Source organism: Lycorma delicatula, chromosome 4, assembly GCF_047948215.1.
Source record: "Lycorma delicatula isolate Av1 chromosome 4, ASM4794821v1, whole genome shotgun sequence".
Classification (NCBI taxonomy): domain Eukaryota; kingdom Metazoa; phylum Arthropoda; class Insecta; order Hemiptera; family Fulgoridae; genus Lycorma; species Lycorma delicatula.
This window is the reverse complement of record NC_134458.1, coordinates 217,021,752-217,093,206: the sequence shown is the minus strand read 5'-3', so window position 1 is coordinate 217,093,206 and position 71,455 is coordinate 217,021,752. Positions and strand designations below refer to the sequence as shown.

Here is a 71,455-nt window from a genome sequence, read left to right as displayed (position 1 = left end):
ATGAAAAATATCAGAATACTATAAAATTTGTGATTTTTAGCTCGTTTCAGCATCTTAAGTTTTCTCGCACTCCTCTGTCATTTTGGTTGATATTATTCTGTTTCCCAACTAAACAAATTATTATTTTTTTTAGCCATATGTTGTTTATAATTCATTTTTAATCTGTAATTTTTGAATTTAAGTTATATGGATTTAATTCTTAGATTTCAAATTCTATCCCCATCTCTAAACAACAAAATACACGATTCGCTACCATAATTTAAGTAATACGATAATGGTTTTGTAAATAATTCATTAACTCATCGCAAAAGAAAAATCTTTTCTTTGAAGAGTTTAAAAATTCAATTTTCAGTCCCTGTAAAAAAGGATTTTGCGTGGGTTTGTTTGTTGTATATGCTTACATTTTTATTTTAGCTTCTATTTGTGCAGAGTGGACCGATGGTAGTGCACCAGGTGGCTCGAACGATTCATTCATTCAAACGATTTATCTAAAATTATATTTGTGTTTTGGGGATAAAAAACAAAAACACTTGTGTTAGAGCTGTGTTAAAAAATCACAAGTCAAGAAACGGCTAAAAATGTTCAGGATTTTAAAGCTTTTTGTTACAAAAGTTTTTGTTGTTAGTACGCTAAATTAATGAACGTTATTTAGTTGCAATTGGAAAAAATATTTAACAAAATCAATTGTAATAAATCATTTCCATGGCAGGTCTTAGGCCCACCTTTTTCCTCATATATTATATTAAACTTTGTCTTTTATGTATTAACCTTGAGAGTTGAAATTTATTTAAAGAAATAATTTAGGAATTACAACAAATAACACTAGTTTGTATAATAGGAATTTGCGCAAATAACTACTGATGTATTAAAAAAAAAATATTTTTTTTGCAACAATGAAGTTGTAATTGATTTTACAGCTGAAAATTAAAAAAAATAATTGTAAAAAACTGTGTAGATCGTTTTCATTTTTAACAATATTATATGTCATGAAGAATGAATAAAACCAATAAATGAACTTTGGTGTTATTAAGAATTTTTTTTTCATGAAATCATTTTAAACAACAACGTAAGCCTGTATTGGGCTTTATAAAAAGAAAATAACAGTTTTAAACAAGCATAATTAAATGTGTTAACATTTTCTTATGTTTTCCTTTAATGTGGAATCAAATCTTTGTTTTACAAACCAGCAGTAGTCAGCTATAATACTGAATCCCTTCTGCCCAGTATTTAGTCCATAATGTTCTTATGAAATGTCTCTCCATGTTCACTGCTAACTGTACCAAAATTTCTTGAAAAGAAATTGTATACAAATGTAGAAAATGCATTTTTTAGTAAAACTGATATCCTGTAACTTATTAAACATAACAATTGTTTCTGTGTTTTTTTTTCTTTTTTATTACCTAAAAATTCTTTTACCATTTTCACAAACAATTTCCATGTTGTTAACTCCTTGTAGTTTAGTGTTCCTTCAAAAGCTAGGTCTTGAATCGGTGATTTATGTCAGATCCAGTAAATACACCCTCTTTAAGTTTGGCTTTACTTAATTGTGAAAAAGGTCTTTTAAATGTTTGAAGCGTTTATCCCCTCTTAGCTTTTATTTATTTTGTTTTTTATTTAAACAGAATGCTGTGTGTTGCTCTGCTGTACCATAAACATAAAAAGAACAGCAATATCTGTTTACCCAACTTTAAGGCCCACTAATATAGTCTTCGAATCCCAATAACCCTGCCAATTAAACTGTTTGTATGAGGTCTGTTCAGAGAATAATTGAACTTTTTTTACCCTTTATTAATTTTACAGATTATTGGTCCCCCTTCAAAGTATTCCCCTCCCCTATTCACACATTTTTCCCAGCAGTATTTCCATTTTGTGAAGCAGTCCAGGATAGTTTCATTTGAAATGGCCTTTAAGGTCTGTGACGAATTTGCATTAGTGTCATCAATAGTCTCAAATCAGCTTTAATCACTGATTTTAATTTTGGAAATAAGAAAAAAATCACAAGGATCTAGGTCTGGTGAGTAGAGCGACTGAGGGAGAACAGTTATCTGATTTTTGGCACAAAACTGATGAATTGGCAAAGCTGAATGTGCGGGTGCATTGTCGTGGTGAAAGAACCATGGTTGTCTCACCACAACTCTAGTATCTTTTTGCAGATTTTTTCATGTAACCATTATAAAACACTTTGATAGTTCAATTACCATTAAAATTACAACGGATTATATTAAATTTATATTTAATTTTTTAATTATCTTAAATTAAAGAAAAATAAAATAAAACATTGCTTTCTTATATTATAAATGTGCTTATAAAAATAAGAATAACAATACTGTTATAGTGAAGCAGTTATAAGTTATTTTTATTGAGAGAGAGAAAACATTTTAAAAGTTCATTGAAAATTTTAACAAAATTATTAATTTTTAATGACAAAATTAATGTGAAAATAAAAAAAAATAGTTAATTAAATTTAATTTGGTTTGATTTTAAATATAAAGTTTTATATCGATCGTACTAGAAAAAAATATATTGAATGTTTTATGGCAAAATTTCATTTGATATGTATTTTCACATTTTGTATCTAATTACTCATGAAAAAATTAAAAAAGTAATAACAATAAAGTATAATTTATCTTTACTTTTATTTTGTGTTTAGTTACAATAATTTGAAAAAAAGAGTTTTTAGGTTTTGGAAAAGTGACAACTTAATTATGTAGTTTAAAACCTGAATAAATTCAGATTTATGTATTGTGTGATGCATGCAATAAATGTATATTGTTTTAGTCAACTTTTGTATTTATAAAAATAAGGCTAATTTTTTTTTTCTTATTTATTTGTTTATTTGTATGTACATAATATACAAGTGTTAGATGTATATATTATATATATTTTTTCTGTAATTAAAAAAAGTATTTATTTTCATATACAGTAAAACCCCTTACTATATAAGTTTTTTACAACCAAGTATGTTTAATACTTCTGTATGACTTCACTCATATGGCGGTAACAAATAAAGCACCTAAGGTATAGAGTTGCTTTTTCTAACAATAATGTTGTTTTATTATATAACCAGATACATTTGACTTAGTAAAGAAGATAATATGATATCTCTTAATCCCTCATTTTCCTCGTGAACCTGGCATGATATGCTTGTTGTTTTATGAGAATAGTTATGCTTTTGGTTGTGACTCATTTCAGATTGCATACAATCGTTATGGTTAAGTATAGAACTTTTAACATTACGAGGTCTTCCAGGAGGGGTGGGCCGCTTAGGTGTCCTGCTGCCGGTGATTGGGTAGGAACTTCCTTAGTTCCGATGGAAATTTGATGAGGGGTCAAATTAAGATTGTTATCCCGGTGAGGGATCCCTTTGGGTTTTCTCATTTTAGGTGTGGTGTCAAGACCGGATTCCCGGTGGGGGGATCTCTATGAGGTTCCCTCATTAGAGGCATAGCGATTAATTAAAGACAGAGTCCCGGCTGCCTGGGGGGAACGTCTGTTCTCAGCTAGGGAGTTTGAAGCGATGGCACCCCTGGAGCTGTGTTCATGCTTGGTTTTGGGTCTGGCTTCAGGGTCTGTTCAGAAAATAACCGAACACTAATTTTTTAATATTTTTTACTAATTTTACAAATTACTGGTCCGTGTTTTCTTTACTTAGTAAGAATTTAAACATTACTATCTCATAGAAGTAACAAATAAAGTCGAATAAATATAAAAATTTTCCATAATCGTGCATAGAAAATTATACAAATTTTTTATTGGCATTAAAATAATTACTGTAAAATCCATTTTATATGAATCGATCGCATTATTTTAAATAAATTCATTATTTATTTTTTTTATGAAACTTCCGAATCTCTTCTTTTTTTTATTTTGGTCTGTCTTATTTCAAGTATCAGATTGAATTTACTGTATTAATTTTAGAGGGAAAAAACAAGTTTAAATTTTAACATAAGTTATAAATTATTAATACGTATATTAAAAAACATTTCAAATATTCTGTTTTACTTGTAATCATTACACGTTAAGTTATATTTCAGAAATATCCAGAATTACTTTCATCCAGACCGTGTCTCGTTCCATTTAGTCTGGATGTACAGGGTTTTACTATATTTATATAAATAAAAGATACTTTATTAATATACATTTTTTTTCTATAAATTGGTTTTTTATTTTTTTTTATTAAAATATGAAACATACCTATGCTAAGCAAATCGTAATATTCTGGGAAATGTGTGCCAATAGGTGTAGTCAAATTTATTTTCCCAATGCTTAGTGTAGGATGAAATATGTGAAAATTATCGAACAAATAAAAAGTTTTTGGCTGTAAATTTTGTCTTATAGTAGCGGAATAGACTAAATTTAAATTAATTTAAGACATTATCAAAGATAGTTTTATTTTACAGTTTAAAAAAATAAGTCAAAGATAATTTTTCGACTTCGATTTTGATTTAATCATAAAATAAAGATAATGTTTTTATCTAAATTGGTCAGAGAATATAGTAATTTCAGACTAATTTAGACAAAATTTTATAACTTTATTAAAAACGGTTTTACTACAGGTACGTAGATGTACATGAGTTAATCGATTCCTGAAAATAGAATATACAAACCAATTTGGGCTTCCTGATTACACTCTTCCTTTTTATTTTGTATTTTTATTGATTTTTAGGTTATATTATCCAGTTATAATGATTTATAAACAAACTTTGAGCCACATCCTACAGTATTATGCAATGGACAATGATAATCATTGACTGTTGTTCAGGTTTTAATAACGGTTCACCTGAGTAATTTTTGAACTATTGAAAAATTATATAAAAGTATATTTCTAAATTTTTTACCGGTAGGTTTAAATTTTATCCCAAAATTGAAATTTGATAATTAAAAATGTTTATATTATAGGTAATATTTTATACATTATATGTACGAGACATATTTTTATGTATTTCAAATAAATTTGTAAGAAATATTTCTGTGATGGTTGTTGAAAAAAATAAATACAATGTCACTCTTCCAAAACTATTTTTCTTAATGAATATAATGATTAATATTTTTATATAACTCGTTTAACTATGATTAAAAATATACATAATGAAATCTATTTTATATACTAATAAATAGTAGAATTGTAGAAATAGTTGGTGAATAAAAACAAAAGGTAATTTTATGTGTTGAAATTTTTTTTTTTTTTAATACAGGACACCTATTTGTTTAGATTATTATTATTGTTATATTTAAGAATGTTGATATAACAGATTTATGAAATCAGTTGGCATTATATTTAATGTGTTTGTTGTGATATGTATGTTGTTGTCAAATAAAAAAGAAATTACATTTTTTCTGTTTTTTACAATTTATCATTTATATTGAGTGTTTACACTTGTTTTATATTTATTTAAAATTACCTGTGATCGTAATTGCATGTATGTGTTCTTTCAAAGAGAAATCTTATTACAAGATTGTGAAAAGATAAATTTTGACAGTAATATGATTAAGTTTGTGTGTAATTTTAAATTATTACCAGTTAATTGATATGCATTTAAAACTATCAAATCAAAATTTCAAGTCATTTACATTTCAAGATCTCTAGGCCACCATTTTGGGTTTTTCTTGTACAATAAGTTGTAACTAACTGATATTTTTTTTCATCGATAAACAAACCAGACTATTTAGAAGTTATACTTTATTTTATAAAGTATCTAGTTAAAAATGACAGGTACATCAGGGAAAGTCATGTAATACTTTACCAGCTTTTATGATATTCTGTCAAGTCTTCAGAAATCATTGTTGAATTTGAACTGGTCAGCGGTTTTTATCATCCTTGGTTCATGAAGTAAATACACATATAGCTTTTTTCATTTTTGGATCACCATACCATAATTTTTTATAAATTAAAATCCACCAGATTTGTAGCTGAGAGGCACTCTAGGATGAGTCACAAGAATCTGACAATTTTTAAACCAAAATAAGTTGGCAACCCTGATGTGTTGACAGGAGTCAAAATGACTATGACCTTACATTGCAAATGCCATTTCAGTTACAATGTAGTAGTAAAGTGTTGTACATTGTACATTAATGATTAATAGTGGAGACATATTTAAAAATAGTTATTTGGTTGTGAATACACAGCCATTATTGCATCAGCATTTCAATTTTACATACAAATCATGTTGTTGATTATACTTACTCTATGGTAAAGTGAATCCTGTGAGAACTTATAACTTTTTAATGTTTGTCAACCAAAAGAGGTAAAAAAATTTGGTACTTAGGTATTAACGCCACCGCAGCTACAGCTGCTGTTTAGGTTATATTGACTTCGTGTACTGACAAATCGTATATCAAAATAACCCAAATAAATATAACCTACGCTCGCTAACCTCTTATAATTAACATTAAATATGCATAATATATACAACCTATTAATAGTATAACCTTAACGTTATAGCACCAAAATCCGATTGACTACTTTGTTTTTAAATAAAGCTGTAGCTGCGGTGGTGTTAATACGTACGTACCAAAAATTCTTTCTTGCTGTTGACTGGTGTAAAACATGCTGTTTTACAATTGGTCAAATATATTCATAATAGTAACTGGTGTGAAGATGTGGTATTTTGACTTTTTGAGAACCGTATAATCTCATTTTACTGGACAAATCAGAATTGCACTATCTGAAAGAGTTGTATGTCTGAGAGGGGTAGTTGTCTAACTTCAGTGATATGCTAGGAAAGAATGTGTGAATTGACATTAGTTAATGTCTATATGTTTCTTTTTATGACGATTAGAAACAATTATCATGGCCAAATCATATTTTATGTAATTTATGCTTTTTATTTTGTTGTTACAAATGAAAATAAATTCTGTACATTTTCATTCAATTTATATAATTTGGAGTATAGGTAATCATAAATATTTTTTATTCATACATATATATTATGCACAACTGATATAAATTTCAAAATTCAAAAATTAGTACAATTACATCTAAGTAAAATATAATTTATGTTTCTGATTTAAATATATCTGTTTCTGAAAAACAAGTTGTGCGTAAAAAAATTCATTCTTTTTAAGATTTAAGAAAGAATTAAGCTTGGCAATAATATTTCACATAATCTTAATGAAGATAAATAAGCGTCTGCCCAAGATACTGAAAATTAGTTGTCACATTTTTCAATTTGTGCTATTAGTGGTGATTGTTTTTTTTTCCGCAACAAAAATGAAGTATTGTTGATGTAATTTATTCTTTCCTACATTCAGGAATTTCTGAATGATTATTCCCTACATTCCCAATGATTACCTTGGCTTGACTAAGGAAACAAGTATTTTTTTTAATATAGTAATTTTTGATATATTGAATCTCAGTGATTTTCCAACTTTGTAATATCTTCTGTTTAATGCAATTTGTCCAGCTCTGCAAAATTAGCTTTAAACTCATTTGAAATGAGTATTCGTCCTGGGAGCTATTTTTTCAGGTTTTGGAAAAGGCAGTAATCGTTGGGAGTCAAGTCAAAGGAATGCATTACATATGCAAGCACTTCAAAATGTAGGTCATAGACTTTTGCAGAAACAACATGTGTGCAAATGCATTATCATGGTGAAAGAGAATTTTATTTTTGCCCAGATCTGGATGTTGAGTCTTGAGTCTTGAGGTTAATAAATATAATGTCCTGAGTTAGCATAGGTGTAAAAGGTTGTCAAGAATATTTTGCTTATATGAACAACATGCAGCTGCCTAATTAAGAAAGTTTTACTGGCTATCCATAAGTTTACATGGATATAAAGGGCAGTAGGAAAATTTCGCAAGACTAGTTTATTATTATAATTTTTCATAATTTTCACCACACATGGGTTTCTCCATACTTTAAAACCAGTCCTCAAAAAAACTCTGTCATGTTTTGTGATAGATCTGGGCACATTAATCGTCACAAGCCTGTCAGAGATCATAATCACTTGTAAATGCCTCCCTTTCAATCTGTTCTCCACAGGGGGAACAGCGTGAAGGCACATAGAACAAGGTCAGGACTGTAGGGTGGGTGCTTTAAAACAGTTTTTTTTTTGCAGTGATGGCCAAATTCTTGGAGCAAACTGGACTGGTGTGCTGGGAGGTTATCATGGTGAAGAAACCATACGCTCATTCTTGATTTGGGCACAGCTTCTTGGAGAGATTTGATAACATTACAAAGGCATTCCTCAGTAAACCACTTCCTTGAAACTGTCTTTTGAGTTTCCAACACAGCTCAGTCTAAAATTCTCTTTCCTTTAATTATGGTTTTCATTCTCTTCTTCACCGGTTTGAATTTTCGAACAGCCATGAGGGTCTTCTCATTTTCAAACATCCATACTTTGTTCTGAGCCTTGGTTGGAACATTATAATAGTACAACTAAGTTTTGTCACTAGAATACTGTTCACATAGAGTTCAGTTCAGTTCCCATTTTCAGCATTTCATGGCACTATGAAAAATAATGTGCCATCTAATGGTTAGTGTTTTGCATCACCCAAAAAGTACAAAACTTTCAATCTTGAATGTGATCTTGCAAAATAGTATGAACTGCTGATGCATTAATGCCCAAGGACCTCTATTTGGTGGTAGGTCACACATCTGTTTATTTTAAACAATTTTCATTCTACAGCAATGTTTTCTATTAGTCACAAATCAAGATGGTCAACCTGACTTAGAGTGCATCCTCACGGGCAATATTTCTTCTTTCAAAGTTGCGATACTATCTAAATATTGTTATACAAGAAGGACAATCCTCTTCAAGCACTCAAGACATTTCCTCTAAACACTGATCAACAATTAAACCACATGCAAAATTGCCCGGTATTCAGTTTTTGATCATGATAATATCACTACTTCATTTAATTAACACAGCTAAAAAGCAAATGGTACTGAGACAATGACTAGGGCAGTTATAGTATAGGTTAGGACTTCTCTTAACAAGTGCTTACTTGTAGCCTGTGATTATCCTTTCTGTCATTTCAAAATTCCTAGTGCCCCTTGTATACTATTACTATCCATAAGTGTACATATTTGTTTTTTTCTCTAGAGTATGACGATTTCTTTACGTATTTTAAATTAGGTACATTCCTGATCAGATCATGTGTTATGCCACATAGATCAGGTGATTTTTATTTCTCTTTGGTGGATCGCACAGACGACTACAACTGGCAGATATTGTTTTTGATTAGAACACTGGGGATCAGGTATGCAATAGGGTTTTTTATTTATTATTATAGTAGGCAGTTAGAAAAGTTGTGTTGAACATCATCATATAATGTCCAGTTTTTATATAGTTTTTGATGTCTGTATTTTTTTCCTTCCGAACTGATATAGGTTCAGAAAGGATGTCACAGAACTGATAATAGGAAGAAGAGATAACTAATTAGAAAAAGGTCTGAATGATAGGAAAGTACAGTCTTCCCAACAAAACCCATCAGGTTGGTCTATTGGTTAACGCGTCTTCCCAAATCAGCTGATTTGGGAAGTCAAGAGTTACAGCGTTCAAGTCCTAGTAAAGCCAGTTATTTTTACATGGATTTGAATACTAGATCGTGGATACCGGTGTTCTTTGGTGGTTGGGTTTCAATTAACCACACATCTCAGGAATGGTCAAACTGAGAATGTACAAGACTACACTTCATTTACACACTCATATATATCATCCTCATTCATCCTCTGAAGAATTATCTAAACGGTAGTTACCGGAGGCTAAACAGGAAAAAAGAGAGAGAGAGGGAGTCTTCCCAACAAGTTAGTTTATTATTTTCTCTGGTTACCAAATTTGATAATTATTCTAATTTTCCATTTTAATAGTAATGTATTACATTTTAAAATTTATGAAAAATCTCCATCATCTGCTTCATATTGTTTATGAAACATGATCCTCATTTTGTAAATGAATTAAAAGTAATTCTTTTAATTTTGCTATTCATTTAAACAAATTTTTCAGAATTATAGATTATCTCAAGAATTACTTACTATCACTTTAAAAACCAGTTATAAAATACTTTTTTGGCACATAATTGAAAATATATGAATCAGACTCTAAGAAAGTACACAATTTGGTAATTTTACAGAAAATGTATCTACATGATCTGGTTTTACAGTTGAATCTCGATAATGTGAACCTTAATAACTCAAAATCCTTTGTAAATGAATTTTTTTTCATTTCCCTTGAGAAAACTTGCTCGAAAAGAAACTATGGTTAATTCAAAAAAAATTATTGTGGGAAATTGTAAATTATTGTTGAAATTAAGTTGAAGTTTTCTATTGATTACTTCTGTAATTTGAAAAAAAGATGTCTAAATTGAAACCTTTCACAGCGTTATCTTTATTATTGGAACATTACCTCTACATCTAAAAATTCTTGCCATGAAGCCTGGCTGACTTGAATCTATATTCTGATAAACAAGCATATTGTAACTTGATTTCTGTTGACAACTGTCAAAGTAGTAAGTTCTCACTTGTGCTTGATCATTATCCTAATGTTTGGCTTGTTACCTTTATTTATAACAGTTGTGGTGTAGTGTGCATGTAGTATACAACTTTTTGAAATTAAGTACATTACAAAAGCCTACAAATCATTCATTTCATCCACTGAAGCAATACCTAATGGTAGTCCCAGAGGGTAAAAAAAAAAAAAAACGTAGTGAATGCAGTGGAATGGTAATAAAGAAAATTGTTGCTGAGTTTAATATTGGATCTAACACTTGTCTACATTTTAATTTACCTAAACATACTTTTAGATATATTAATTTTCACAAGTAATATTTGTTAAGTACTTAGTTTTTTATAATCATTTAATTACAATACAGTACTTGGAGATTTGTTGTTGCTATAAGAAAATACAGTACAGCACAAAAGTTTTACCTCTGTCTCTCAGGTTGGTTATTTAAATCTCTGAATCTTGAAATAATGTATAACTTCTTTTGTAACTAAAAAAATTAACCTCTGTAACTAAGTAATTTCTTGTTCCCTTGAGATTTGAATTATCAAGAGTCAACTATATTATAAACAATTTGTTTTTTGGATTTGTGAAAAATAAACAAGACTCGTATATACTTTCAGAAAATCAGTGGTTAATTTTTAGAGATTACAAGTTTATAAAGCTTTCCTTTAGACTTTGTCTACAAAAAACCAAAAAAGCAAGGTACTGTTCTAGAAATTTTAATTATCACTCATAGGATTAAATAACATAATTTGTAAATGGAACTTCTCAATAATGGTTTATAAAATTTTAATGAATTAATGTCTATGGAGATATTTTTTATTCGTTGTTTGCACCTGTAAGAAATTTTCAGAAAATTAATGAAAAATAATATATTTAAAGCTTTAGATATTTACTTGCCATGAACTATTATTGGTAATACAATTTTTGGTTAAAAAAAATCGGTTAATCTAAATAAATATGCCTTTGACTGATGCATATACTGATACAGATGAATATTTAGTAACTAAAACCATCCTTTTTTTAAATTCGCACATTAAAAAATGTTTTGTTTGGTTGTTACAGTATCATGTGTTCTTATGTATTATATTTGGATATATAGGACCTTTCTTTTCTGTTTAGCTTCTGGAACCACCGTAAGGTATTACTTCAGAGGATGAATGAGGATGATATATATGAATGTAAATGAAATGTAGTCTTGTACGGTCTCAGTTCGACCATTCCTGAGATGCGTGGTTAATTGAAATCCAACCACTAAGGAACACCAGTATCCACCATCTACCATCTAGTATTTAAATCCTTATAAAAGTAAACTGCCTTTACTAAGATTTGAACTGTAGAACTCGACTTCGAAATCAGTTGATTTGGGATGATGAGTTCACCATTAGACTAACCTGGTGGATTTAAAGGAGATTTTTTTTTCCTGGTTTTAGGAACCAGGATTAGAACCTGGGACCTCTGGATGAAAGGTCGAGACGTCTACCATGGAGGCTGGATTTAAATGTTTTTTTACTTTTTTCACTAGGTCCCTCTGGTTCAGTCCGACTTGCAGGTATAACTTAAACTTATTATTTATTTTTTTGATGAGCCTCTCCATTTGCCAGCTGTACATCTGGCATGGCATGTCAGCTTATCGATCAGATCCGTTATCATTTTGCCAATTTGATGCCATACCCAGACACAATTGCGCCAGACACGGCATCAGGTTTTTTCAATATTCATTTAAACCCTAACTGCTACCTTGGAGTCCCCAGCTGATCATCAAAACTGACACACTGGAGCATGCCAGCCCTCCCAGTATTTCAATATGTTCACTTTTTGAACCCTTTGTCCATCCACAGTCAAGTTTATGGGGCATATGTCTCTCCATTCTGTAATTCCTATATATTTTCACTTTTGTTGTGCAAGACAACGACCATGTCCTCTCATCCTCTAACTAACTAACTCTACTAACCTCTAATCACTAACCATCATTAAGGATTGGCTTCCTCTTTGTTCCACCTCTTCTTCATCACGACCTCACCATGATGCCATGATCATCAGCGTAAGCTGTTAACTCAACTTCTTCAGGTTGTTGTAGCCTCAGAACCCTGTTGTAATCTATCAGCCGCAACAATTGCCCCAAAACTGAACCCTGCAGAACACTCCCAAAGACATAAAATCTCACCTTCTCCTCCTGCGAGTCGGACACGCACAACCTCTAATTAAGGTACTCATTTATCTGTAATTAGGTACCTGCTCATGCCCCTCTCTCTCTCTCTCATCGCAATTATGATAACGCTCCATGGGAGCCTCCCAAATGCGTTCTTGACATCCAGAGAAATCACGAGCTGAATTCCTTTCGTCCTCCATGTATCTTCCTTCACTTCTTCCGTCCAATTTTTTACCCTCATTACTGCTTGTACAACAGATCTCCCCTTCCAGAAGCCAAATTGACTGTGGCTATTGCCAGCGACGTTGCTTTACTCCTCAATAATACATGCAGCTAAGATCTTCCCAACAAGTTTCCCCATGTTATTTATAAGGCTTAATAGTCGGTACTCAATATTTCCTCTTGGGTTGTAAGCTTTGGTAGGAATACCACCCTGGCCTCCTCCCAGCACCCTGTTCCTCTTCGTGATAAGGAAAGAGAATCATTGCTTATTTCTGTACTTGCTCTTTTGATAGAACAGGCAAACCAAATCTTTTCCAAATCTTTTTTTAATTATTTTATAAGCCTTACCCCATGGGTCATTGTTTAAAATTTCAGATAGAAGCTTCAAATATTCTTTTTGGACTTAATAATTTCATTGTTCAACATTCTCCTCCTGTGCATGTAATTATCAACTGCTTCCATATATGCTTCTCCTTCTACTCTTCATTATGTATTATAAAATATATTTTAGAACTATGATACTTTAGTAGAAAAATTAGAATTTAGAGCTGCTTAGAAAAAGAGGTAGGATTATTTTAATTAATGAGTTTTTTACCCAATCCTAAGAGGAGAATAATTCTTATCATATCGGGCACATAATTCCAACCAATCGTATTCTTTGTTTTTACCCAATCATAATGTGAGAGTAATTCTTATCATTATCACCACAAAATTCTACCCAATCGTATACTTTGTTTTTAACCAATCATAAGGTGAGAATAATTCATACCATATCGGGCACAAAATTCCAACCAATCGTATTCTTTGTTTTTACCCCATGATGAATTTGATTGAATTCACCCCATTGATGAATTTATAGTTCAGCCTGGCCTCCAATAAATATGTAAAAATAATGGTTGTGCCTAATACAAATTTTGAAATTAAAACATGTGGTTTGTTCATTTACTAACAAGTGACACTTGTTGTTTTTAGATTTAAATCTAAAAACAGTTATATAAAATTTACATAATATTTTTGTTATGGAAATAATATAAGTGAAACCTGGCTGTACTATAAATTCATCATTCATCTATATTGTTTTTTTAAATATCCACTCAAACATAATTGATCTATTCATCTTATCAGAAATCTTATAAAAGTTGGTGGTACACTTATTTATTATAATATTAAAAAAAAATTACTCCTATGGTTTTATTGTAATAGAATTTTATATTGATAGCCATTGTATACTAGATGTTATTCGCACATCTTTAGTTCATTCAAAATAATGTAAGTGTAAAATAAATTTTATAAGTATGATACTTTAGTGGAAAAATTAGAATTTAGAGCTGCTTAGAAAAAGAGATAGGATTATTTTTATTGGTTTATGAAACACCTATAGTTGTACTGTTATAGAATTATAGTTGTATAATATTTAATTCTGCTGTGTTTATGTACATATACTATAATATGAATTTTAAATAAATTTTGTTTTTAATAATCATTTCTTATTAGTTATACTCCTAATAACCTTTCTCCTCAGAATACTGAATATTGTTTCAATTAAGCACTACTTCATACTTCTTAACTAAAATATTATGTGCATGTAAGTATAAAAACTTTTCATCATCCGTTTGGACCGGTGAAGGTAAAACAGCCACAAATGTTTGCCTAAGCCATGTTGTAGCAAAAAATACGAGAAAAATCATTTTTGTATTAAAAAGATTTGATGAAAATGCAGGAGAACACTACTATACACAGAGTCAAATACAACACACAGTATAGACAAGTGAAGCTAAGTAACTGCACTTATCTGTAAAGTATCTGCACTTGCAGATAATACCAGTGCTGTTGTTTAATTCCTCAATAATATGTGCTGCTAAGATCTTCTCAACTAGTCTTCCCATGTTATTTATAAGGCGTAATGGCTGGTACTCAATACTTTCCTGTTGGATTGTTACCTTAGTGTAGGAATACCAGTCAGGCCTCCTTGCGGCACCTTGGTCATTCCCTGCTCTCTATACCGTAGCTGGCCACTTTGACCATCTCCCAAGGTTCTTTGTTCAACAGTCCCTTTAAAATTCTAAAATCCCCAAAAATACCCCTCCCCCAAAAAAATTTTCGCTACGTGATATCCTTCCGTTTGTAAACGTTTCACGCTTTTTCTGATCAATCCAACACCTGACCCGAAATACCCTATCCAAAATAAAAAGTGAAACGCCTAGAAACGGAAAGATTTGGCCTGGTGAAGATTTTTTTGGGGGGGGAGTAATTTTTGAGGTTTTTTGGTATCAGGGTTAGGAGATAGCAGAGGTCCGGATCGGTGGAGTTCCGGGGTGGTTTTGGTCTGGGACGAACAGGAAGTCAGAAAAATTAGAAAAAGTGAACCCCCTTACAATTGTCCCTATGAGGACTTACGCCCACTCTCCGCATGACCCTTTAGTTCGTGTATCCTGCATCATGACTTCAGTGGCTTGGAATTCAAATTCCGCCCACGAGCCTCCGTCGACCAGCAGGAGATCACTGTCAGCCAGGTTGTTGTGTTCTATTTTAAGGTGTCCAATGTGAGGGCAGGTAGTTTACTGACTTCTCTTTGTGTAAGGTAAATGAATTTGTAGATGTTCAACGTTGTTGCATATACCGCCAGATTGGACACACAGCTGAACTGTGTTCAACTTGTGTGCACAACTTGTACAGTTTAATAATATCTCATGATTAAAAGAACCATTCATTTTATAAAAATATATATCAGAATTTCAATACTTTACCTTTAATTAAACTTCATTTTCGCTATTTTACGATCAGTGAAATATAGTATTCACTTTTTTGGCAGAATATCTTTAAATCTATACAAAAAAGGATACTAATTTATCCTTTCAACGGGTACATAGATTATGACAGCTGCAATCTAAATCTTATCAAGTACTGTGTAATAACACAAAAAGTATATATTTTATATGTTTTTACTTATATTTTATATTTATGTTTTATTTTTATGTTTTTATTATATTTTATATGTATTTATTTTATAGTTTTTACACAACAAATAAGCACGATGAAAAAAATTGTTATATTAATTGTACAGAAGTCGAATGGAAAGGAAACAGTTGTGTATCAAAGTAATGGGGGTAAAAAGAAGAGGTTTTTATTTGTTATAATATTTCATGGATGAGGTGTATAATGTGAATTTAAGGATAAAATTAAAGAGCAAAAAGGACAGTTTTAGTTGGGGTGCTTGACCACAGATTTATTCCCTACCTTTCCGCTTGAGAGTGCCATTAGCAAAGATGTGACTCCTTAATAGAAAGCCTTCTGTGTTTAGGAGTTTAACTAAATTTGAATCAGTAGTTACAGTCAATGTGTGTTACTAAGTTTAATGGAGATCCTACACAATTACATTTGTCGATGGCATAACCAGTTTGAAATGATTGGTAGTTTGTATGGGATGATGGAAGGTGTCTAAAGAAAATTTTGAATGTCAGGGAGTCTTTCCTGACTAGTCCTAAAACTTCTTTAGGAAAATCGGCCGTGAACTTGTAATGATGGTGATGACAGTGTGAAATGTTTATTGAAATGCTTACATATACACGTGATTCAGGAGGATAGGGCAAAATTTTGACAACTCATTCTAGAGGCTAAAAATAAGAAAAAAGTTCATATAAACATAGATCCGGAAACGCTTTGTTAGCGAGTTATACAGAGTGAAAGATTTCGCCTGAGTTTCAGTTCCTCCGGCTAAATTAAGGCTTTCTGAAATTCTGGAAAGGTTAATTAAGGGGCAAATTCAATTGTTTCTTATGGTTTTTGAGCTGGGAAATCGAAAAAATATGTCCCAGAACTGTATCTCTCTTAGTTTCTAAGATATCCCATGTAAAACGCCAAAAATAGGATCAAAAACACATTTTTTTACGTTTGACGTACAATAATGTTGTTAAATTGGCAATAAATCATACATTTTTTAAACATAAATTGTAGAGAATTTAATGAGTTGTCAAAGTATTGCCCTATCCTCCTGAATCACCGTGTATGTCCATACCAATTATAGTTGCTTTGAAGCCTGCTGACTACACTTTCACAATCGAAATGTTGTAGCATACATCTTTCTTGATCATAATGTGTTGTTTACTGATAAGTCAACATTTTATCTTAGTGAAAAAATTAACACGTTTAATATCTGTATCTAGGGCTCAGAAAATCCCAATAAACACTTAAAATTAGAAAAGGATTTCCCAAAATTAAAGTTTCTGTACAATATTCCAACAACATGTTTACAGGCTGTACTTTTTTGTTTAAGCAAGCGCAAAAGGAATTGTTTATAAGGATTTGATACATCATACATGGCTCTTTCCTCAATGGCAAGATGGATCAGAGAATTTTATTTTCGAATAAAATAGTGCATCGGCATAACTCTGTTTAGGATTGATTGAATGACTTTTCCCTAAATATTGGATTGGTCGACATGAAACCAACAATAGAGCTTGTTTGCCCTGTTAAGATTATCATTCAATACAAACCAATGTAATTTTTTCTTTGAGGTTTTATAACCCAGTTCTTGTGTCTGTGCCTCTGCTACCTACTACCAAATTTAAGGCATGACAGCTGTCACTTATGAAAGTTGTTAAGCTGCCAGGATATGGTGACCATCTTTCTTCCTTTTTCCTTGTTTATCCTCCGGGAATTACTGTTCAGGTATTACTTTAGAGGATGAATGAGTATGATATGCGCGAGTGTAAATAAAGTTTAGTCTTTTACAGTCTCAGGTCGACCATTCCTGAGATGTGTAGTTAATTGAATCCCAACCACCATAGGACACTGGTATCCACGATCTAGTATTCAACTCCGTATAAAAGTAACTGCCTTTATTAGGACTTGAACGCTGGAACTCTTGACTTCCAGATCAGCTGATTTGCGAAGACACATTCAACAGTAGACCAACCCGGTGGGTTGATGGAGTGTACCTGTTGCATGTAAACGTTAACCCTCCCTCAACCTAGTAACAAATATCTTGTTGCAGATATATCACAACAGCATACCGCTGAACCCCCTCCACAAATAAGTTCCTTAGGGGTAATTTGATATTACCAGTTGATGGTATGTGATGAGATCTGATACCCTTTCGCTAAGAATTCTAAAAGTTCTTTCAGAGCGCTCTGGTATCAACTGTTTTAGAGATATTTGTGATTTTATCTGAAAATTTGAATCTGATTCTAAAGTACTAAATTTGTTTCATTGTGTATGTTCTGCATACACAGTGTATTTTGGAGTATATATTTTTTTTATTACGTATTTAATAAGATGCAACGTATTTTGGGATTAATAACGTATTTCGGAATAATTTTTACGAGTCGCTATTGCAGACAAAATAATTAATTACATTTGTTTGTAACAGTTAACCTTCAACAAACTATTACGTTCACCATTTAAATAATGAAAATCAGATGATTTCTGGCGGAGATATTATAAGAGCACCCAGAAGCAAGCCCCCTAAGGTCATCTCGAGTCTCCCCTAAGGTCTGGCTAGTGTGCATGTGCTAATTTTAGTAATATTTAAACACGTACATTAAATTTACAAGATCTGTAAATAAAGTAGGGAGACTGGTTCAGAAAAACTCCATTTACAATCCAATTATACATGGACATTATCGCCATTGAAATAGTTTCCTTGGGAAGCCACGTAACGCTTCAAACGGTTTTCCCACTCTTCACAGCAGTGCTGGAACTCAAAAACCGAAATATCCTTCAGATGGTCAGTTACAATTTTTTAAAAATGTTTTTTACTGTTCAAAAATGGTGTCCTTTGAGATGTTCAAGTAACTACAGGAATGTTTTTCTTTCCAAAAACTTATTGAGTGTAGTATGACAAGGTGCATTGTCATGATGCAGCATCCAGTTTATCTTTGATGGCTGGTCTCATCCGGGCAACTCTTTTCCGCAGTCTTTCAAAAATTTCTCGGTAAACATATTGATTTACAGTTTGTCCTGTACGCAAAAACTCCTTATGGACAACGCCATTACTATCGAAGAAAAAATTAGCAGTTTTGATTTGGTAATTTTTGATTTTTTGGGACGTGGTGAGTTTGAAGTGTGCCACTCGTTGCCCTGGCGTTTTGTTTCTGGGTCGTATTCAAATATCCAAGATTCATCACAGTAATAAAATTTTTTAGAAAATCAGGATAAGTTTCAATTAGCCCTAGAAGATCGCAACACATTACCACCCTTTAGTGTTACCACTTCAGCTGCCAAAAAAAAAAAAAAACTAGATTCATTACTTTATTTACAGACCTCGTATATACTTATTTAGTTGTTATTAATATTTTTTTATAGTTTCTTTAAAATTTTTTGAATTTATAAAATGACAGTTTTTCTTTTTTTATATTTAACTCATGTTTTAGGTGAATCTCTCTTCAGTCTTTGTAAGCTCTCTACAGTTATATTAAATAATGTTAAGACTTACCTTTACGTTATTAAGATGAGGAAAGGTGATGCTGCTTTATCAGAAAACGACAACTCGTGTGACTTCCAAACAAGTGCTGTATATGGAATAATTCGCTCAGTTGCTGAACTTTCATCGTAAATACAATAATATGGTAAATCAGTATTTACATCCAGCGATGTAATTTTTCCCTTTTTATGATATTATCCAACAAGAGATTACCTGGGCTGGTGAAGATAGATTGATCTAGCCTCTTATGCACGCTTACTACATCGGTCTAACCTCGCATGGGGTTCACATATTTTTCCCCATACCTGGTGACATCGATGACCTTGAAATTGTCCCAACTCTGGCATAATTACATTACTTCAGACCTTCAGTGATGACTGTGCCTTAAATAAGGGAAACTGGGGTACAAGTTGATCCGGTTCCTTACTGGTGATGGGTGTTTTAAGGTTGACAGTCACCCTCTGTAGAAATGTGATTATTTCAGGGAAGAGAATATCACAGAACACACAGTGTTTATGTGCGATCAGTTTCTGCAACTAGAGGCAGAATTCGCCTCTAGTTGCGAATCACCCCTCCTGGGTGATTACCCAGGAGGAATAAGTCCCTTTGAGTCCCCAAGATCGAGGTTAAAGGACCCCGATGAGTTCGAGGTGTGGATGGGGACAAGACATATAGGGTGCTGTGATAATACTGTAAGATAGGCTCGGCTTCCTGTGTTGTACAGGAGGGGTTTTAATGGATAGGCATGCAAGGATTCCACAGTACCATAGGGATCGAAAGTTTTCCCTCCATTGAAAAAAAGTTCATGGTAATTACTGCTGGTAGATAGCACACATAAAAGTCCCAACTACAATGTTAGAAGCTTGTGATCTAAAACCATACTATTATGCCACAGGATAGTCGCAACACTTTTATTATTTTAATCAAAAGGTTGTGTGCTGAAATGTTAATTTTCACATATTGACAAAAGTAATGTATTATGAAAAAAGGTATTGAAAATAAACAACACAAAATTCATTATTTGACAAATTTGTTTTTCATATCAAGTGACAAATAGAATAATTAATATTAAATAAAAAAAACAAACAAAATTGCAAATTAATTAGTTACAAAAATAAATATATATATATGCATGAAAAAAATACAAAAAAAAAATATTCTGATAAATTTTTTAGTTCATTAAAATTAATTATATACAGAAAAAACTGTACTATACATATCTAAAAAAAATAATCAATTTTTAAAAAATAAATATATATTAAATTATTTCATCTGAAATAACAATAATATAATAATTATAATATATTAATTACATAACAGTAACAAATTAACAATATATAATTATAATGTTATGGGATAACATAAAACTCACCATTATATCTGACAATCTATATTTTTACAGGAAATTTCACTCAATCAGTTCAGTTAAACTTTAATGTAATTACATATAAAATGAATTTGAAGGTGTCAAAAAACCATTTTTTAAAGATTAAATAGGTAGTGTCACAGCCTTTCTACTACTGTCATACTTGCCAGAGGGGGTGTTAGCAACAACCCTTGATTTTCATATCTCTTTTAATTATCAAAAAAAACCATTAAATTTAAGTGAACTTGCTAAATCTTCATGTATGTGTGTGTGTGTGTGTGTGTGTGTGTGTGAAATACACACACACACACATGTATAAATTGAATTTTATGTATTTTGAAACAAAATAATTGAGAAGGCTTAGGGGTAGCAGATGAAGCAAACCCTATATTACTTTTTCTACTGACATTTATATTTTATATAACATGTAACCATATTAACAACAGGAACTGAACAATTAAATCAGCATTTAAATACAAAAATTATTAGTTTCTTACTCAGAATATTTTTTTTTTAATAAAAAATAAATGTATGTTTTGTTTGCACAGCAAATCACACATATATAATATATGGGTATATGTATAATTTTTTTTATTTTATGGAATAGGAATTCACTTTTTTCTCTTATCTACTTTTTGGTTGATGAAATTAAACAGAAATTTACAAAGATATAGATGGAATAAAAAATGGAATTTTGTGGCATATGAAAAATGCCATACCTGATTAGGATTCAAACCCAGGACCTCTGGATGAAATGCTGAGATGCTACCATTCTACCACAGAGATCTTATGATAGTATATTTAAAGTATTGATATAATAATACACATTACTCCTTGATTTAAAAATTCTTCTTTTGAACCGATTTTCTCCTCTTGTCATTTTCCCCTTTTTAACGATCGTGATATTTTCCTTGCTAAACAGATATTTTAAACTGCTGATTAACTTTATGTATAGGATAAGTAGTAATAAATAGGAAAGGTACTTAACGAGATAATGACACAGCATATAAAATCTGCCCATAAAATTTATTTTCATATCCTCAAGCTGTATGACTTCAGACTGATGTTATAAAACATCTTATGGCTTTTGTTAGATTAGATAATTGTAATTAAGTTTTAATAATTAGTAAAAAATTATAATCAGTAGATTTTTCTGAACTAAGGAGACAAAAGAGTCTAAATTTAAGTCATAAAACCTAAATAATTAGAAATATTTACAAAATATCTTTGTGAATCTGTTAACATGCATTTATTTCTCTACTGAATTTTGCCTGTTTATTTTATTTATTAATTTTTTTTTTTTTTGTAATTTACTTATATATTAATTCACTGAACTATAGGCGTAGGCCCAATTATCAACTTTTTTATAGTAAGCTGTAATTTTTTTGATTTATTAAAAAAAAAGTCAAGCTTGACCAGGATTAGAACCCAGAATCTTCCATATACAAAGTATAGTAACTACCCTTATATAATTCGGCAGAGTAATGTTAATATTTGGTGAATTTCACTGTTTATTTTTTTTTCATATTATGAAAAACAATAAATTTATAAATTTAATTTCTAGACTGAACTGAATAGAGTAAAACATTTTTATATTAATAAATACTATACAATATTAAAAAAATTAGTATTAATAAATAATAATAAATTCAAAATATTTATGAATTTGCGATTTGAATTTTTTTTCAGTTTTATTATTTTATTTAATTAAATTATTCTTATTTTTTATAACTATTTACAATTTTTTTTTTCATTTTAGAATATTTGTATTTAAAAAGGAAAATATATTTATAATATAAATATTCACTAATACTTAAACGTTAGAACCCTGTTAATTCAGACTTCTTAGAACTGGGATTAAGAATATTTTTTTTTAAACTGCTTAATCTAATATTGAAATATTAATCCAGATTTGTTTGGATCATATACAATTCATTTAATTATTTTAATACTATTCTATATTAACATTTCTATTAAATATTAATTTTATTTTTATCTATTTTAAATCATATCAAAAAATTAAGTCATAATAAATTTTTCAAAATATATTTGAGAATTGTACCCAGGATTCTTTATTATAATGGGTGAAAAATATTAGTATCAATAATACTGATTGATCTAACATTAAACAATATACTTAACGTGGTCTAATTAAAAATTTAAAAACATTTTTCAGAAAGATTTAATTGGTAACACATCGTTTTTTTTTTTAACTGTGGGATTACTATTTGTTAATATTGATAATTAATTTGTCATTCAAAGTGATTTAAATGAATCACTATTGTTTTTAATGGAAACTAACAAATATTTAATTAACAGAAACTTCTATAGCAAGGGTAACATAATTTAAAAGTATTACAAATCTGTAATGCTCTAAGTGAGATGCGTGGGTGAAGCACGACTACACTAACCTTTGTTTTACTCCAGTTAGTATAGTCATACATGCAGACTGATCGTAAATGTAGAACGGTCAAGTGTGCATGAGAAGTAACAAAGAGGTATCAAATTTTCATTGCATCGTTCAATTAAAATGTTCACGAGTCAGAGCTGATGGAATAGATATTTATCAACAGTTAAACGATATTATGAATGGGATTATATATAATTTATCGTTTAATAAAAGCACCAATCGATGAAATATGTTCTGTGGAGTTAAAGTTGAAAGTAATTTACATTTTTCCTAATAACACCATCTAGGAGATCATACGTTTTCTCCATAAAATATTGTTAACATACACAATTGATGGTGCTATAATCTTACGCAAGAATTTAAACAAAATATTTGTGATTTTTGGAAGTAATTTCAATACTAACGTTGCTATGAAAGAAGCACAAATTTTAATTAATTTTAATTTCCTTCAAGATACAACTAAAAGTGAAAATTAATAACAAAACAACAAGGCAATTACAAAAGATCAGGAATTATGATTCATGCAAAATTTTCAACATATTTTAAGAACTTCTGCTAGTCTAGGGGGTTTATATCAAATATAATACATTTTTTAAAAAAATTATCATTTTTGAATTCTGAAGATACGCAAACAGAATAAAAATTATTATTTTCAATTATATATAAAACGATTTATTATTATTTTCATTATTTATTTTTACAATACTATCTTATAACTCATACATGCATACATGCATACATGCATTACTGCATGGAAATGTCACTTCAACCACGTGAATTTTCACACACCACAATTTTTTTTTAGCCATATTAAAATTTAAATGGTTGATGAAAAAAAATATTTGCTGAACCTTTAAATCTATATACAGTGTCCACAAATAACTCAACACTATTCACAAGAGTATTACAATATAAAAAAAAAATTGAGAATAGAACTCAAAATTTTAACTGATACGTACTACATGACCAAATTAAAATTGCATCTGGACTTGATCAGTATAGAGCTGTGATCGAACACCAATTTACAACGCAACCAAGTTAACTTCATCATATGCAACAAAATGATAAACTAACAGCTTTCAAAGTAGATGAAATAATGATTTTTTTATAATTATTTTTTATTTCTATCAAAGTATTTAATAATATTGCTAATCTACCTTCGCTATGAATTTTGTCACTTTGCAAAATTATATTTGTATAAATTTCCACTTAACAACAATTTAAAAGTGTAAATCCTAGTACTTACGGAGCTGCTATTCCATCTTCAGGGATGTTAATTTAAATTCAAATTAATAATTGTATTTAAAATTAAACTGTTATGTTTATAATAGTCAGAATAAAATTAATTTGTGCGTCAATAAGATAGTAATGACATTTTTGTAATATGTTTGCGACTATTATGAAATAGTTTTAATATTAAATACGATTATTGATTTAAATTAACATTCCTCAAAATCCCTGAAGATGGAGTAACAGCTCTGAAAGTACAAGGATTTATACTTTTTAAATTCTTGGTAAGTGGAAATTTAATTTGACAAACAGTGCAAATGCTTAGTAAGTTAAGAATTATATTTGTTCATAATTTAAAAGCTACAAAATAAATGCTAAAAAGTATGAGATAGATGATAAAATAACAAAAAAATACTAAATTTAATGATAACTGAAAATTCAATAAAAAAATAAATATAATGTTTATACAACCTATCTGTATTTGTAACCGTATTACCTATTAAATAAACTGGCGGTTTATAAGTCTAGTTCATATTTTTTCTGAATGTAATGTTAACTTGATCACATTGCATTAGATTACTTAATTTATTTGATAGTTTATTTATACATTTTTTTTGTCTTTTCTTTTTCTGTTTAGCCTCAAGAACCAACATAAGGTAATATTCAGAGGATAATATGAATGAATGTAAGTGTAGTCTTATACAGTCTCAGGTCGTCCATTTCTGAGATGTGTGGTTAGTTAATTGAAACCTAACCACTGAAGAACACCGCTATCCACGATCTAATAATATATAAATCCATATAAAAGATTTTTTTAAAGTTTTTTGAAATCAGCTGAATTGTGATGACTAGTTCACCGCTAGACCAACCCGGTGAGGTTATTTTTTTATAACTAGAAAAATATTGATGGAATTTTTATTAGTTCATATGATTTTTGATAAATTTCAAGATATTAAAACAAATTTCTTACTTTGTGGTTGGTAGAGGCTGAACTTTTTTCTTTTTGTAAATTAAGTGTATCTGTAGCCATTATATCCATCGATAGGATGCACTAATTAGAACCAGACAACAAAACGATAGCCAGGAACAAAATAAGGTGTTATTAAGTATTAAAATATAACAGGATTGGTGGACGTCAGAAATATTAACCTCTCACATGGTGTCATTACTAGTATTAACATCATCATCTATGCTACTTGATACACTTTGAAAAGTAAAAATGTGTAATTTCTCTTATTTGGAGTATTTTCATCATCGAAAGTACTGCCTAATAACAAAATTTTAGTTTTTGATGTTAATTTATATTTTCTCAAAAAAATTTCTTTTTTGTTTTATTTAAACAATATTGTTGTAAGATATATTAAAAATCTTTTTTTAATATATAACTGGATAGACACATTGATTCCCAAAGTGGTCCTGGTGGACCCCCAGGGGTCCACGGGAGACTCGATGGGGGTCTACATTGGCGTGACAAAAAAATGGGGGTTCACAATTTGTAAGCAGGGGTCCACGAAAATTCATCTGGTTTCGATAGTGAAGAACTAAAATGTTGGCTTGATTTTGCGTATCAATCTAGGCAGATAACGTTTTGAGAAGCTCAGCGACTGTTACTTGTAAAAACTTGCATATTCCATATTCACTTTTTTTTCGGAAGCTGTTAGTTCGTGGAACTCAGCCGTAATGCAAATTTTCATAGTTAGATCTAATCTTCACATTTTCCGTCGACTGGAAATGTGGTAGAAATGTAGCTCCAGGGGTCCACCGGAACCAGCAAAATTTTGAAAGTGCTCTATGAGAAAAATAAGTTTGAGAACCTCTGGGATAGAGGAACCTAATCATATGATGAAAAAAAAACAACGCAAAATGCAAAACATTGACTTTTTGTCTTTTGTAAAATGAGATACTGTACACTGGTTTTTATAGATTATTACAAAAAACTTTTGTTCCCATGTTGTTCATTTATATATATATATATATATATATATATATATATGAAAATCACAGAGAAGTAAATCTGATCGTACCAAATAAATCAAGATCCAATTTTAAATCAACCTTTTAATAACATTTAATCTGTGTGAAACAATTATGACCAATTTTTTGTAATAATATATATACTTTTCTATTAGATGTTAACAGTGTGTATGAAGATATTTGTTATAAAATGTTCCGTTTAAATATAGTTGCTGCCAGCAAATATCTAACTAACACTTATAAATTACAAAAAAAAAGGGAAAATACCTTTTTGATTATCATGAATCGGTAATGTTCAATGTCTCTAGAAATAATTCTTACAACAAGACTATTTTTGGCACTACAATCTAAACCTTACATAACAACCGGAAATGTTTGTTTTCATTTTTTTAAATTCAATTTTATCGTAAAGTTCAATATATTTTACGCTTACAAAATAAATCGGATTTTTTTATTCGTAAAACTATTTATTACTCATTAGTAATATTAGATTTTTTTAAAAAAATATATAGTGTATCAATGTTTACATATATATATATATATATATATTTTTTTTTTTAATCAATCCAGACTAATTAGTTTACCATTAACAGGATTCTAGAATAATAAAAAATTATTAAAACCAAAAAAAAATTATATATTACATATATAGTGCAGGGTATGACTTCAGGTTCAAGTAAAGCCCACACCTTTTATAAAACCTCACAACCTGGATGTAGAGGGTTGGCATCAAGCCAATATGATTGTTCTACAGATCATATTGGCTTTACATGGCAGTTTGTAATATTCTTCGGATCAAATACAGCAATATTTGATGAGTGGTCCAGCTACCATTGGTGAACTCATATTAAATACACTTCATAGTGGAAGGCTGACTGCATTAGCTGAAGTGATATAAAGCATTGTTGAGCATATTCTCCGATAAACAGGTACTGTTCTATTTCTACCCAAGTAAGTTCTAAGAAACAGAACAAAACTGTTTCATTATAATATATTATTAAATATAAAACTATTAGGAATTTAAAATAGTTACTTTACAACCAATCTATATATAACATTAAATATTTCATGTTAAATGTGTTTTTTTATATAACATTTTATCTATAAGTATGGGTATGTATCCATTAACATCGACTAAATATTTTATTACACAAGTTCTTTAATGTAGTTGTCAACTAAAATAATTCTTTTATTGTAATCATTACATAACATATTATATAGATCACATACAGGATGGATATATATGATACTCTATGAACTCGTCATTGCAAATCAGCTGATTTCAAAGTTGAGAGTTCTAAGATTCAAATCCTAGTAAAGGGAATTACTTTACATGGATTTCAATTAACCACACATCTCAGGAATGTTTAACTTGAGACTTACAAGACTACACTTCATTTACACTCATAAATATCCTCTGAAGTAATACCTTACGGTGGTTTGGGAGGCTAAACAGAAAAAAGAAAGAGATATGATATTCCACAGATAAAAAAAAATTGTTCCAACATTTACCTGGATATATTAAGAGAAATCACAGTAAAACTTAATTAATTAGACCAGTATTACAATGTAACAAAATTAAGTGATAGGTGTAAGATATAATAAGTGATAAAATAATAATTTTAAATAAAGAAGAAATCATTACTTGATTTCATGTCTGAACACAGGTATTGTCCAATATTTCACTAAAGTTTGATCAATATTTGCAATCATCTATAATCGTTCTCTGTTGCAAAATGATTTTGTGTATCTTCTCGTACTTTGATACTGTGTTCATCATTTTACAAACAGAGGTTGGACTGCTTCAGTCTTACCTCTGTTTATTTATAACAGTTCAGACTTGTTTTCCATCTTCACGGGTTACCTTTACTAGTTTGATGATCCATCTGAATATCTATGCGTAAGATTAACATGATTATCCACACAGTTGCCTGGTAAACTGTACTTTATCATGTGTAAAACATGATAAACCATCTAGTTTAACCATACAGTTTTAACCATCTAGTAAATTGTAACATGACATTGATTTCCAACTACCTGCACAACATACTGTTGTCTACTAACATACCTACCTTGAGGTTTTGGGTGTTCCAAATTGCAGATTTAATATAGCCCTCCAGGTTGCTGTATTATCGTATCTGACTGAGTTTACATGGTGGTACCAACATCATGATTTTTTAATAAGTATTGGCAGACAAAGCAAGGTATCGGTCCCCTACACTAAAGATACGTTGATAATAGTTAGATTATTAAATTAAAGAAATAACAAGATCTAAGCTGTAAATACAGACAAAATAAAATAATTAATTTCTTGACAAATAACTGGATTGATTCAATATTAACTTCACTAGAGTTCAAAAAAAAAAAAAAAAAACAACTTTAATTTAACCTAATAATAAACAGTTAATTAAAAAAAAGACTTTTTACAGATAAAGAAAAAAATAACTGCAAACAAATTACGGTCGTTTCACATGTTGTTCGTTGCATTGTGAAATGACTGAAATATAGTTCTAAACGCTGTATTTTAATAATGAAAATTTCCAACTTGCTTCCCTCTCCACAATAGATGAGACCAAAATACTCAATTTTTATCATGATGTACAGCATGGTGTTTTAATATACTGAAAAGAGTCTGGAACAATAAAACAATGAAAAATATGCACTCTTATTTCCATTTTTTTTCTTTTCATCCTGTCTTTTGGGTTATGAAGAAGCAATTTGGCAGGATTTAATGGCCGGTACCCTTCCTGATGACAACCTTTAGGGCAATTGAAGTTTGTAAAGTTGCACTGCATGAAAAATTGCTTATACCCAGATATACTCCCACATTATCAGGTGCTCCTTTCCCACGTCTAACCTCTGAGAATGCCAAATGGCTTCTTCTGCTTATAATTTTCCATTAAATACGTTACAAAAAAAAAAAATTTGTTATGATTTTGTCACTAAGGTTTGTCACTTAAAATTCGAACTTTTCATCTAGAATTCATTGATTTTATGTTATTATTAACTGGCATCAAGTAGGCAGAACAGAGGCAGGATCATGGCAAAGACTTTATGAGAATGTGCCACAACATTTTTTAATCATAGATTTTTCTTGAGAGTTAATAAAATAAACTGCGGAAGAATGCAGGGTTAACTGAACCTTACAACCCTCAATGTAATAAGGATAAAATCAAAACCTAAACCGACAACGATTGTTAACGTCTATATGCCTACAAGCGCCCATGATGATGATGAGGTAGAGTGTGTATATGAAGAGATTGATGAAGCAATTAAACACATAAAAGGAGATGAAAATTTAATAATAGTTGGAGATTGGAATGCAAGCATTGGAAAAGGCAAGGAAGGTAATATAGTGGGTGAATACGGGCTGGGCAAAAGGAATGAAAGAGGGGACTGACTTATAGAGTTTTGCACGAAGTATAATTTAGTAATTGCCAACACCCAATTTAAAAATCATTTTAGAAGAATATACACTTGGAAAAAGCCAGGCGATACTGCAAGGTATCAGATAGATTATATCATGGTTAAGCAAAGATTTAGAAATCAACTTGTTGACTGCAAAACTTATCCTGGAGCAGACATTGATAGCGACCATAATTTGGTAATAATGAAAGGTAGATTGGGGTTTAAAAACCTGAAGACAAGGTGTCAGATGAATCGATGGAATTTAAAGAAGCTTGAGGAAGAGGAGGTAAAGAAGATTTTTGAGGAGGACATCGCAAGAGGTATGAGTAAAAAAGATAACGTAGAAAATGTAGAAGAAGAATGGGAGAATGTTAAAAAAGAAATTCTTAAATCAGCAGAAGCAAACTTAGGCGGAATAAAGAGAACTGGTAGATGATATATTGCAGCTGATGGATGAACGTAGAAAATATAAGAATGCTAGTGATGAAGAAAGTAAAAGGAACTATCGGCAATAATGCTATAAACAGGAAGTGCAAACTGGCGAAAGAAGAGTGGATTAAAGAAGAGTGTTCAGAAATGGAAAGAGAAATGAACATTGGTAAAATAGACGGAGCATACAGGAAAGTTAAGGAAAATTTTGGGGTATATAAATTAACATCTAATAATGTGTTAAACAAAGATGGTACACCAATATGTAATACAAAAGGTAAAGTTGATAGATGGGTGGAATATATTGAAGAGTTATACGGAGGAAATGAATTAGAAAATAGTGTTATAGAGGAAGAAGAGGAAGTTGACGAGGATGAAATGGGAGAAACAATACTGAGATCTGAATTTAAGAGAGCATTAAAAGATTTAAATGGCAGAAAGGCTCCTGGAATAGACGGAATACCTGTAGAATTACTGCGCAGTGCAGGTGAGGAAGCGATGATAGATTATACAAACTGGTGTGTAATATTTATGAAAAAGGGGAATTTCCATCAGACTTCAGAAAAAATGTTATAGTCATGATACCAAAGAAAGCAGAGGCAGATAAATGTGAAGAATACAGAACAATTAGTTTAACTAGTCATGCATTAGAAATCTTAACTAGAATTCTATACAGAAGAATTGAGAGGAGAGTGGAAGAAGTGTTAGGAGAAGATTTCAATTTGGTTTCAGGAAAAGTATATGGACAAGGGAAGCAATTTTAGGCCTCAGATTAATAGTAGAAGGAAGATTAAAGAAAAAAAAACCAACATACTTGGCGTTTATAGACCTAGAAAAGGCATTCGATAGCGTAGACTGGAATAAAATGTTCAGCATTTAAAAAAAATTAGGGTTCAAATACAGAGATAAAAGAACAGTTGCTAACATGTACAGGAACCAAACAGCAACAGTAACAATTAAAGAACATAAGAAAGAAGCCGTAATAAGAAAGGGAGTCTGACAAGCATGTTCCCTATCTCCGTTACTTTTTAATCTTTACATGGAACTAGCAGTTAATGATGCATATCATTAGCACAAGCTAAACGAATATTTCTTCAGTAAGAAATATAATTTGTTTACATCAAAAATTAATTTAAATGTCAGGAAAAGATTTTTGAAAGTGTATGTTTGGAGTGTCGCTTTATATGGAAGTGAAACTTGGACGATCGGCTTCATTCGGAAAACTTATTTCATATTCTACTGCTGCAGCTGTAGCATTACCATTACAGACAGCCAAAATGTATACCACATCAGTGTATTTCTCTGTTGTAAATAAGTACAGTTTTTTCACGTTAAAAACCATAAGAAATCACTAATTATGTCCCTTAATTAACGTCCTAAAAATTTCAATACGATCTCATTTCACCTGGGTAGCTGAAATCGAGTGAAATTTTGCACAAGCCGTAACTTGCAAACAATCCGTTTTAGGACATATGTTTGTATGAATTTTTCCATTATTTTCACATGCAGAATAGGTTACAAAATTCCCGGGTGAGCTTAATGATACATCCTATTTATTTATAGTGTTTGCATAGAAAACATTAAAAAGTTTTGTAAATATAAAGTTTTTGGTGCTTAAAAGAGTTTTTGAAAGGAATTCAGGACTAGGTAAAGTTTGAATATCATTCTCATTCATCCTCTGAAGTATTATCTAAACGGTAGTTACCGGAGGCTGAACAGGAAAAAGAAAAGAAAAGAAAGGTAAAGTTCGAAGGTTATTTAGAGGTTAGATTCCACTTTATGGAAAAATGTTTCTGACAAGACTTATGTATCATTGTCTCTAGAATCCAAATTCGAGGTGCAAATGTGTCCCATTTAAAAAAATTAACTTCTAATCTAGTTAGCCCTCCTCTGGTCAAAATCATAATTTTTTTTGCATCTTTGGTGATTCTTCAGTAAGAAATATAATTTGTTTACATCAAAAATTAAGTTAAATGTCAGGAAAAGATTTTTGAAAGTGTATGTTTGGAGTGTCGCTTTATATGGAAGTGAAACTTGGACGATCGGAGTATCTGAGAAGAAAAGATTAGAAGCTTTTAAAATGTGGTGCTATAGGAGAATGTTAAAAATCAGATGGGTGGATAAAGTGACAAATGAAGAGGTATTGCGGCAAATAGATGAAGAAAGAAACATTTGGAAAAATATAGTTAAAAGAAGAGACAGACTTATAGGCCACATACTAAGGCATCCTGGAATAGTCGCTTTAATATTGGAAGGACAGGTAGAAGGAAAAAATTGTGTAGGCAGGCCACGTTTGGAATATGTAAAACAAATTGTTAGGGATGTAGGATGTAGAGGGTATACTGAAATGAAACGACTAGCACTAGATAGGGAATCTTGGGAGAGCTGCATTAAACCAGTCAAATGACTGAAGACAAAAAAAAAACCTATATTTTTAATTTAAGTCTCCATATAAATGTTATGATAAAGCAGAGATCTCTGTAAAAGTATTTAATAATGAGGGGAAAAGTAAAGCAGCCAGTGGAAAAATTAAATTTTTTAAACCATTAGGATAATGATAATTGACAACTACAGCAGTTTATTTGTATGGGAAATTTTTTGTATTCTGATAGGTATTAAGTTATGTATCTTTTATGCAATTTTTTGTTCTTTCATAAAGTATATTAATTAAAAATTTTTCTTTGTTAGGAATTTTGTGTATGGATTCGCCAATGGTTTATAAAAACCTCTTGATTTTCTGTTAAATGAATGACATAGTCTTTTTTCATTTTTTTATATACTCTTTTGCTAATGACAAAAATATTTTACTAGCAATAAAATTAAACTTATACCTGTTTGGTTACACTACTTTTTTTTATTGTTTCTGAACTTGTATATCTTAATACATATTTGTACCTACGAACTTTATTTAACTCTTCATTTAATAATCGTACTAATTTAAAAATATTAGTATAACTTATTTCATAAACATTTTATTTTAAAAGAGGAACAAGATAATTTTTTTTAATATCCTTAAAGATTTTTTATTGAAGGTGCATAATAACAAGTAATTATTATTTCACAACATGCTTAATATTATTTTATCATGGAAGGTAATATTGAAATTTATTTGTTCTCATTGTTTTTACTTACAGCTCACAAAGCTGTAAGTAAAAACAAATTCTATAAAACAACTACTGCTTTCTATGAATGAATTTGGAGAGATTGTAGTTCTCAAAAAACATACATCATCCATTACTAAATAACTAAAATGCTAATTCACAATACTGTTAATAATTTTGGATTGCTGGTTCAGTAAAATAATAATAAAAAAAATGTAAACAATGAAGTACATGTTAGCCTTAACAGGAAGATTTTATTTTTTTGCTTAATATTACAGTGTGAAAAATTTGACCGCTTTAATTTATGATTTTATTTTGGAGATGAATATACAAAGGAAATAACAGGAATTATTTGTCGCCAATAGTGTTTACATGTAAAGGACTAATTAAAAAATCAGAATATAGGTTGTTGCATATTCATTAAAATTGATTCTAAATACCTCATCCCTTGAAAAAAAAACTATAGCAAAAACAATAGAATCAGTGTTAATTATTGTAAGTGCTAATTGTGTAAGTTTATGGAATGGAGTTTTTATAATCTCATATAGAAACATTTTAATGTTGCAAGTTAAATGCTATTTAATTTGATTTCCATACCCTCAGTTTATCAGTTGTACAATCATCACCAACTTTATCATTGAGCTTCTACTATATCTTTCAATAGATTGATTCAAAGATAATATGCCTTACATAAATGGATTGATTGATGGTTATATTAATAATTTTTGGTTTCCTCAACATACTTGATTCTTGACTACCAAATCTATCATCATTATCAACTTTTATTTTCATCTAAGAAGCTCCTCTACGTCATGGTAATTTCCAGGCTTTTGAACCATTTTGAAGATGAGACACATCATTTTAACAAAACCATTCTTATTATTGCTAGGAACAAAAAATTCAATTATTATATGTTATATTTAGAGCTCAGAATTTATTATTAAAATGCAAATTTTATCTATGTAAACATGGATAAAATTATCATTTTTACATTTTAATTCCCAAAGATGAGAAGTTATCTTTGTAGGTATTAGGCTTTTCAATTTTTTGGTAAACGCTAGATTTTTCCTGCTAAATTTAATATTCTATATAGAGTATTCTCTGGTTATGAAATTTAATACAGGAAGAAAAGTTGTAATTTTTATCTTTGGTAAGGAGAAACTTGGTATGATACTCTTAACAAAATCGTTCATGCCTATGTTTCTATTTCTTGTGGTTGCTTTTTGTGTGGTTACAGGAAGTAATGTTCTTAATTGCCTTAAGCAATGCTTCCTTTAAAATTCTTTGCTCCTTTTTTCTAAAGACTCCCAGGGGAAAATTTCATTTGCTACTCTTTTGCACACTTTTTTCATAAACTAAAAATATTTTAAATTATCTCCTTTGTCAGACCATATAGTTCTTTACTTTCACCACGTTCCATATAGTGGAACCATATATATAAGGGACCATATAGTGAGTGTGTGTGTATTAGTTGTGAACATATAAACTAGGTAATGGGAAAACAACAGATTTTGAATCAGGTATACTAATTATAAAAATCTGATTTACAATTATATCACTATAAAAATTCTTCTAGAACTCACTTTATCAGTCTCAATATTGCTGAAGTACTCATAGAGGTTTGCTGTTTCTAATTAATTCTTGGCTGTTACCATAATGTTGAAATGTATTTTTTCCTCTTGAAAATTTGTTATTAATTGTAAAGCTATGCTAATTAGTAGATGCTTGTAAACTTAAATTAAAATATGCTTAGAGGTTTTCTCAAAGGAAACAGATTAATCTTAAAGTTAAGTTATTAGTAGAAGTGATAGATGTTTTACTGTATATACTGACTCATTAGCATTTAACAAATTGAGAAATTTTACACTTAATACACAGAATATTAAGTGCAATTAAGACCTTGAGAATAGAGAGAGAGAGAGAGAGAGAGAGAGAGAGAGAGAGAGAGAGAGAGAGAGTGAAAGTGTCTGTAGATGGGATTTGATCCCCTCTCATGAAGTTAGTGGGGGATTAAGTGATTTTGTTATAAAGTAAAATATTCTATTTGTTTTAATTTAGTATGATTATTCTTATTATTCCAATATATAAATCAAGTTAATACATTTATCTATTTCTTTCTGTAATTGCTGTACTAAAAATGCATAACAAATTAAGTCAGTAGAAATTGTCAGATGTTATGATTTGTACATTCAATAAAATGATTTTTCAAGAACAACCTAATTTTATTATCTATTATTCTACACAATACTGAATTGCGTGTCTTACCCTTGGACCTGTTTACATTATACGGCATTTAAAAGAAAGCTTTGTTTTTTTAGTATCTACAGTAATTGCAATCATTAATTGCATGTTTATAAATTTGGAAATCTAATAATAACATTGTCGCATAATTACATAATTTCTTTGCCATAAAAAACACCAACATTTTACGTACTTATGTACCTATTGTAATCATACTGTAGGTTGAGCACATCTCTACCAGTGATATTTATTCGATACTGATTGATTAAATTAAATATCAATAAACATGAAAGATAAAAAGCAAAACTATCTTTATTACTATGTATTCATTGTATAATTTCACTGAGCCAGATGTTAAAGCACCTGCTGCTGCTGCTAATTAATTACCATTGTTAATCAACTTGAAGAAGTTAAACAACTTACAAAGATGTGTAATTTACCTCTGCCTTTTCAGTACTCATTTTTCTTTCTAGAAACAAAAAATTAAATTTGGTTAAAACTTAATATTAGGGAAAAGACTTGAAAAATGTAATTTAATTATGAAAAATTCACACATGTAATGATTCACAAGAGAAAAACCGGAAACTGCTACTTAAATCTGAAACAAAGCATTAAGAAACATCAAAAAATGCTTTATAACTTTTTGTCATTAGGTTAATATGTACAAAAAATTATGTCAATTAGAGGTGTGAAATATTAATATTGTTCTTTTCAGGCCTGGACAGGTCTTACCTGTTGTAAGAGTTACGAACAGTAAATTGATAGAAATGGTAACACTAAAAATGATTTTTACCATATTAGTTAATATTATTGAAAATAAATTTAAATCTTATGGTAACGTTAACAAAAATATCTTTTTATTTATTACAGATATCTTGTCAGCAGGTAGTAATATCACAGGCTAGTAAGGCGTTGAATTTATCTAGTTCAACAATTGAATTTTCTGGTTCTGCTGAAGAAGTCGAGAGAGAATGTCTGCTGTTAGTTGCAAGTATGATTATTTTTTTATTAATTTATCAATACTCTTTCAGTCAATAAGATTAATATCTTCTCTTATGTGATTAATTTGGTTAAAGCCATTAATATGTATTTTTCTTGTATAATTTTTTTTTCTAAAATAAAAATTAAAATGTTAGTATTATTTAAAAAACAAACAATATTTTTGTAAATGTTTTATAATAATACCAGAAAATTCTACAAAAATTGATTTAAGTTAATAAATAAAAACAGATTTTTAGAAAACACTTTATTAAAAATGTTATGAGATTACATTTATTTGGATAATTTATTTTTTATCTGATGTATTTTCATTATGTAATTAATTTTACTTATAATGAGTTTAAAGAGAATAAGGAACCGACTCCTTGTTTATCAAATAGTCTTCAGTTTCCAGCAAGGTAATTTTTTCACTTAAGAGCTCATCATTCTTACTTATAACCAATTGCAAAATAATAAAAATAAAAGGTGATTTAACAAAAAAATTAATTTAAAGACACATCAAATTATCAGTTACCATATTTGTTCACAGATTACAACTTAAATGACCCAACTGAACATTAACAAACAATAATATGGTTTTGGTCCTTATAATATGTGAAATGCAATATTTGACTTGTATTTTTTAGTATTTATTCTATGCAACACATTTACTTTAACTTAATTGTCTATTGTAAAATTTTAAAGTTACATTTTTAATTTAACCTTAGAGGTATTAATTTTTGGGCCTTGATCTAAGACTAATAATATTGGGGTGAATAATTAAACTTGAAAAATTATTCATGTACTTCTGTTTAATTCACTTATTATTTAATTCATACATAATGATTGACTGTTCACAAAAGAAAAACAGAAAACGCTACTTATATCTGAAAAAAAAAATTAACTTGCACTCACTTTACCGCAAACTATTGTATGACTATTAACAATATAGAAAATAAATATATTCATTATTTTTTAATACGACGGTGAATCAAATATAAACCAGAATTTTTGTTTTATAATTGGATAATAAAAATATACGCACAATATAATTTTTCTACATAATTTCCTCTTTCGAAAACACATTTTTCCCAGCACAAAGGTAACATTTAAGCCCACTATCGTAAAATGAAGGTGAGCATGATGTCAACTAATTGCTCACAAACACTTCAACAGCAGCATCCTCTTCAAATTTCTGTCCTCCAAGTGCTACTTTTAGTGGTCCAAACAAATGATAATCGCTGGACGATAAGTCCAGACTGTATGGAGAATGCTCCAATGTAGTCCAGAATAAAGATGCAATTTTCTCTTGACCTCTGCAGCTTTTCTTCCCACTATACAATGAGCTGCAGAACACTTTACATAATACACATATACTACACCAAGAACACTACATAAATTACAACATACACACTTACACAATTACACAACAACAACCTATACTTATATTTCTTACATCTACACTCGGTGGTGTTGCGACATCTTATGAAACGCAACCGTAACCCAAGGTGGGAACAAATCGTGCCGATGGGTGAATGACTCTACGTAGTGAGTCTCGAACGATGTCCACTGGGCACCAGGGCGAACCTAGTTGTATTTAGCTCTAGCTCCAGTACGCATGCGCTCTGCTGGAGTGGTCCATTTTTCGCCGGTACTCGTGGGACCAAAATTTCAGTTCCAATAACAAACACAATGATGGCTGGTGGTCCATCTGAAAAAACCACCAAATCTAGTCTTGTGAAGAGACCTCGGTCAGCTTTGTCTGATGAGGATAAAAGTCCTACCAAAGAGAACCGCAAATTATTAGAATTGAATTCTAAAAATTAGATTATTATTATTATTATTATTACATTTGTTGTTGTCAGAAATAGTCAGGAAGGTGACTCCCTTCAAAAGGTTTCACCTTTCTTAATAAACAAAACCAAAACAGGTGCAAGTGGCTCCCCGAAGAATATCAGGAAATTACGTGACGGATCGATTGTGATTGAAACATTCAATGATGAACAGAGTCGATCTATCTTACATCTCCGTAATATGGGTGGTATAAATATAAGTGCAGAAAGCCACAAAACATTAAATACGAGCCGGGGTGTAATTTTTTGTCGAGACCTCTTAGATATAGATATCTCTGAAATAGTTGATGAGCTTTGCCACCAAGATGTTGTTGAAGTGAAACGTATAATGAAACGACAGAACGGAACAGAAGAACCGACACTGTCTCTTATACTAACATTCAATCTTCCTGTTCCACCAGAGAAGATTAAAGTAGGTTACCTCTCGGTTCGGGTACGACCATTCATACCCAACCCACGGCGATGTTTCAGATGCCAAGGTTTTGGTCACACTACAACATCTTGCATGAAAACTGAGATCTGTGCTCGACGTGCTAAAGGTCACAATGACACTAACTGCGAAGAAAGTGAAAAATGTGCAAACTGGAGTGGTCCACATACAGCCCGCTCCCGAGATTGCCCAACTTTTAAAGAAGAAAAGGCAATTCTCAAAATCTGTACGGAGCAAAAACTATCTTTCCCGGCTGCACACAGAGAATATAAAAAGATAAACAATTCACGGAACCTGGTTAAACCAGATGTATCTTTTGCCACCGTTACATCTAAACAAATTCCTACAAATGTTAATAATCAGCAGTGTGGATCCTGCAATGAGCTTAAAAAACTTGTTCAGATGCTTTCTGAACAAGTAGCTTCACTTACAGCCACTATCTCAGAGCTGACAAAAATGAATAAAAAGTCCTCCATCGCAGTTAGTGAATCCAACAGTGTGATACATACAAATGTCCCTGTTCCCAAAGTCGTACCGGCACGAGTAGCGACTATTACAGCTGGCAGTAAGCCACCTAATAAGCTCCCCGTAAAGGGAACCCACATAACCACCCCCTCTGGGATGTCAACTGCAGCATCCCATTCAAATAAATCTCCTCCACCATCACCTCATATACTTGAGGATATGGTTGAAGAACCACCCGACCCTAGGGCATCAGAGTTCTTTAAAATAAAAAATACAAAAAATAAAAACCAGATCACGTACAGCTAATTTTTATATAATTTCCAAAATTTAATTATTTAATTTTTTTTTATTTATTTTTTCTACGCTTATGAACATTATTCTGTGGAATGTTAGAGGTATTCGGTCCCGCATTGAAGATATTAGAGTACTGGCGCATGCACATGATCCACTAATCATGTGTTTTCAAGAAACTCACCTTCTACAACATGACCCAATTACACTCAGAGGATAGTTCTGTGAGAGATACGATTGCCTAGTAGACAGTAGGGAGAGTGGTGGAGTGGCTATCTTCATGAAGAATGGGGTGTCGGCTACAAGAATTCAACTAACCACTGTCATTCCTGCTATTGCAGTAAAGCTCTCTATCCCCTTCAAATTGCATATCTGCAATCTGTATCTCTCACTGAACACTGAGTTCAGTGCTCTAGATGTCTCAAATCTCCTCACGCAAATACCATCTCCACTGTTAATAGTAGGAGATTTCAATGCCCATCATATTTCCTGGGGCTCAATCTTCTGCTCCACTCGAGGAAATATGATAAACAGAGTGAGACAAGACTTTGACCTTTGTCTACTGAATAATGGATCACACACATTCATGTCCTTATCATCTGGTACTGTATCTAACATTGATCTCTCCATATGCTCACCGAATTTACTCCCACATTTTAATTGGTCTGTTTGTGATGACTTTCACGGTAGTGAAAGACCAATTATTATTGGTTTCGATGTAGATTGCGAGATTAAAAGAAGGCCACGGAGATGGATTGTTGAAAAGGCGGATTGGAATGGATACCATAAAGCATTCCAATCGCAGTATGACGATGATGCGAACATCCTTGACCAATATTCCTCTTTTACGTCCATGATACTTGAGAATGCCAACAGATGTATTCCACAAACATCGGGTAATCCTAGACGTCCTTTCGTTCCATGGTGGAACGATGATTGCAAATATGCTATTAGGAATCGACGGCAGGCACTACGCAAATTTAATCATAGGCCTACAGCTGAACATCTAAATTTATACCGCAGGGCTAGAGCAGTGTGCCGTCGGGTATTCTTGAATTCTAAGAGGAATTCATGGACGAAATACGTGAGCACTATCTCACGCACTACTCCCACGTCTACTGTGTGGAAAAAAATTCGTGCAATTTTCAGATCACCGAAACAATCTATTCTCGATCTTATTGTTGAAGGAGAACTCCTTTCATCACCTTCAGCAGTGGCAAATAGTAGAGCAAAATCTTTCCGCTCGGTGTCTCACCTCATCGTATAATAACGATTTTCAAAGGTACAAGATACAGATAGAAGTATTATCGTTAAACATTGGTGATTTGGTTGGTGAATTAAACACCCCATTCGTATTTAAGGAATTGTTACATGCACTTAAAAACTCACAGGACACTTCCCCTGGACCGGACAACATTCGCCTTTCCATGCTTTCACACCTTCCTAATTCGGCACTACAACAACTTTTGAATATTTTCAACGGTTTATTTTCCAAACAAGTCTTCCCACCCGGCTGGTCAGAAGCATTTATTATACCAGTACTAAAAACTGATAAAGACCAAACCAATCCCTCAAGCTACCGCCCTATTTCATTAACAAGCGTTTTGTGTAAAATAATGGAGAGAATGGTAAACTGCAGGCTTACATGGTACTTGGAGAAACATGGCTTTCTATCTCCAGAATAGTGTGGTTTCCGACAAGGACGATCTTCCATTGACCATCTAGTGTCACTACAAACAGCCATACAAAACGCTTTCCTCAATCACCAGCATCTCGTTGCTATCTTCTTCGATATAAAAAAGGCATATGACACAGCCTGGCGACGTGGTATTCTTAACACTCTCAAAGAATGGGGAATCAAGGGCAATATGCTTGCTTTTATCCGGGGATTCTTAAATCACCGAACAGCTCGTGTTCGTGTTGACGATTCGCTCTCAGGTAGTGTCATCTTGGAGAATGGAGTGCCAAGGTAGTGTATTAAGTGCCACCTTATTTTCTGCAACCATAAACAGTATTACCCAAATGTGTGCAGGCTCCTATCTCATGTTCTCTATTTGCTGATGATTTTGGAATATAATTCCAAAGGAATAATATTCCTAAGGAATATAATTATATTCCTTAGGTTTTTTAAACTTTAAAATTTATTTAAATGAATAAAATTATTTTTAATAAAATCCTATTTAATTTAATTAAAAGTTGATTTTAATTAAATTCTTATGAAATAAGTATTTAATTAAAATTAAAAAATGATTTTTATTAAATATCTTATTGATGCATTTAATTAAATAATTTACTTTAGATGATTATCTTTACAAAAACTATTTTACATTAAAATAAAAATCTATATTATATTAAAATCTTAATTTAAATATAAGAGGTTATCTATTATATAATAATTTTTTTTAATTTATACAACACTTATGAATTAAAATATTATACTTAATAAGATTAAATATTAAAGGGAGAAATAGATATATTTAAATAAATATATTACCATATATAATATATATATTATAATATAACTATCTTTTTTCTTTTTTGTAACATAATAATTAATCAATTGAATGATATAATATAAATATCTTATTATAACGAAAAAATTTTTGTTGAAAAATTAAACTCAAAAATCAAAAATTGCAAAAATTTGCAAAATAAATGCAAAAAAATTAAAAAAAAACAAATAAGCAAATAATGTACCGTATAAAAAAAAATGATATATAAAAAAAAAAAGGATAAAAAACAATTGATTTTTATACTCAAGCAAGATGCCTGATTAAAGGATTACTTTGATGAAGTAAATTAAGTGAAACCTCACTCATGCTAAATTGTAAAATCCAGAATTAAACTGAAACTGAGGAAATCAAAATTCTTAATGCATCACACATCCTTTTACAAAAAGATAAGCTAAACTAAGCTTATGGGTTCATACCCCATCGATGAATAAATTCTCTTTTTAATTAAAATAAATTTATCAAAAACAATATTTATCACAACAATAACCGTAAGAATTATCATAACAATATCCTCCAACAGAATAATATTCTCATGAATATCTATAGAAATCAATTTAATTTCTTTTCTACCCCTTTTAAAAAAAAGAAATAAAATAAATGAACAATCTATAAAATATTTAATTATTCAAAGAATATCCTCATCAATTATAATAACCTCAATAATTATTAATGCTATCATTAACTGCCCCATTAATGAAAGAATTTTAATAATAATGAGAATTTTAATAAAAATAAGTATAATCCCATTTCACCTATGAGTACCAAGAATTATGCAAATAATAAGATGAGAAATATGTATAATAATGATAACTATACAAAAAATCATTCCCACAATTATTGCAACCCAAATAACCAGAATTAAACTAATAATAATATCAATAATTATGGCACCAATCTCAGGAATAAAACAAACATCACTAAAAAAATTAATAGCATACTCATCAATCTCAAATTCACCAGTAATAATCTTTTCATTAATAATTTCAAAACAACAATTTATTCTTCTATTAATTATATACACCATAATCAACTTAACTATAATAAACACGTTCAAAAAAAATAATATCAATTTTTTAAACCAAATCAATACTCAAACAAATTTAACAAAAACATCCCTAATAATTTCATCATTATCAATAAGAGGTATACCTCCAACTACAGGATTTTTAATAAAATGAATAATTATAAAATCAACAATTTGTATAGCACCAACAATTCCATTAATTATACTAATTTCATCAATTATATCAACATCTACATTATTTAACATCGAGTTAAATACATCATCTTTGACTGATTCTTTTATTTGAGAAATTTTAAATTTATAAAATTCATTATTTTAAAAAATCATTTAAACAAAAAAAAAAATCAAGTAAAAAAACACTACTTTTTACATAACATTTCTAAAATCTAAACATACTGTAAAATATCGTTCATTGCAATCTGCAATTAGGCCTGCGCCTCACTGTGAAATTATTCAATTTCCTGAGCCACCTGTGAATGTATATTTTGAAAGCAGCGATGAAGAATCAGGCAGTACTGAAGAAGACAACAATGATTTTGATTTTGAATTACCTTCCGATAACACATCTTATATCACAAGGTAAATTAAACGACTCTGTTAGGGACTTAAACTTATCAAAAAATCAAGCTGAATTGTTAGGATCAAGACTGCAAGGTTGGAATCTACTTCAAAAAAATACTAATATTTCGGGTTTTCGAAACTGACAAAAAGAATTGTTTTAATAGTTTATTGATGAAATTAATTCAGTTTACTGGATAAACATTGATGAGCTTATGTCACACTGAGGACAAGTTCATAAACCTGAGGACTGGCGCCTTTTCATAGATTCATCCAAGTACAGTTTAAGAGCGGTTCTACTACACAACGGTAATAAATATCCTTCGATACCAATTGCTTATGGTATTAACTTGAAAGACATACAATGTGATGAAAGATGTTCTTGAAAAAATAAATTATAAAAAAACATAATTGAAACATACGTGGTGATTTGAAAGTTACAGCTATTTTGTTAGGCATGCAGTTAGGCTATACTAGGTACATGTGTTTTCTTTGCGAACGGGACAGCCCAGCTGGGGATAAACATTGTTACCAAAGAGTGGAACAAATGAGACCACTTAACTCCAAATGGAAAATATATTATTCAAGAGCCGTCGGTTGAACCAAAAAAAAATATTTTTACCCCCTCACCAGGCAGCCAGAAATTTCTTCTGCTTTGCTAAACCACCTGTCGTCTTAACTTTGAAGGGAAAAGTGTTGTACATCTTTTGTGATAATTCTACATCACAAAATAAAACAATGTAGTTTTTAAGAAGCATTGTATGAGTAAATCTCTAAAAAAGTGTTAAAACGTGTATTAAAGAAATTATTTTGTATTTCCCAGTGCAAGGCCGAAGCTTCCTCCCTGCTGTAGAGTTTTTGGCAGGGCAGAAAAGATCCTATGGAAAATACACAATAAAAATATTTAAAAAAACAGCTTTCATGATCTTAATTTTTCTTTTGATTTCTTATACATCAATTTAAAAGTAAAGGCTAGATTAGGCTCATCAATCTTTTACTCGTTTCAGTTTTACAATTGTTTCGTCTTTTTCTACTCTTTATTATAACCAAACAGTGCAAAAAAGGAGTATGCTAAAGCCAGAACCGTGTATGCATCAGCTATTAAAAAAGCCAAGACCAAATGTTGGAAGGAACTACACGAGGACATTGACAGAGATCTGTGGGGGAAAGGCTACCAGTTGGTATCAGAAAGATTAGGTTGACAGTTTACTGGTGATCGTGAAGGATAAGGTATGTGAATACGTCAGGAAGCTCTTTCTGAAACAAACAGAGCCTTTCAGAGAAGAAATACTAGCTGACATTATACCGCTGTTTACCATGCAGGAGCTTAAGACTGCAGGTAAAAAAATGAAGCTGCATAAGAGTACGGGTCCGGCTGGCATTTCGGTTGAAGTCGTCCGGATCCTGGTAGAGGAAGCTCCAGTTACTATTCTAGACGTAATGAATAAAATGACAAAGGGTGATTTTATCCCTACTTCTTGGAAGACATCACAACTGGTCTTAATACAGAAACCTGGGGCGCCGGAGAGCGCAGTACCATATAGACCGATCTGTTTAGTTAAAAATCTTTGCAAGTTATTAGAGCGAATGTTAGAGGCCAGGCTGAGGAATTACATTGAAGAGAGAGGTGCCCTTAGTCAATGGCAATTTGGTTTCTGGTCGAGGAGATCAGCGATTGATGCTGTAAAAGAGGTGATGAAAACTGTCGATAATGCAATGAAAGGTACTCTGGGTACGTGTCAAATCCCAGTAGTCATATTGGTAGATGGCCACAATATATTATATTCTCTCAGTTGGAAGGCTATATTCAAGGTGTTGAAAAAAAGTCAATGTCCCTGCATACCTGAGAAAACTGATTCAAATATATCTGCAGGAAATTTGCTGTATGGTGTACCGGTATGGTACAGATCTCTGAGGTATGATCATAACAGACCACAGCTGGAGGGAGTACAAAGGAGGATAGCTCAGAGAATTACATGTGCCTACTCCTCGGTGTTCACAGAGGCTTTTACTTGTGGTTGCCAGAGTGTTTCTGCTGCAGCAGTTGGCTGATTCACAGGTGAAGATAGATGATGATATGAGTAAAGAAGAGACATATCGTGAGGTATTAGACAAGTGGCAGATAGGGTGGACTGTTTCGTGTAAAAATAAATACACAAGACGATTAATATGTGAGATTGGACCGTGAATCGGGAGAGAATTTGGCGAGATAAATTACTACTGGCTTACACAGTTCCTAACCGGCCACAGCTCCTTCAGAGCGTACTTGTTTGCAAGACACAGAACAGATAGTACAGAGTGTCGGTACTGCAATGAAACAGAAACATCAGAATACATCATCTTTTCCTGTAGTAGATGGGAGAAGGAAAGATGTGAGTACACACCAGTAACAGGGCAAATTAATCCTGACAATGTGATGTGAAGCGACCGATTTGCAGCTGTGGCTAATTTTGTCTGTAGAGTGTTACAACAGAAAGAAAATGATGAGGCAAGAAGAGTTAGATGACAAGCGAGTTGAATATACAACAGAACCCTGGCAGCCGGGTCAGGTGTCGCAAGGGAGTGAAAGACAGCCCCTCATGCAGTTGCCGCTCGTTTGTGTTTACATGCATGGGTGGTAGATGAAGCGAGGGGACTCCAGTAGCCTCTGAGCAAGTTGCAAGTGAAACCAATGTCCAAAAGGAAGGTAAATAGCGATGTAGTGTGTGAATATTAGCTAAAGTGAGTACAGTTGGTAGAAGTCATTATATTATCTAGATTATTGATTAAACTATAGTTAATTAGAGCAAGCAGTGAACTAAAACAGCCCAAGAAGAAACAGTCAGAATAATGTAGCTGTTAGAAGCAGCGTCAAGAGCCAGAAGGTGAGGCGGTGAGGGACAGCCTTCAGTGGAGTCGCCATCTGTCCACGCTTGTGCAGGTGGGGGCAGCGATGAAGCTACAGGACTGCTAAGCCCCCCTATCTTGTCACCCCCGGTGTTGTGATATACTTAATTGCAAAACCGGCTCTGGGTGGAAAGGAACAGTGAAACCGGAGTTTTAGTCGGCGGTAGGGTGCAGGCATTCATAGGCTCTATAACATCTAGCCGAACCCATGTGAGTCCAACACTCCTCCACCACGTGGGGGTACATAAATGGTATTTCTCCACAACATCGATTAAAAAAAATATATATATATATATATATATATACTTAAATATATAAAAAAATGGTAGGCGACATTTAATTTAAATAGGCATACAATTTTTCAAATTCTAAAAAAAGTTCATAGCCATCAATAGTCAATAGTCATCAAGCCAATGGTTTTTTTAATGGACCCTTTTACTCACCTAGTACAATAGGAATGTGTGCACACCTTGCAGAGCTTGTTCAAGTAAGAACTGAGGCAAGCAACTTTGAATCTTCGTAATGACATTAAGCTAAAATACTACGTATCAGGTAAGAACTTTTGTATTGCACTACTGAGAGGTTTCCATTCTTAAAAGAGTAGCTTGCAGGACAGAATCATTTTTCAGTTACCATATATATTTGCGAATCATTTTTGACAATAAATATTATAATATTAAAATGTATCAAATAATATCAAAGTATCAAAATGTGTCAGAAGACATAAAATATACATCTCAACTCGCTGATGAGCATCCTGTTGAGTGTTTACGAACAGAATATCATCATACTGATCTAATAATTATGAGGCACTGGTCAATGAAATGGAATGTCAAATATCACATTGATTTTTAGATTGATATTATTTATATAAATACATATATATATTTAATATAATATGAACTTTGTAAACATTCATTTAGCGCAAAAATTTAAACAATAGTTTTTATGAATTTTAATAGTAAAAATTAAAGATAGAAACAGATATCAATTTGTGCATATGTAAACATAAAATTGCTTTGATAAGATATGTAGTACCTGCTCTGCCAGTATTTCAGAATATATTGATATAATAAAATTCAAGTTTTTCCCCCATCTCTTTATGGGGATTTGATTAAGATAAAATACTATTAGAAAGTATCTTAGCTATCAAAGTTGAATTAAATTATGTGAAGAAATCTACTTACAAGTTTTCAACAATGGCCTTTTTTTATGTTTTTAGCTTAACATTATTTTATAAATAAATATTACTTTTCCGACAAATATGGCTAGAACAGCTATATTGAAAGGTGAAGTAAAATGATCATGTCAAAGATAGGGTATTGGGTTTTTTTCTGTAAATTTGTACGTTTTAGGGTCAAAAAACACAATATATGTATGTATCGTACAACTTATTCTAAAGTCAAGGCGTTTTAAAAATTTTAATAAAAATACACAGGTTTTTTAATATATTTTTTTTTTTTGTATCACATTCTGTGAAATAGACAATTATTTTTTAAAACATTATGTTTTTTAGTCAAGTAACCAGAGGCTGGTAAAGCCAATCACATCGTACATACAATAAGAGTGGCAGTAGCTGTATTTGTTGGGCTGCCATGCCGCCATATACTGCCTGCACTTTTGATATTCACATGAAGATTACACACACACACACACACACACACACACACACACACACACACACACACACACACACACACACACCAAAAATCAAGTAGAGGTAAGAAAAATTCTAAAAATAATAAATTACATTTAACTCAATTTGAACCTTTAAACTCAAAATTTAACAGAATTCTTTCTTAGTGCTCACTTACATTGTAAGAAAGACATGTATACAAATTTCCTTAATTTCAAATTAATCTTCATCAGGTATTTTTAGAAGTTTTTTATAAATGACTCTCATGCTATTTTATAATTATACATATATTTGGATACAGTTTTTAATATTCTTTCACAATTACTTCTAATATACTCTTAACTTAATGAACATCTTAGTAACAATGTCTTAAACTTGTAGTTTTCATTTGTTATGTATTAATAATAGGAAGTCTAAAAAGTAATGAATGTTTTGCACACTATATAGTTTAATGTCCTAAATCTCAGGGTATATGAGTTGCAGTGAGTCAGGCCGAATGTTATTTGACAGCTGGCAGTTGAAGCTACTAGATGTGCAAAAAATGTTGCAATTCTTATACTTGGACGTAAGGTATTGTGCTATGAAAATCAGTGGATGTTCAGCAAAACTGATGAGATCTTACAATTTTATTTCGATAAAGATGCAAATGCTGCGCAGAACCGTGAAGAAACTTGTGCTGTTTATGGGCAAGATATGTCATCAAACACAACAGCCAAAAGATTGTTCAGTCGCTTTTGTTTTGGAAATTGTTATGTCCAAGATGCTCCTTGCAGTCGAAGACCAACAACAAAATCACAGAAAAAGTGAGTGATATTCTGGTAAAAATCTAGCCATGCGAGCCTTCATGACATTGTCAGTGGCCTAACACCCATCACCAAACACTGTTAGTCCAATCAGAGAAAGCTGGTTACAAAAAGAAGCTTGACATTTGAGTACCACATGATCTGACTGAGAAAACTTTACTCAATTAAATTTCTATTTGTGAATCTCTACTGAAACGTAATAAAACTGAGCCATTTCTGAAGCCAGATGATCATCAGTGATGAAAAGTGGATCACCTAAGAACACAATGGTGAAAAAGATTGTGACTGAAGCAAGGAGAAACTCCATAGTCTGTGACAAAGCCCACACTGATGGCCAGGAAGATTATGTTGTGTTAGGTGTAACTGGAAGGCCATCGTGTCTCACAGTCTGGTGCTACCAAGCAGTATGATAGACTCAAACCTGTACTGTTGGCATTTAGTGTGACTGCACTTATCAATAAAAAAAAAAAACGGCCAGAATTAGTAAATAGAAAGGATGTCATACACCATACTGATAACCGCCAGAAAGCGACATCTTTAACAACCTATCAACAATTGCAAGAACTTGACTGGGAGATTTTGATGCGTCCATCATATAGCCTGGACCTACACCGGTAGCATAGCACTTGTTTCAGTCTCTGCAATAATTCCCTGAATGGTGTTAAATTAGTTTCAAAAAAGGCCTTTGAAAACCTTGTAACTCAATTTTAAGAACGGAAAACTTAGAAGTTCTATAGTGTAGGATTTATGGTGTTGACAGAAAAATGGAAGAAGGTTATCAAAAAATATGGTCCAGGTAGTCTCAAAATGTAATTTTTCAAAAACAATAAATGTATTCTACATTTTGGATTCCAAAGGCTCAGTACTTTTTAGACAACCGGAAATAAAGAAAATACGAATTATGTAATATGCAAGTTATTTCAAAGCTTTATTAACAGAATGTACATATATAACATAAATGGTTCCAAATGATCTTGTTTATAAACTAATTAGTTTAGAGTAGTATATACAATAATGTAAAAAGAAAAAACTAGCCACAAACTGCAAAGATCCTATAACAGAGACAATTTATACCACTTTGTAACCTAATTTGACTTTTCAGTAAAACTTTCTAGATAAAAATTACAAATGAAATTTTCTAACCCGTATGAATAGAGATGTCTTTTTAAACTATCCCTGTGACAAAATGTTTTCTTACAAAAATTACAAGTAAATTTCTTCTCACCATTATGAACAGAGAGATGTGTTTTTTAATTAGAGCTTTCATTAAAAGTTTTTTTACAAAACTTTCTCATTTGTATTAGTAGAGATATGTGTTTTTAACTTACTGCGTCGAATAAACGTTTTTTTAGAAAAATTATATTTTAAGTTTTTTTTTACAACATGAATAGATAAGTGTGACTATAATATAGATCTCCGAGTGAAAGACTCCTGACAAAGAACACATGTGTGAATAGGAAGATGAAAAGATATAACATTCCTTTCTTTAACACGTTTTTCTGTAATTTGCAAGCACTTTTTTTAAAAGAAAAACTGTTAAAATCATCATATTCTTCATCGATGACATTATCACAAATGCAATTATATTTTAATTTATTGCAAACCACACAATTTGATGTCTGTAAACTACTTTCAGTAATTCTTTCCTCCACATCATCGATAATTTCTTCAATAAGATAAAAAAAAAAATTTAACTGTTAAGTTAAAAATCTATCGGAATTGACAAATCTACAAATTGACAACTTTATACTTTAATATTAAATATCTTATGTTCATATTTAAGGAAGCACAATATATTTGTTTCAAAGTAGCAAAAATAGAAATTTCATTAGTACAAACAGTTAAAATATAAGGAACAAAATTTAACAATCCCCAAACTACATGCTACATAGCATACAAACTAAAACTGGTCTGACAACAGACAATTTTATAATGGCAAATAAAAAAAAAAATTACTGTAGTTTAGTTTTGTTAATATTAACTGAAAATAGAAACCTGGCAATAAGTGTAAATATTTTCCAAACTCATCCCCAGATAAAGTCATTACATTTGTTCTTAAAAAATCAAACAAGAGTAATAAGATCGGTTTATCATTTTTATTAGATTTTCATCCGCTGGAAGAACTGAATGAAATGAAAAATAAGAGAAAATAGGTTTAGTACTGGATGGGTGAATCAAGTTAATAATGAAAGAGTCATATACTGAAGATCCAAAATTATATTAATTGATCATGAAAATGGGGCGTGAAATGTTAGAAGTCAAAAAGGTTGGTAAGTTAGAAAACTAAAGAGGGAAATGGATAGGATAAATGTAGATGTAGTAGGAATTAGCGAGGTTCGATGGGAAGAGGAAAAACGACGTCTGGTCTGGTGATTTTAGAATAATTAACTCAGCTTCAAATAATGGGCAGGCAGATGTAGGTTTCGTAATGAACAAGAAGATAGGGAAGAGAGTAGAGTATTTCAAAATGCAAAGCGATAGAATCATTGTAATAAGGATAAAATCAAAACTTAAACCGACAACGATTGTTAATGTCTATATGCCTACAAGCGCCCATGATGATGATGTAGTGTATATGAAGAAAGGAAAAGGCAAGGAAGGAAATATAGTTGGTGAATACGGGCTGGGCAAAAGGAATGAAAGAGGGGACTGACTTATAGAGTTTTGCACAAAGTATAATTTAGTAATTGCCAACATTCAGTTTAAAAATCATAGTAGAAGAAAATACACATGGAAAAAGCCAGACGATACTGCAAGGTATCAGATAGAATCTATCATGGTTAAGCAAAGATTTAAAAATCAACTCGCTAACTGCAAAACTTACCCTGGAGCAGACATTGATAACGACCATAATTTAGTGATAATGAAATGTAGATTGGGGTTTAAAAGCCTGAAGAAAAGGTGTCAGATGAATCGGTGGAATTTAGAGAAGGTTGAGGAAGAGGAGGTAAAGAATTTTTGAAAAGGACATCGCAAGAGGTGTCAGTAAAAAATATAAGGCAGGAAATGTAGAATAATGGGTAAACTTGAATAGGAAATTCTTAAATCAGCAGAAGCTGAACTTAGGTGGAAAAAGAGAACTGGTAAAAATCCTTGGGTTTTAGACGATATATTGCAACTGATGGATGAACGTAGAAAATATAAGAATGCTAGTGATGAAGAAAGTAAAAGGAACTATCGACAATTAAGAAATACAACAAACAGTAAGTGCAAACTAGCGAAAGAAGAGTGGATTAAACAAACGTGTTCAGAAGTGGAAAGAGAAACGAACATGGTAAAATAGATGGAGCATACAGGAAAGTTAAGGAAAATTTTGGGGTACAAAAATTAAAATCCAATAATGTGTTAAACAAAGATGGTACACAGATTTATAATACGAAAGGTAAAGTCGATAGGCGAGTGGAATATATCGAAGAGTTATACAGCGGAAAATGGTGTTATGGATTATACAAACTGGTGTGTAATATTTATGCAAAAGGGGAAGTTCCGTCAGACTTCAAAAAAAGTGTTATAGTCATGATACCAAAGAAACCAGGAGCAGATAAATGTGAAGAATACAGAACAATTAGCTTAACTGGTTATGCACCAAAAATCTTAACAAGAATTCTGTACAGAAGAATTGAGAGGAGAGTGGAAGAAGTGTTAGAAGACCAGTTGGTTTCAGGAAAAGTATAGGGACAAGTGACGTAATTTTAGGCTTCAGATTACTAGTAGAAGAAGATTAAAGAAAAATAAACCAACATACTTGGAATTTATAGACCTAAAAAAGCCATTCGATAATGTAGACTGGAATAAAATGTTCCGCAATTTAAAAAATTAGGGTTCAAATACAGATAGAAGAATGACTGCTAACATTTACAGGAACCAAACAGCAACAATGATAATGGAAGACGGCACGGATGAAGTCCTATGCAAGAACTACCACAAGAAAATAAACAACAAAACGAAAGAAATGAAATGTAGTAGAAATAACGAAGATGGACCACTGAATGTGAAAATAGGAGGAGAAAAGATTATGGAGGTAGAAGAATTTTGTTATTTGGAAAGTAGAATTACAAAGATTGACAAAGCAGGAGCGACATAAAATGCCGAATAGCACAGGCGAAACGTGCCTTCAGTCAGAAATATAATTTGTTTACATTAAAAATTGATATAAATTACAGGAAAAGATTTTTTATAGTATACATTTGGAGTGTTGCTTTATATGGAAGTGAGAAAAAAGATTAGAAGCTTTTGAAATGGGGTGCTATAGGAGAATGTTAAAAATCAAATGGGTGGATAAAGTGACAAATGAAGAGGTGTTGCGGCAAATAGATGAAGAAAGAAGAATTTGGAAAAATATAGCTAAAAGAAGAGACAGACTTATAGGCCTCATATTAAGACAACCTGGAATAGTCGCTTTAATATTGGACGTACAGGTAGAAGGAAAAAATTGTGTAGGCAGACAACATTTGGAATATGTAAAACAAATTGTTAGGGATGTAGGATGTAGGGGGTATACTGAAATGAAACTACTAGCACTACAAAGGGAAACTTGGAGAGCTACATCAGACCAGTCAAGTGACTAAAGACAAAAAAAAAGTGAACATCACTTCGAGTTAATTGTGGATTTGTTGTAGTATCAAAGCTACAGTTCATTGTGTCAAGGTTTGGGAAAAACTCTTGCACAATTTTGGCCAGACAATGTGATAAAACACATCTGTAAATGTGTGATAAAATGTGATAAAACGCATCATAAAATGCATCTTAGCATGTAATTTAACACCTGAGATCCAAATTCAATACCACATCATTTAGAAAAAATTAGTAGATTATGAAGTTACTTATTTTTCTTCAACAATCAATATTGATCAAATTTCGAGTAATGATGAAAGGATCTCTTTATAAATAAATTATATAAATTTCTTTGCTAAGATCTCTAAAATTGGTTAAGAGGGCAAATCAATCACTACGTTGATTGCGTTTTAAAGAAGGAGAGAGAATTTTTTTCACCCTTACAACTCACACAAAGAACTCACGCATTTTTTCACAGCTATTTTAGTGACAAAATTTTGAGTAACATGATTAGCATCTTTGTAGACAAAATATTCAGAAGTTATCACATTCTTTAAATTAAATTCATTGCTACCATCTAACTTGAAAATATACCATTCTAAAGCGCGAGCTCTAACAGGAAGTTCATAATCCAGTGTATTCGAAAAGTATCTACACACCTACATAAAAATGATTATAGGTTGAGGGATTTTATTCTGTGTTAATATGAATAATGTTTTCTACAAAGGTTTGTAATTCTGTATTGAATGCAGTTAGCTTCCATGACCCGATCAGGATGTTGTGACAAGAATATGTGTCAACTAAAGAAGATACGACTCTTTCTTGTCACTGTTTGTTCATTGTATTTAAATGATTGAGGCTGTCTTTCCATGTGCACACTGAACAGTGAATATTTCTCATTTAATACATCTTCATAAGCATAATGGGTATATACAGACAATGAAAGATTAGTATTTTATTAGATTTCCAGGTACACTGGTTCCTAATCGATATGGCGTAAGAACACTAATCGAAGACTTTGGGGAGATTGGATCAGTAAAGAAATATGAGTGAAGTGGTAGACCATAAGTACTCGATGAAGACGTATCGACTACTATGTGATGTAGTCTTAACAAATCCGTGCAAAAGTTAGCTTAACAGAAAAACAGCTGCAACAAGGCAATTTGTAATAAGCTCAGTCTTGTCCCATATAAAGCGATTCAAAGGTTATTGGCCAGAGACTGTGCAAAGAGAATTCAATACTGGGAATGGTTTCAACAGTTTCTAGTGGATGTTTGTGAGCTGCCAACTATTTAAGCACAAATTTAATTTATACTACCATTTAAATATGAATTCAATTCTCTGTGAAAAGAAACTCTAAGAAATTAACTTTGTTTTGAGAAAGCTGATACTTTGCTAAAAAATAGTAGCATTTCAATATATTCTACTAATTTTCAGATTTATATCATGCAATAGTCATATTTCTATTGAATAATCATTTTATTATAATTACAGATTATAATTTAATACACATGAAAAAAGGATTCCAATCAATGAGTACTGAAAAACCCTAGAGAAATGGCATAAAACCACATTAAAAAATTCCAAGGAACCCTCAGAAAACTCATAAATACCACGCTAAAAACTATACAAGAAGTACAGATTTTGGAATAGTAGGCTCATGGCTGTTACCAAAGACCAATAGGAATGGTATTAATAAGTACAATATTTCTTACGTTTATTGATTTTATGGATTTTTCACAGCAATAATGCAACATCCTGTCTGTTGGGAGATAAACAAACAATTTTTTCTAGCTGTGCCACATTTACAGTATCATAAGAGACACAATGAAGTAGTTTCTCTGAGGACAATAATGTTCTTTATAAAACTGGTTTCTGTGAAAAGATTATAAATTTACTTGCAAGAATATATCAGCTGCATTTCAGTAGGTTTGTTATGTGATGAGAAACAGCATATTTTGACACTATAAAGATAGAAACAAGAAACCTCATATAAAATCTCACTCGGAATGGTTATTCTTTATCAAAAGCCACGAGTTTTCGTAGCTTTTGGAGTGACGTGTGACTTCTCAATCCTACAAATACTGTTTTATCATTTCACATACACTTTGGTATCACTTTTTTTAAGCTTTTAATCAAAATAACTAATTATTAGATATTATTTAGAATGCTAAATATAAGGGAAACCATCAAATAGTAAATGAAAATATCTTACTTGTCTAGATGTTGTCAGTTTATCATCTATCATAGCAACAGGAGCAATCAAATGTACTGTTCGCTCTGTTTCATGCTTGATTTCTTGTTTAATACTGGAAGATAATGGATCTTCATCAAAAAATGAACTATCAGTTTGTGCATCCATACTCTGCAGCAAAATATAAAGTAATAATAATAATAATTTATTATCTTTATATAATTAACATCTATTAATAATATATCTATTTTTCTTACAATTATAAAATAAATTGATTTTCATAGAAATAACTCATCTGTGTGAGTACATCTACAATAATATTCAACTGGAATTTGCAGTATATAATCACACATGATAGTGCAAGAAAAGGGAAATATTGGAGGCATTGGCATTAAATTAATAGATCAATAGAAAAATGTTTGCACAATCTAAATTGTTTGGTAAAAGATACAGGTTGCTGGTGCAAATATAAAGAAGCACATCAACCTTGTTTGGAAACAAAAATTGCAGTGACATAGAATAAGGATTATTGAAACCTATAACAAAGTTTCTTGTAACTGAACATGCTTCATAAAGGCAAGGATAGCTTTGTACTCTTTTAAACATTTATATAAACAATGTTAAATGTGGGTATAAAATGAATTAGTCACCTTTGTTTAAGGCATGAGGCATCTGCTCACTGTATTTTATTTGTTACGTATTGTTGTACAAAATTTATCTACCATAGAATGTTAGATGCAATTTGTTAAACAAAGCTATTTAACCCCCTATACTCCACTAATAAAGGTTTTTTACACTATAAATGAAAATATCTCTTGTTAGACATGAATGCTCAATAATATGTGGGCTAAAAACAGTAAATAAAAATATCTTTACGAACAGAAAAATTGAAAAGTCTTACAATAACTAGCTTTTATGTTTTTCACTTAAGCCAAAATAAAGAAGAAAATAGGTTACTTGTTTAAAAATTGTCAATTTATCATCATCAGTCTTGGCAAGATGTACAAACAAATATTCTTGTTGCCCAGTTTCATGCATGTCTTCTTTTTTAATGGGCAAGGATAATGGATTTTCTTCCAAAACTGAATCGTTAGTTTGTGCATCCATACTCTGCAAAAAAAATATAAATATATATTAATATCCTACTACAAAAGTGTGACTTAAAATAAGCATGTTAAATGAAATATTACTGAAACATAACATCTGATGAAGTTAAGAGCTTGGAACTACATATATTGTTAAAGATAATTTAAGATATGTTATGTGTAAAACTGGGTTTTAAAGCACTAAAATGCATCAGTTATGTATGGAAATGATTTGCTATACATATAATTTATATTTATAACTAAGACAACATGAAAACCAGAGTTTTATGGTATAACTGAATTTCTAAATCTCCAAAAAATCTTTATGAGTAGGCAATAACAGTAGAGGTGATGGTTTTTTATTACCTATATTGATACAATTTTTTGCAAAAGAAAACCTAAATATAGCTATGCTATGTATGCTATGTATGCCTAAATATGCTATGTATGCTATGCTATGCTATGTATATAGACTATGATGCTAAATTAAACAAGGATTATTGTATGTTTTTAAAGTACTAGTGGAAGTCAATTCAGTTGTATTAAAAACAAAAATTTAATTTTTAGACAATCAAAAAATTGTCAGAAGAAAAACATAATTAATGAGTTAAGAAGCCAGTAACATAAAATAAGGATATATAACATGAACTATTAGAAGAATGCGAGTCAAAAGTGAGTGTCCTAACCTGACCCTAGTTATAACTTTTGTCACATTAGACATGAAAACTTGTAAAACTGCAGACTCTCATATGCCATTATCAACCAAACCAACCATTAATAAACACATTACAGATTTTTTGCATGAAATATTCAGGAGCAGCATTCGATTAACTTAACATCTAAATTTATTACAGTGTTTCTGGTAAAGCCAGACTGCATTAATTTTCTGTGGTACAAAGAAGCCATTGTGGAAAAGTTAAAAATTTAACATAAAAATATGAGATTATCTCTTCTTATAGAAAGTTTATGAGAACCTTCTACAACTACCTTTTACATAATTGAACAATCACAAGTACATCAAATTTAATCAAAAATATAATTTATATGTAGGATATGATTTCAACTGAAAAAACACAAGCACATCGAAATCTGCCTATTTCCATAAATATGTTTAATGCTTTAATTATACTTGTTTGAGAATACTTCAAACTATTTCGCCTACAGAATAATTCTAAATATCTCTCTCTTGGTGTTCACGACTAATTTCCCGTTTGCTAATGCTCTGACTCCGTTCCGGGTGAGCTTCCGTAATTTCACAAAAAGTAACATAGCGATTTCTTACCTTCTGGGTATCCAAATATGATTAATTATTAAATCTGTTATTATAAAGTTTACTATATTATATTTAGTTATATTAATATACTTACGACACGTAAATAATACATACATCTTTCACTCTGTAAAAATAATTTTAATGACTACCAAACACCACACAGATCACAGAATAGATTTCATATATATATATATATATATATAACCGAGGGTGTAAACAGTGACAGCACATGGTAGGAATGCATATCAGTTATACTACTGTGCTATTGGGGTGTTCGTAATCATACACCACAGTCTACAATATCACTCGGACCCATTATTTCACAAAAAAATAACTAAACTTTTCTTACCTTCTTTTTTTCTAATATATTCAATATTAAATAGGTTACTACGTCTAGGTTACTAGGTTAATTACTACGTCATTTTTAGTTTTTGTTGTATCGCATCAATTCGATTTATCGATGTATGTCGGATCATGGGATCCGATATAAGCTCACCCAGGAAACTCAAGAACGACCTGCCACAAGGATCGGTACTTGTGCCTCTCATTTCAGCTTCTGTGTTGCAGACATGCCAGAGACAAGATCTAAAATGCATGGCTACGCCGATGACTGGGTGCTAACAACAAAATATAGATTGTTTGACGAGTCGGAGAAGGTCCTGATGGCTGACCTGGAGAAACTGGAAAAGTACTTCCGGAGATTGCGCCTCCAACCAAATGCTAGTAAAATAGAAGTGTCACGCTTCCCCATCGGCTTAAAAGGCCGATGACTGGGTGCTAACAACAAAATGTAGATCATTTGAGGAGTCACAGGAGGTCCTGATGGCTGACCAGGAGAAAACGGGACCACAGAGCAGACTAACGAAATCCCATGTAATACTAAAAAGCGCCGGGTTTTGACTTGCCACATAAGACTTGGTCAACGCTAAACAGAGTAGAAACTCAGCATGGTAGATGCGCCTATTTCCTGTATAAATGGGGTAAAACACCGACACCACTTTGTGAGTGTGGTGAAAATTATACTGTTAAACACATTACAGAAGTTTGCTCTAGGACAACTTATGAAGGGAATCCTGAAGATTTCCTGATGACAATTCCAGAATCAGTAGCTTATATTAATTTGTTGAATGTTTGTTTGTAATTTTTTACTGTAATTGGTGTTGCATGTTGGAGCCATACACTAAATAAATAAATTAATATATATTTATTCCTCCTCTATGAATCATGAGACCTTGCCGTTGGTGAGGGGGCTTGAGTGCTCAGTGATATAGATTAGCTGGACCGAAGGTGCAACCATATCGGAGAGGTATCTGCTGAGAGCCAGACTAAGGAATGATTCCTGAAAGAGGGCAGCAGCTCTTTCAGTAGTTGTTAGGGGTGGGAGTAAGGATGACTTAAACGGCCATATCAACATCACTCAGTACTCTGAGTACTGCGCAGCTGAAAGCAATGGAAAACTACAGCTGCTTTTTTTCCAAGAAAATGTGGATCTCTGCATTTTCATATAGCAATGATGGAGGCGCCTTCCTGGGTAAAATATTCCGGAGGTCAACTAGTCCCCCGTTCGGATCTCTGGGTGGGGACTACTAAGGAAGGGGTCATCAGAAAATTAAAAAATAACATTCTACAAGTCGGAGCGTGGAATGTTAGAAGTTTAAAAAAGGTTGGTAGGCTAGAAAATTTAATAAGGGAAATGGATAGGATAAATGTGGATGTAGTAGGAAGTAGTGAGGTTCGGTGGGAAGAGGAAGGCGACTTTTGGTTAGGTGATTTTAGAATAATTAACTCAGCTTCAAATAATGGGCTGGCAGGAGTAGGTTTCATAATGAACAAGAAGATAGGGAAGAGAGTAGAATATTTCAAAATGCATAGCGATACTCATTGTAATACAATTGTCATTGTAATACGGATAAAATCAAAACCTAAACCGACAACGATTCTTAACGTCTATATGCCTACAAGCGCCCATGATGATGGTGAGGTAGAGTGTGTATACGAAGAGATTGATGAAGCAATTAAACACATAAAAGGAGATGAAAATTTAATAATAGTTGGAGATTGGAATGCAAGCATTGGAAAAGGCAAGGAAGGAAATATAGTGGGTGAATACAGGCTGGGCAAAAGAAATGAAAGAGGGGACCAACTTATAGAGTTTTGCACGAAGTATAATTTAATAATTGCCAACACCCAATTTAAAAATCATAATAGAAGAATATACACTTGGAAAAAGCCAGGCGATACTGCAAGGTATCAGATAGATTATATCATGGTTAAGCAAAGATTTAGAAATCAACTCGTTGACTGCAAAACTTACCCTGGAGCAGACATTGATAGCGACCATAATCTGGTGATAATGAAATGTAAATTGGGATTTAAAAACCTGAAGAAAAGGTGTCAGATGAATCGGTGGAATTTAGAGAAGCTTAAGGAAGAGGAGGTAAAGAAGATTTTTGAGGAGGACATCGCAAGAGGTTTGAGTAAAAAAGACAAGGTAGAAAATGTAGAAGAAGAATGGGAGAATGTTAAAAAGAAAATTCTTAAATCAGTAGAAGTGAACTTAGGCGGAATAAAGAGAACTGGTAGAAAACCTTGGGTTTCGGACGATATATTGCAGCTGGTGGATGAACGTAGAAAATATAAGAATGCTAGTGATGAAGAAAGTAAAAGGAACTAACGACAATTAAGAAATGCTATATACAGGAAGTGCAAACTAGGGAAAGAAGATTGGATTAAAGAAAAGTGTTCAGAAGTGGAAAGAGAAATGAACATTGGTCAAATAGACAGAGCATACAGGAAAGTTAAGGTAAATTTTGGGGTACATAAATTAAAATCTTAAAATGTGTTAAACAAAGATGGTACACCAATATATAATACGAAAAGGAAAGTTTACGTAAAGGAAAGATGGGTGGAATATATTGAAGAGTTATACGGAGGAAATGAATTAGAAAATGATGTTATAGAGGAAGAAGAGGAAGTTGAGGAGGATGAAATGGGAGAAACAATACTGAGATCTGAAGTTAAGAGAGCATTAAAAGATTTAAATGGCAGAAAACCTCCTGGAATAGACGGAATACCTGTAGAATTCCTGCGCAGTGCAGGTGAGGAAGCGATTGATAGATTATACAACTGGTGTATAATAGTTATGAAAAAGGGGAAGTTCCGTCAGACTTCAAAAAGAGTGTTATAGTCATGATACCAAAGAAAGCAGGGGCAGATAAATGTGAAGAAAACAGAACAATTAGTTTAACTAGTCATGCATCTAAAATCTTAACTAGAATTCTATACAGTAGAATTGAGAGGAGAGTGGAAGAAGTGTTAGGAGAAGACAGATTTGGTTTCAGGAAAAGTATAGGGACAAGGGATGCAATTTTAGGCCTCAGATTAATAGTAGAAGAAAGATTAAAGAAAAAGAAACCAACATACTTGGGATTTATAGACCTAGAAAAGCCATTCGATAACGTAGACTGGAATAAAATGTTCAGCATTTAAAAAAAATTAGGGTTCAAATACAGAGATAGAAGAACAATTGCTAACAATTGCTAGGTATTTTATTTAATTTTTAAGATAAAAAACCATTGAAATCACTAGTTCTGCCCCGTAATCAATGTCCAAAAAATTTCAGTATGACCTGTTTCACCGGGGTTGCTGAAGTCTGAGTGAAATCTGTTATTAGCCGTTACTCACAAACGAAGCATTTTAGGGCATACATTTATATGAAATTTTCCATAAATTTAAGGTGTAGAATATGTTATGAAAATCCCGGGAGAACTTTTTTATACACTCTGTATACAACTTGATTTCAATTCCTTTTTTTCTTCTTTTTATCAAATTTAGCTTCTGGGAATGACAGTCGGGTATTACTTCTGAGGATGATATGTGAGTGTAGTCTAGTTCAGTTTTAGGTCGACCATTTCTGAGATGTGTGGTTAATTGAAATCCAACCACCAAAGAACACCGGTATCCGCGATCTAGTATTCAAATCTGTATTAAACTAACCGTCTTTACTAGGATTTGAATGTTGGAACTCGCGGCTTCGAAATCAGCTGATTTGTGAAGATCGCCACTACAACAACCCCGTGGGTGTAATGTCAATTTCAAAAAAAAAAAGTGCAAGTAGCCAACTTGCCCTTTTTTTTTTTTTGAAACTACACGTTTCAAACTATAGCCAATAGTTTCAAACGTGTAAACCTCCCTCTTGAATATATTGTTATGACCAACCATTATTTTTCTATTAGAGCTAAAGAACATATTAATAATATAAAGAAAGGCTGTTTCGATAAATCCAAATATTGCTAATCACATTTTATAAAATAAACATAATTACAACTAATTATTATAAAAATAATTACAAATAATTTTATTAAAATATTCGATTTTTCCACCGATTATTATAAAACTAGCAATCTCAAAACATTATTGTAATAACAATAAATTAATAAAGGAACATATCAAATTTGAAGACGATTTTCTATTTAAATTAATAATTATCAAGTTGCCTAACTTATTTCCCTATACAATGACCCGCGTAGGTAGGTTATTGTAGTGTATAATTTTTTATTTACGTTTTTAATTTTAACGTTTTAAATTACAAAAAAATATGTCTCCTGAGGAATGTCGAATAACCCAAAGCCCTAGTGATATAATATGAATTGTTGGTAAGGGTGATTTTTTTATTATAACACATTATTTAATCTAACTTGCTACTTTATAAATAAATGTTTTTTTTTCTGATCTGAATAAATATAAAATTTGAAAAAAATTATAGTTGTATTTCAAGTTCATTTTAATTATTTAATCAAACACATGAAATAATATTAATTTAAATACATCAATAATATGTTACTACAAAATAATTAACTGAAAATTGTTTCGAGCATATACTTATATCTGTACATGTTGAAGTGATCGCAGATAAATCATATGTTTGTCCTTTTTTTAATTCATCAACAGAACAATATTGTTTTTGAAAAAGTAAATCTTTTAATTGTAAAATAAACTGATTGTACAGTTACCTTTCTCATAAAGTATGCATCGCTAATGATCTAAAAGCCCATTTTTTTTTCTCTTAAAAGCTCATGTTTTTAGGAAGTCCAAAAACTGGATATTACACAATATACGCGAAAATATTTAATCATAATATGTATTCATAATGATTACAAGCTTAGTGTTTTGTAAAGGTTCTTCAGAGTAAAACGGTTCACTCCATTTTGTTAAACAAAATCAATTTTATCATCCCACAAGAATTTATCAAATAAAGAACCCAGACGTTTTGCTTTACGGACAACAAAAATAGTATCTGCATCATTAATGGGAATTCTGGACATTCTATCTGCAATGTTATGTTAGATGGTTACAATCCATCTAGTGAATAATTTTTTTATTAAAACATAATTTTAAGTTAAGGCAGAAACTACATGTAAGTGCAAATACACAAATTTTTAGTGGATAAAGTAAATTATTTACTACCGTAATTTGCAGGTAAGTTGCAATTAAAAATCACACCTGAAAGTGAATTAATGATTTAAAGGGTTTTCGTCTGTGTGAGCTTTATTCTCGTAACACTTTGCTCTAGCAAATTTCTCTTAATGCTCTAGCAAATTTCTCTTAATGCTCTAGCAAATTTTGTAAATTCTGCATAAGAATATCGGTGGTTATAAATATCATTTCCCAACAGTGAAAGTGGAGATGTCACTCTTACCCCAAAAAACATAAAAAACTTTCTCATGAAAATTAAACAGATCGTTAATCTCTTTGGTAGATACATTAAAACCTGCCACAATATGCTTCACCTCTTATATGAAGTAATTTGAAAGAGTTAACCTGGAACTTTAGATGTTATCCAAATTAATCGCTTCATTACTAATATTGTATTGATTTTAAAGACAAATTGTTATTCATACAATGGAATTTAATTACATTCATAAGCCCTACATAGAGCTAAGCCTTAAATATTATAATAAAATAAATAAAGATTAGTAGAATCATGAAGATGAGTTAATCCCAAGTTTTCCTAATTCTTTTAAATGCTTCAACTTAAAAAACCTATGAAACTTTTTTTTCTTCTTGCTAGAGCCCTTCTCATCTTTCCTTACACATGTCTTCCCTTCCGTAAGAGCTGATGGACATTCTTAAATGTACATTGATGTTACCGCTTTACTTATTGCATGTTTTATACATTGTAATAATTAAATTGAAAACTCACCCTATAGTTTCCTCCCCAATCTAATTTGATGAAAATGACAATTCTATTTATGATTAAATTCTGGGATAAAAGTCCTCCATCTGACATTGCTGAAATAGAAAACTTACCAGTTTAGTTATGATTAAATTACAAATAAGTAACAAAGTCTGTAAGTTGTATTAGTATAATTTTTTGTTTACCATTATTTAGTTAACACATAATTTAATCCGCCTTAAAATTATAAAATTTAACTTTATGCTTTTTGTTATGAAGAAATTTGGTGAATTAAATTATAAGAAGTGTAAATAATTTCATCAAGACATCTAAGTTTAGTCTGTTGTGCTTTTAATATAATAATTTGCCTGCGATATAAGTCTCATAAGCAGACAGATATCACTCTGTTAAGGGGCCATTAAGAAAGTAGCTATTGCCTCAGCCTAAGAGATAAATCCAGAATTTTATCAAAGACAAAGCTCAAAGATGTAATCGATATTCGTGGAATCTATTTGGGGAATAAGGGATTCTAATAGACTCAAGGAATCTAGTTCACTATAATAATTAATATTTTTATGTCTCTGAAGGAGTCATAACTCAACAGATAACCTGACATGACATATCTATTTCCAAAAAAACGCTGAACATTCTTAATAAAAACTGAACATCAATAGTTAGGCTTTCTGAGGAAAATGGATATTTTAATGGTTTTCCTGATGCCTTTCCCAAAAATTATTGCATACCAGCACGAAGCTGACTTAACTACAGCTGATATTCAGCCCTGAAATTGGTCCTTTCACTCTGTTCATCACATTGACTGGTTGTATAGTGTCATCATAAATTTAAAGAAATCAACTTTATATGGTATGACTTGTATAGCCCAGAAGTCGCAGATCAGGAATTTCCAATGTAATGACTTGTTCAACCACTTATCCATTCTGTTTAGTGGTAAAGAAGCAATTGATGAAAGACATGATGATATTGCAGTTTCCAACTGTGAGATGTGTTTTGTAATCATTTTTTGTGACCAAGCATACAGTGAAACTAAAATCTGTAGATTATAATCTCATGTTTATACTAATATTATGAGCGACGTAGTCATGATTTTTTTACTAAAGTGAAACTTGGGAGTTTTTATTAATTTGCCCTAACATTGCAGAAGAACAGTTAAACAATGGTTTGTAATCAATAATTACTTAAACCGGATTGATATTTAGATATTTATTTTAAAACATGAAGGCAGGAAATCTTTCAGCTCTACAAGCAACACCTTCGCTCCATTCACTACTGGGACTGGTCGCGTATGAAAATCATTATTCTTAATGAAATAGAAAGCAATTGTACCTCTTACCTCTTTTGCGCTTTATATTCATCACTGCATTGTGATTATGACAGATTATGTAATTCAATAACCGAAGTTACAACTTCTGCTACGTCACAGAAGATGATTCGCGAAATGTACCTCACAGTTGGGAACAGTAACATCATGTGTTTCATCGATTACTCTTTTACTAGCATTAAATGAAGGTACATGTAATTAGATTATGCATAGCTGATTGGTGTTAGCGCATTATATTCTTTGCTTCTACTTACTAAAAATGTAATTAATTCTTATAATCTAATATCATTGCAGATGTAAAATAGTTAATAAAAATTATTTGTTTTAAATAATTAAATTTAAATAAAACATTGTTTAAATTTAAACATATTGTCAAACGTTGAAATAACACTGTCGATGCAAAATTTGTATCTAACATGTTACACAACTTTCCTCACTGTAATTTGGGTGCTCATCTCCAATATGCCATTGAAATTGTGCTACTATGTAAAGGTTTGACATAAATCATAAATTTGTAATGTTTTTTTATAATAAATTCATTTTGATGGACTACTCGTTACAATTAAGAATAGTTTCTGTATTTTTACTTTTAAACAGTACGCACACATGCCTAATAAAGAAAAAATAAATAAATTATGTTTACATTGTATCATGGAAGTAGATATATATGATATCATACAGACATCTGTTGTTGTCTATTACAGAGCTTAAAATTTTATTCAGTCTAGCTTCTATTGTCTATACTGTTTGTTGTGTTCACACAGTTATTAGTGTTTTGCTATATTTTCATAAATTCTTTATAATACTGAAGAGATTTTTTTCTCATTTTTATTTGCTACATGGCCTCTGTAAAAGTTGGTGAATGCTCAAATCATCAAGACAATTATTGTTACATTAGAGGTAAATGTACGCATAAATCTCAAAGAAAAACTTTTTTATGAATCAATAAAAACTGCCTGTTAATTTTGGTTTCGCACTCAGGGATCAAGATAAAATCTGGGTGCCTCATGTTATTTTTATATCGTGCTCAGTAACTGAACGGTTGAACAGGAAATGACGAGCCCTGCTGTTTATCATGCATTAGCTGCATGGAAGTTCTTCAGAGACAGTTTGTATTTATTAGGCAACAGAAAACATGAATACTATGTTTATAGTTAATAAACTGTTTAAAAACTACAAATATTTTGTACGTAGGATGTCATTAAAAATTCATTTCCTACAGTCTCACCTAGACTTTTTTCCTGAAAATTTGTGCTTTGTCAGTGATGAGCAGGGAGACTGTTTCCGTCAGCATCACTACCAAGGAAGATGGGATGCTACAATGATTGATGACTGTTGTTGGTTTTTATTTAGAGAAAGTGACAAAACATGGTAAAAGTGAGAAAACAATTGTCAACTTATTTTAAAAATTTAGTTCCAATGATTTAATCGTTTAAAAACTGTATTGAATATATTACAATTCATCTGTATTTGAATAACAAAAACTTAGCTAATTTAAACAAATTATAAATGAATACACAAAAATATTAACTTTTTTGAAATACTGGTATGACACTGATTTTGCATTTATTGGTAAATAAATGGTATGTATCTAAATTATAGTCTTTTTTTTTTATATTTTGCTGCATTTTAAAAATTATGTTAGACATTTATGGTACTTACTTTTTATTCAATCCAGATTTGAAACTACGTTGATAGTCAGTTTAACTGAAATTTTCTTTATCTTCCATAATCATTTTCCGCTTTCAATATTACATTTGAGAATCGGTAACCATTCTTTTTGTCACAGCTTCCATGAATTTAAAAATACTCTCAGTACAGCACCTACAACTCAAAATCACTTTGCAAAAAGATTAGTAATGCACGTAATATGAACTGTTAATTTTTTTTTTTTTTTTTTTTTTTGTTTTGCGTAGGAGGAGGAAAAAGCTGTATCAGCCACCGTCTGTGCCCGCAACAGACGGTAGTGTCGGGCTCTCACCGACTAAAAAACCTCCCCCTTAGGGAGGACCCTATTAGGGATTGGGATCGCGGACGCGACCTAACTAACTAATAATAAAATAATATCTACATTGTACCTGAAAAAACATACACAGCATATACAAAATTTATATCTATTTTCATAAAACTTAATTTACACTGCTTATCTAAGTAATTTTAATGTAAAATTTATGTTAAACCTGAAACAGAAACATACACATACACAAAAATAGACATAAAAAATTCCCTACAGGAAAGTTCCTATCAGGGGACCCTACTGGGACAAGGCACCTACCGCAATTTTATAAGAATATTATACTATCAACTTAAAAACTACACAACTTATTTTTAACATGAAAATTTATAATATTAAACAATAATAACAAAAGTAAGTACCTTTAGTAGAAAATTAAACTACAATAAAAGGGGGTACCACAATGTAAGGAGGGCCACTTACATGGCAGCTCTCCCTTAGAATATTAAATGAACCGTTGAGTTACCTGAAACAAAAGAAAGTAAGACAAATTCAATTAGCGGTTGTGAAATTAATATAGCTTTGTTTTAGTTATTAAATTTATTTCATGTATGGTAGCATTGAACTTTTTCTAACAAAAATATTTATTAGGATGATTACGGGGTCCATTTTTACTCCTTAAATATTTAACCTGAGGTAGAAGTATTTATATAGGCATTTTTTACAGAAATAGAATCGCTAGCTAAGTAGGGTCACAAGAAAAGCTATACAGAATTTCCATGTCAAAAAAGAAATAACTTGTGAAACCACTTGTAAATTTTTACACAGTATATGTTCTATTAAAATAATACGTTAAATGAAGATATTGCTTTGTTTCATCTATCAAAACCCATTCTCTATCTGTTAACATACATAAAATTCATTTTTATTATGATTAAAAGTTTGGGGGTATCTAAGTGAAAAGATGACTGTCACGACAATAATTTGATTCTTATTTCATTTATTTTACACTATGAAACAAAATCAGTTGCTTTTCATGGCTATTCTTTACATTATAAAAGAATAATTGAGTTAATATATAAGTAAATGTTGCATTTCAATTTTATTAACAATGATGAAAAAAAATCAAATGATGTACTGTTAACTGATAAATACTCAAAATACTATTAGAAAGGTTAAAAAATATGAACAGCCGTCTTGAAATATCGTAAGCCAAGAAATGTACATAATAAGCTTATAAATTTTCATTGCTGTAACTAACAAAATTCATAAAAAAATGTATAAATATATATATATAAATATATATATATATATATATATATATATATATATATAAATAACATTATATGAAATATAAACCACCTAAACACAGTAATTAGATTATTTATACTTACCTTATTTATTTCCAATAACCAGTTTGTGCAGTATCTTGCACCTTCACTTGCTATTAAATTCTATCTTATCCTTTTTAATTTATTTGTATTATTTTTGTGTAAATTATAAATATTTTCACAAGTACATTTATGTTCATTTTTTGTCTTCTGTCATTTTACTGGTTTTTGATGGAGCTCTCCAAGATTCCCTACCTAGTGCTAGTCGTTTCATTTTGGTATACGTTGTACCTGTAGAATAGGATACGTTGTATACCCTATTTATGTTCATATCATCATTTAAAATTTCACAATAGATAACATTATAATTTATCATAAAAAAGTGATATCATTAAAACAAATAACTTTTAATGTAATAAAAATAGAATTTAATACATACTGGAGATGCAGGGTACTGCAAAAAACAGTCGGTGGAAATTAATATGGCAAGTTTAACTTATCTAATTACTGTATTTTGGTGGTTTATATTTCAAATAAAATATTTAAAAAATAAAAGTAACTGCTGTATCAAAAGAGAAAGTTACCTATCAATGATGTAAACTGGAGTCTAAACTAATGGCCTGACCCTCTTTTTCTGTTTAGCCTCTGGAACCACCATTAGGTATTACTTCAGAGGATGGTATGTATGAATGCAAATTAAGTGTAGTTTTGTTCAGTGTCATGTCGACCACTCCTGAAGTGTGTGGTTAATTGAAACCCTACCATGAAAGTACACTAATATCCACAATCTAGTATTCAAATCCATTTAAACGTCTTTACTAGGATTTGAACCTTAGAACTCTTGACTTGGAATGACGAGTTAACCACTAGACTAGCCACAGTGGGCTAATGCCGTGATAATGGCTGTTTGAATTCACAGAGCGAGTAGCTCCATTAGTTGGTTGCTCTAACTGAAGCTAAACATTACATAAACTGATGGACTCTTAATAAATACTAGTATTATCATGAAATTATATGGTGTAGTAAAGAATTAGTAGTACCTTAATATTTTACCATTTGGCAACACAGCTTTACATTTATCGCCACGACTAATCCAAAGATCAAATCCATCGAGCAGCTGAAAAAATCGGTCGATCTGGTACTCTGAAGAAATAGGATGCAGCATGAAGTGAAGAGTTGATGAGATGTGGAATGTAATCTGGTAATCTGTATTATTTCTAGTCTCATTTTTATTTATAGTATGTAAATTTTTGTAGTGAGGAAGATAACGTTAATTTCACACTTTGATCTTGATCGCACTTTAATTTCACACTTTATTTACACCAATCACTTATTTCCCCCACAATTTCAAAATATGTGAAAGATAAAATAATTACACACTAAAAACCAGGGTCAGTTCATGCCTTTTTAATATGCAAGGCAAATATATTACACATAAAAATGATTAAATCTTGAAGTAATTTGGATTACAGTGTTATGCTAGATGAATTTTTTCACATTCTACTTAAGATTTTACAACAAAAAAATGGTTAATTTTGCAAGTAAGTTAATTTTTTTAATAAAAAAATTAGCGAATAAAGTGAAATAATTTATTATGGCACCTCTAAAATCAGCTGACCCTGGTTTGAAAAAATTAAACTAACATGCAAGCATGCATCTTCTTTGAAGCAGGTGGCTGGCTGAACGTTGATTGGGGAAAGCAAAGGGGTATTCAAAATTTAAAATATTTCAAATAAGAGAAAAAAAAAATTTTTTAAACTGTAATTAGATATAAAAATGCTCTAACCTTCAATTTGAGTAACACCTATCAAAACAATTTAAGAAAAAACTTATGTAAAATAATAAATATCAAATAAAATAAATATATATATAAAAATAAACATATATCCTACATGAACCAGATTTAAAAGCTGCATTTAATTAAGAAATTGCCTCTACATATTTACTTATTTTTTAAATTTCTTGAACTTATATAAATGATTAATTTTATCAATGAAATGAATAAAGTTTAAATAATTTATATAAAAGGAAATTTAAAAACCCACTCATTAATATTTCAAATAAAATTTTATAAAGCAATTTAAACTATACAAAGGAATTTTTATGTGATTAAATTTAAAATTAAATAATAAATTTAAATTATAACATTTAATTTTTTATGAATTTAAATTGATTTAGAAGGAGGACTTCAGCCACTGGTAGCGAAGTGATGAGCTGAAAACATAAAGAAACATAATAAACATAGAATAATTATAAATATTATGAATAAAATATTTCTAACATTATCATATTTATATATCACCCCCCAATATATAGACACATTTATATACACAGCAACCCCCAACCGAAACCCGATGAACGATATCGGGATGATGAAATACGGTCGCGACGCGGTTGACGCGGTACGAATGCTTTCTGTACCCGGCTATCGCGAAAACTATTCATTGCACACAACATAGATATTTACAATTTCAATATGTAATCAAGAACTATAATTAAAAATAATTGTGAATCTTATTTGGTACCTAACAAGCTAAAATGTGAATAATACACCCTGATCTGTGTAAGAGCACATCGAATTTCCTATCCGTTAAGTTGTAATATATCACATAGCAAACGGATATAACCTATATATATAATCTTATATATAATAATATATATAATCTTTTCGGATATAACATATCCGAAAAAGTTGTAATATACCCTGAACTGTGTC

At 31.0% G+C, this 71,455-nt stretch overlaps 1 protein-coding gene across 2 annotated transcripts; it reads right to left on the bottom strand.

Moving 5' to 3' along the window:
- Positions 1 to 35,689: 35,689 nt before the first annotated feature.
- LOC142323023 (uncharacterized) lies at positions 35,690 to 58,380 on the bottom strand. 2 transcript variants are annotated; one of them, XM_075362120.1, is made up of 4 exons: positions 58,290 to 58,380; positions 56,540 to 56,692; positions 55,604 to 55,753; positions 35,690 to 35,866 (listed from the first exon to the last, which is right to left on the bottom strand). In XM_075362120.1, the coding sequence occupies exons 2-4, from the start codon at positions 56,687 to 56,689 to the stop codon at positions 35,855 to 35,857; spliced, it is 312 nt and encodes a 103-aa protein (XP_075218235.1). In that variant the 5' UTR covers positions 56,690 to 56,692; positions 58,290 to 58,380; the 3' UTR covers positions 35,690 to 35,854. The 2 variants fall into 2 exon arrangements, with proteins under 2 accessions (XP_075218235.1, XP_075218236.1); XM_075362121.1 differs by lacking the exon at positions 58,290 to 58,380 and adding an exon at positions 58,055 to 58,279.
- Positions 58,381 to 71,455: the final 13,075 nt, after the last annotated feature.

Coding starts and splice junctions, on each gene's coding strand:
- LOC142323023 (XM_075362120.1), bottom strand. CDS start 56,689: ATGGATGCACAAACTAACGATTCAGTTTTGGAAGAAAATCCATTATCC. Junction 55,754..56,539: donor AATTGACAATTTTTAAACAA/GTAACCTATTTT, acceptor ATTTTGCTGCAG/AGTATGGATGCACAAACTGA.